The sequence below is a fragment of the Tinamus guttatus genome, unplaced genomic scaffold (genome assembly GCF_059628265.1).
Source record: "Tinamus guttatus ecotype Peru unplaced genomic scaffold, ASM5962826v1 Tinamus_guttatus_pri_ptg000434l, whole genome shotgun sequence".
Classification (NCBI taxonomy): domain Eukaryota; kingdom Metazoa; phylum Chordata; class Aves; order Tinamiformes; family Tinamidae; genus Tinamus; species Tinamus guttatus.
This window is the reverse complement of record NW_028288968.1, coordinates 53,345-125,433: the sequence shown is the minus strand read 5'-3', so window position 1 is coordinate 125,433 and position 72,089 is coordinate 53,345. Positions and strand designations below refer to the sequence as shown.

At 42.0% G+C, this 72,089-nt stretch overlaps 1 protein-coding gene across 1 annotated transcript; it reads right to left on the bottom strand.

Moving 5' to 3' along the window:
- Positions 1-15,667: 15,667 nt before the first annotated feature.
- On the bottom strand, positions 15,668-53,621 carry PRKCQ (protein kinase C theta). The gene is made up of 18 exons (XM_088531799.1): positions 53,455-53,621; positions 52,217-52,342; positions 47,615-47,814; positions 46,129-46,189; positions 44,185-44,347; positions 43,657-43,688; positions 43,474-43,559; positions 42,285-42,414; positions 41,524-41,633; positions 41,112-41,235; positions 40,178-40,356; positions 37,447-37,620; positions 27,442-27,533; positions 25,776-25,838; positions 22,039-22,177; positions 18,351-18,539; positions 16,496-16,624; positions 15,668-16,037 (listed from the first exon to the last, which is right to left on the bottom strand). The coding sequence occupies exons 2-18, from the start codon at positions 52,332-52,334 to the stop codon at positions 15,882-15,884; spliced, it is 2,145 nt and encodes a 714-aa protein (XP_088387925.1). The 5' UTR covers positions 52,335-52,342; positions 53,455-53,621; the 3' UTR covers positions 15,668-15,881.
- Positions 53,622-72,089: the final 18,468 nt, after the last annotated feature.

The following is a 72,089-nucleotide window of genomic DNA, read 5'->3' as shown; positions in this document are numbered from 1 at the left end:
GAAAAAAAGGCTATCTCCTGACTCCAAGATCACAGAGAAACACCAAGAGAGGATCTGAGAAGATTATTTGCCACATGTTCTCTGTTGTAGCTAGTGCTACTCTCCATGTTAGATCAATTTGTATGTGCAGATATTTGCTGTAAAGGAAAACTTGCAACAGTTGAAGTCTCACTGCCTTTGCCTTGAGTAGGGACATTTTGCTAGGCATGCATGACTATACTGGCACTAAAAATAAACTCCCAAAAGCCTAAGATCTTCTTAGGATAGGCTTGCAATTATTAAAAACTTCTCTGTATCATGAGGTGGGAGTATTTTATGGTAGAGAGTAAGAGAGTAGGTGGGTATTGCTGCATCTGTCCTAGTTTCTCAAATGAATTTGAGGAAGGATTTGTTTGGGGCCAGTACAGTAGCCTTGAGTATGGTTGAGATTAGTTTCTTTGAAGGCACTCCCTGAATTGCGTTGGAAATGGGTTGACTGTGAGCCAGTTGTGTCTTGGAGAGTCTTCTTTCATGCCATTGTTTGGTTTTGAACTTGTCTGTTCTTTTCTTCTTTTTGGATCTGACTCAGCTACAACCAAGGGTGATCTAAGTGCCATGTGTTTCATGTTCTTTGCTTTACAGAAAAAAAAAATCTCTGAACTATCCAAATAAAGGCTAATGTAACTAGATCATTACAAGGAAGATGAGTTCTGAGAAGAAATGTTACCCTTGTATATAGAAACTAGTAAGTTCATAAAAAGATAGCTGCCAGACCAGGTTTCAGAATTGCATGAACCTTGCCCTGTTTATATGCTCAGACTGAAGCCAAACAAATCTTTGCAGTCCTTTTGCTTTATGTAATTTTGAGTTTGAGTCATTTTGAGGAGAACAACTTTCTGAGAGACAAAACCTATGGATGAAAGTACACTAGTACTGAGCCCAAACCCTCATCCAGCAGAACCCTACAGAGGACTCACAATAGACATGAGCCTGGGATCTAGGATTACCTCTATGCTCAAGAAAGGTTGTAAATAGGTACATGAGATATGAATGACTGAACACTGGGAATTCATTATATACAGATACAGTACATAGTTATTCCTGTAAACAAACTGCTCCTTCTAACCAGGAGAACTGCTGGGGAAAGTTTTTGGCCAAATAGGGCTGTCTAGAGCTGAAGTGTATTGTGGACCCAGAACAAGCTGGTGAAGGGAAGATTCTTCATAAGATCATCACACAACAAAGCTAATTAATAAAGTGTAAATGAAGACAGCTGTGGCAAAAGAATAGCCTACAAACACAAATGATGAAAAGTCTGCACGCGGCACCTCAAATAATGTTGACTGACAAATGAGCTGGTGACAATTAAAAGTCTGTGACCATTAAATTCTATGCATAGATAATTCATGAACAGAAAGTAATTTTTGTTTTTTGATTTCCCTTCTTCTTCTGATTCCCAGTATCAGTGATCAGATGTTGGGCATGCTGCTCTGGAGTTTCTGTTTTTGTTAAGTATTAGATGCCATGTGGAAAAAGTGAAGATATAATTTCTTAAGTTCAGTTATGTTCCACAGGTGAGCTAGACATACAGATATGGAGAGATTCTGTCTGTGCTATAGAGTTTAGAGTAACAATGTTTTTCCATATCATCCGAGATGTTTTACATTTCTAATTTCCACTTGGAAGGACTTAAGTATCTAAATACCCTGTAAAATGAGATGCTGAGTTACAGTCAGATATTGAAATTCTACCATCACCAAGAAGCTGGTCTTCCTAGACAGCTGGCACCTCTGAAGGCTTTGAACCTGGGAAACACTGGAAACTATGGAAACATAGACAGAGGTGGAATTCAAGCTGTCTCTGCATAGCTTCAATGACTTCAATTTTTTACTGTTTTTATTTGGTGGTCTGAGTGTCCAGGAGTTTATGTGGGTCACAGGCTCTTCCATCCATGGAAATGTAACTGCAACAGACCAGCCAGGCACAGGGAAGGCACACGAGAAAGGACATTGCTAACCAGAATTCAGATGGGATTTTTCAAGCCTATACTTTGTTCCCTTCATTGTGTTAAAAATCTGACTGTGATCTTCTGCATTTCCATAGTGCGTCTGTCCTGTTACCTTTGTATCACTGCATATGCTTCATGCTTCAGTCTTTTGATTTTCTCTGCATCTTCGGACCTTGTTTATAGACGTTCATATTTGATGAGATTAAAAGAAAATACTGAATAAATCATTTGGAAGAGTAATTGAACTGGAGTGACCTTTATGTAAATAAAAATGTCCCTTGCCTGTGTGCAAACACTTTAGCCCTTGCAAAGTAGGGAATTCATTTCATCTGTTTAATTCACAAGTGGCTTTTTTTTGTTTCTGTTTGTTTTGTTTTAAATAACTGCCTAATAGCTGGAACTGGCATTGTGTTCCTCCTGCTGACTCACTGGTTTCCAAAAGCTCTGTAATGAGTGTGACATCTTTAAACACCATGGAATATACTGTTTTCTTTCAACCAGACATAATCTGCAATGATTCAGCTCATGTAAAAGAACCATGTGGGTACAAGTATCCCAGCTGAATACGTCAGCCTCGATCCCTCCAGCCTCCCCGCCTTGCACCTGACCCACTCTGCAGCTCTAATATTTACTACAGTGATCAATAAACATGCACAGTTGGTGGCTTGCCTTTGTTTCAAAATCATGTCATGCACAAGAAATTTGGCTGCGTCAAAATAGCCTATATTCATTACTGTGAATAATTCCAATTCTTGCCTCTACCAGGGTATGAAGTGTATTAACGCTAGCAATAAAGGATAGCACATTGCTTGGAGCTGCGGAACGGGAAAAAGCCAAAACTGCATGTGCTAAAAAAATCCCTAAGTCACTGCTTGGCAAAAGTATCTAGATCTAAACATTGTGCAAGATTTAGAGAGCAGAGGTTAATTTTGTAATTCTGCTATTTCCTATAAAATCAAGGGCAGGTCTCTCAATTGTGGTGAACATCGGTTCCTTTTCTGTAAAATGAGGATGGTAACATGTCATTTGTTTGGTGCATTAAGACTGAGCTCTTCAGGAAAGAGGCTATTTTTCCCTCTGAGTTTCTAAAGTGCTGAAAACAAGAAGGGCTTTTCTTCTCGTTGAGGTTTCTAGATGGCACTTCAATATAAATAATCTGTGAATGTTCCTGTGTTTATGTGCAAAACATTTTTCTATTGGCTTTTTTTGAGACTGTTTGAGTGTTTACTCAAAGGGAATGTCTATGGAAAGTTAAGTTGTCAGGAGAATTGGTGAGAATAAATATTCATGAGAATACTCTCACTGCAAGTGCTTTTGCGGCCATCTGTAAAAGCTTTTTTATTATTCAAACAATGCCGAGCTTTTTGCAGATAATTTGCCAAAAGAAGAAAAAAAGAAAGGTTTTTTTTTTCTCCTCTTAAAGAAATCTGATGCTGTAGTGGCAAAGTCAGCATTGCCGTTGTGTGAGTTCATTTCCAGTATGTGACACAAATATCAAGGAAAGAATCGTGAGAATACTCCTGTACTTCCATGAGAAAGCAATGTTTAAAGTCTATTTACACAAGCTATTTGGAATAAAGAATGAATAAAGCCACACCTGTTTGTGAATCATTAAGACAAACCAATGATTCTCAGATTTTCAGATAACTTGCTTACAGCTAGTGATCTCTCCCTCTAGTGTCCACGTTTTTCATCACCGTGTTAGTAGAGCATATATAAAATCTTATGTCTCTACTCTTACTAAACCTGTTTTTTAAAGAAAAATTCCCATCTCTGTTTTGCAGGGAGGGAAGTGTAGTGAGGAGGGCATATTGGTCTATTCGTTTCACATAGAAAATCTTCGGCAGATTTGGGAAATGAATTTACATCAAAATCCCTCCTTCATTGCCATAATCGCAAAAATATTTTTCCTGTTAATCATCCTGTTCTTTCTTTGCTTTACTCTTTGGAGCTGAAAGAGAGGAAAAATGGGAAGAATCCCTCTGTTCTCAGCCACTTTTCTGGCACAGGTTTTACTGGCCATCGTTGAGGATGGATGGGTGCATGCTAGGAGGTCTACAGTTCTGATCAAGGTATGACTTTTTCATGTTATTTTTCCTGTTCGATAACTGTGTGTGTTAAGTTTAGTTTTTCTCACTGTTATTTATCACCATCACCACCATCATCATTATCATTATGATTATTAGTTGCTTATGTAAGTCTACAGAAATTTTTATTTGCTACACTGTTCCATGTTCCAGCCTGTCCATATCACAGATTTCTTCTGAGGGACATTTGTTGGGAGTTCTGGGGCAAAAATGTGGCCCCCATATACCCCACCCTTGAATGGGTTAATCTGCCTAAAAATCAGGGCTTTCAAGCCTGACTTTTCAAGTCTTTGCTTGGGGTCTCTTTTCCTTTTAACTTGAAGAGGGACTTTTCCATAGCATGTTGAACCTGTAGCACATTTTATCTGAAAGCAGCCATCTGGTTGCTTCAGCTTCTCTGACATCACTCACCAAATTCTTTACAAGTGTCATAGGGCTAAAACACAGAGATTCTTCTCATCAAGATGGGAATAAGGCAGGGAGACAGTACCCAACCATTATGCCATGGATAAAAATTAGGGCTCAGGACTCAAAGCCTGAGAGGTCATTTGGCAGCTGGGGAAATCTCTGATTCTGTACGTTTGGAATCGTGCTCAGTTCAGGCAGTTGTCTCAGCAGAGATGAAAGCATGAGCCCAGCATATTCCTTACACTTTCTTTCTTTCTTGCAGCAGCAAAGCTGAATAGCTTTGTCCCTCTGAAGGAGGCATCTCCAAGAGCATTGACATTTCAACGGAGCATGGCAGGTCTGTCATCAGCATGACAACCTGCCTGTTTCTCTGCATCGATGCAAGTCCTCATGCATGCCATGTCTTTCTGTGTGTCTGCAAACTGGCTGTGCTGCTGGAGTTAAACCAGCTCAATGTGCAAATAACAGGGAACTGGTCTCCAAGAAAATTCCCTTCAGATTGCAGTCTATTTTTTGGCTGACATGACCCTTTGGGACAGGTAGTCATGTACTGTGAGGTTCACGGATAGAGGGACATATGGGTTTGGAGCAGGGACTTCGCAATGCACTCAGTTCAGAATAACTTTGTACATATCAAACTTGAACCAAAATCAATACGTGTGCATTTCATATATGGTTTTATATCATGCCATCTCTCAGACCCCAATATGAATGTCACATGCAGTAGGGTGAGTTTGGATGCAGACTCTGAATTTATAACCAAAAATAAATCCCCATCCTCTACTCTGAACAAGACTGGCTTGTACTTTGCAGCTCCTGTCCTTCTGACTTTCTCTTTTCCCTTTCACACATCAGCTGCAAACATCTCATTTGGCTGAAACGTTAAAGGCAGGCTCATTGCTAGCAGTTCCAGGCTGTTAATTCAATCAGCTCTTATACCAGCACTAACATAAGTAAGTGAAAAAAAAGCTTTTGAATCTCATCACCTTGTTAAAAACCCATATTTCTGAAAGGATTATTTGATTTGCTTCACTAGGTCTTATAAAGGTTTGTACACAGCATTTAAACTATTATTATTTACTTTTAACAAGCTATTTATGTCCTACTCTTAACTGCATAATCAATACTGCTCTCCCATTTGTTCAGAGATCCTGACACCAGCAAATTTCAATTCTCCGCTGACTGAGTAAAAAAGAAGGAATAATTTAAATACAATGAAGGAGTGAAGAAAGTGAGGCTGAGAAAGCCTGATGTGAACTGAATTGCCATGTCCAAAGATCACCAGGCATTCATGATCTGTGGATTCATATTCTAACCTTGCTGAAGACAACTCCTAAAGCCTAGAAGGAAGATGTTACATCTGATAATAGATGTAAGTGATTGTAAGTTATCGTTTAATATTTCAAAGCCATTAAAGCTGCTTAAATGAGTTTATTTAAAAAATCTTTTATTGTAACTTCTACAAGTTCTTAAGATTTCAAGTAATGAGTTTTCTTGAAAGAAATTGTTTATATTGAGTGTTATTCGGTATCTAAGTGTTATTCCTAGACCAGGTCCTCATATTGATCTATGAATTTTGCTAATGCAGAGCATAAAGAGAGCTCTGTTAGAACAACTTCGCTAAATTCAGTGTAGACAGTGGACAACAATCCCCTTGGTGACCTTGTCTATGTAGCTACTTTGATGGCCCTGCTGGCTTACAGTTTAATTAGGTAGGTTGTGACCTCCTTGCTGTGATCCTATCTAGGAGGGGATTCATCTCTCCAGTTTCTAAATTACTTTACTGTAGGGGTCTGCATGTGAGACATCTGCTGTGGTCCTGTGAAGGTCAATGGAGACCTAGCCAAAAGAGCTGATGAAGTTTAAGGGATGAATTATGAGGATATTTACTTAAAGATGAGTTGACTTGTGTGCTAAATTTCTCTGACAGTAATAACTAGGCCTCAGTGACTATAGAGGAAGTTGAGGTTGCATTCGTTAGGTACAAGCACCCTATACTCTTGCCCTTAGATAGTCACAGATCTGATTTCTAGGAATCGGAATTCACTCTTGTGTTATCTGAACTTCACAGCAGGTCACAGATTTTGTCAGTCTTGCCTAACCTTAGGTACTTGAAAGGTTTTTAATCTAAGATGGGCATGCAAGCATCTGGACATTGTCTTTCAATCAATTTGTTTTAGTCATTCTTTAGGGGATCAAATGAATAACCCTCTAGGTAAGTCTGTATTGACTGCAGAGGGAAGCTACCAGACATGCTAGGAAAGATCTCAAATTTCAGATGGCTAAAGTCAGACAAGAGAAATCTGGACTGTGCAATCAGGAAAAAATAGATTCCGAGGACCTAACACTAAGCTTAGGTCTACAGACCCTTAAGAAAAGGGATCTTCTTAAGGAAACCTTATATATAAGCAAAACACCTGAACACCTAAAATAAAAACACTTTCAGACCTGCCGTTTCACCTTTCTTTTGCAGTGCCTGGCCAAGGTCATACTGTAGCAGCGATATCCAATGAAGAAGCACAAATTAATCAAAAATCTCTAATCAAAGTATTAATCAGGTGTTTGGGTCTGATTCCCTGGGGCAAATAATCATATTAAGGATATCGAGAGTTAGACCTATGGTAAGAAAAGCTCGTAGAAGCCCTCTCAGCTTTTTCAGCTTTCTCCCCTTAGTGGTTACTCCATAAATGTGTGTGAAATTGCCACTGTTTTTAGCAAAGGCACTTAACTGACATCTTAAGGCAACAGCTCAAACTATCAGGTTCAAGCCCTGCTTTTGGTGCAGACATTTCTGTCTTTCAGTAAAAGTTGCTGTGGTCTTTTGTGGACACTTTCTGTTTTTTCTTTTCTGTTTGTCCATCCAAATGACATCAAGGAAGTGTTTCATTTGAAGTGAAGAGAGTGCAGAGCAAAGAAACAGTTAATGTTCCTCTTCCCATCTGAATTCTAGCGTCACTGAATCTCCTGCAGAACTAAAATGCATTGTTAAGTTTTAGCATCCTCTTTTTTAGAAAGGTCATTTTGTGTCACTGCTGACTCCTACCTCACTATCTCAAAAATGCCATTGTGGTCTCAGATTTATCATCCCTGTGATAACAGCATGCTCCATTTTCCCCATTCTTTCATTTTTTTTACTCTTTTTATTATGCCTAGTACGACTACCACTGACTTGATTTGCTGGGCGGATTATTATTCCTTTTGAATGAATGTTTCTATTTTGTCCCAGTTTCTCCACTGTTTTGGCCCCATGACATTTTGGAAGGGAAGAAGAGAAGCAATGAGATGTTATATCTTGAAAAATTTCACCCTAGTGGAAAATACCAATGATTTAAAATAAATACACTCTCTGCGATATCACATTACCCTGCCAAGCTCATGTACAGCAGAGATAAAATGGCTTTTTTAGAACTGAATTTTCTTTCCCCACCAGCTGAACAGAATATCAAAGTGCACAATTTAAAGGAACTATTAGAGAAAAGGTTATACATAATGCTATCAACAGAAAGGAGCTGAAAATTAAATGGAAATGATTACCACAGAACTCATTTTCTTTGCTACTGGGAAGCTAACAACAATAATAAAAAGAATATAGAAGTAAAGGCTAAGACACTCCCTCTGATGTCTGAATTTTTAATGTTTAAATTCCTTTAAGAGAAAGGGTCATATCAGAAATGAAATGCTTAATTTTCACTTCCCCTCCCATGCAAATACCACGTGTTCTAGGTGATTATTAAAATAGTGTTGTGGCTCTCAGACTGCCACATAAAAGGGAGGTTTTGTTTAGGCACTGGAGCAGCACTCACACAGAGTGACTGAGGGCTGTTTTTCAGACAGATCTGGGTTGCCTCTGGGAACAGAAATTGATGCTTTGTTTTATTTCACATGGGCAAATGTAGAATGAGAAAGAAGCATTCCTACAATCCTGCTTATTTGAGCGTCTCCAATCTTAAGCATTTATCTAAGCCTCCTACACACTTGAGTTTTGGAGGTAACATCATTATTCTAATGCAGAAACTCAGGCTGAGTGGCTGACTGTAATCTGGCCTGCTACAAATCACTCACACTGGAGTCAAAGATGGGTTTAAAATACATTATTCACTACCCAGAGCCATACTTAGGTTCAGTTACTGAATCTGCACCGCCTTGAAGCTGAAGAGTTTCACCCACAATATTGGCATGGAGCCAAGCTCTGTTCAGGTAGGACACTTATGGGTAAATTCTTGCTAGATCCCAACCAATCATGGTTTTCTCAGGACTCTGGCAAGTTTTCCTAAGAGGTCTTCAGCTTCTATATGGCATAGGGCTGTGGAAAACCTCTGCAGCTTTTGAGTGTCCTACATGTACAGTAGAAGCTAAGCTGCAGGCAGCCTACATTTGTGTGAAATCCAGCCATCCAGACAGATGTGCAGAGGATGTTGGATTGGAAATGATTAAGCTCTGCTTCATGAGACTGCTCTTCACTTTGTAGTCTAGACTGTAAGAAAACAAACTCGTTACTTGTATGTGACAGAAATGCTCCTTCCCCAGCTCATCCTGACTTCTCACACATAGCCCTGTTCAGGTGTTAACGACCGCATTATCTGATCCTGGTAGTTGCCTCCCTGATTTCTTCCCCCACCCAGACATTAACCATCAATAACAGTCCTGATGGCCCTGCCCTGATGGGGAGATAGGGCTAATGGTGAGTACACCAGCCAACAGTCATTTCTGAATTGAAAGAACGACTATCAGTCAATCGTCTTATCCCATACACATGGGGACAGCCCAAGAGCCCATTGAGCTCTCCTTGCATGGCAGTGGGCTGCATGCCGGGATCTCCCCTTGAGCAGGGATGCCTCTCAAGGATACTCCTCGAGGTTAAGAGATCCTTCCCACTACAGATTCGTGGCAAGTGACTGTCGCGTGCCTTTCTCTTTTTGAATTTGTAAACCTTACTTTGTAACTGTGCAAAAATCCCTTAGACATAAACCGTTGACCAGGTCTGGGACTAGGACTGGATTCAGCCGCACCCAGACTCCTCTCAGAAGGAGTTTGGAAAGCAAGGGGGTCCAGTCTGAACCTTGTGACCCAATGGGAGGGTGTCCTTGATAATTCTGTCTGTATCTTGAACCTCCATGCAGTAACTAATAAGTGACCTTGCCACAGAATCTCATGAAATCATTGTCATTACTAATAAAACCTATTGCTATTTCTTTTCCACGGGTGAAGTGCATTGTGTCACTCACCCCCAGTGCATCATGTCACTCACCCCCACCACCACTCATTCCATGACACTCGTATCAAAGAATACGGGGAACTACAGACCAGCCAGCCTCTCTTTCATCCTTGGGACTATCACGAATTAAAATCTTCTGGAAGCTGTTTCCAAACCTATTAAGGATAGGAAGGTGAATGGGAATAGTCAGCATGGATTTATGAGAGAATAATCATTATTGACTTACCTATTAGCTCAGTGGATGAGGAGAGCAATGGACGTTGTTTATCTTGACATTTATCAAGGCTTTCCTCTCTGTCTCTTATAACAACCTTATAGACCAACTGATAAAGTACACACTACACAAATGGACAGTGATGTGGACAGTCCCCTTTGCTATTCTGAGTCCTAGTTACCAAACCAGAAGCGTCATATTAGATACCAGAGTGCCATGATACTCACAGCACGTTCATTCAACACCAGTCCCACATTGTATTTTCTTTATTTATATACTGTCAGTACTATATCTATCTATCTGACCCACAGATATCCAACAGTCCCCAACAAGGTGATACACATATATACACAGGACAAGACTCACCTACCGTTCTAGACAGTGAAAAGAGTGAGACGTTCAGTGAACAGCCAGGCTGTCTGTCTAAGAACAGGATGAATCAGGCTCTTAGTTTCTTTCTACTGAAAATAGAGGAAGCCCAGATGATTATTTTGGGTGCAGCTAGATAACTTTCAGTGAACTTTAAGTATGATGAACTAATTAGTTGAACTGAATCTCCTTCCAAGAAAGCCTTTGCTCTGAACAGCCAAGAGGGACAGAATAGGAATTATTTCCTTGCAGAGAAGGAAAAGTCAAAGTCTAGTAAGCCACAGGAGATATGTATAGCAGAACTGGGAAATCAGTCTAGGTCTGCAGAGACTCAGTAACACCTCAAGCATGAGATCACATTTCCCCTAACACACTTCTCTGCACATATGTGCTGAATACTATTAGTTCATAGTTTTCCTCCAACTTAACTCCAATAAAAGATCCACTGCGATTGACTGATCTTCTAAAGAAATTTCAGAGGTTTTAAGAGTTTGAAATAAGCTTCTGCAAAATTTTTATAGAGGTAAAGGAAAATTTCAAGCAGAGTTTTACTTTGAATTTTTGACTTATTAGATCCTCAAAGTAAAACTGAATGCCCTCGCCTAGATTGAAACTAAAGACAGTTCTCAGAGGAATATAAATTCTGAGCTTTTGCCTCTCTGGTCATCGCTGCAAGGCTGGTAAATGGGAAGAGAACTGCAGTGTCATCTGGTCCATCTTAATGAGAATGTAGCAGAAGGATTAAGAATTTGCTTCTTGAAGTTTCTTAGTGACTACAGAAAATACGTCAATGACTCATTTTTAGATGTCTCCTCCTGAAAGGCTCTTGACAATGACAAAACATGAAGACGTTTCCAGTTTCAAGGCCAGTCTACTTCAGTAGGTCAGGGCTGACCAATGTCCCAGCTAGGGCATGTAGATCTGCTCTGCCTTCCACTGGGCTCACACCAGCTGCTGATGGTGATGGAAAACACAGCCACAGATTTCCTCTAGCTGGGAGGCTGGTAGTCACCACAGCAAAGGCTATTAATTTCTGATGGTGTTCAGGACATGAGTCATGCAGTGCTTCCTTTTTGACTCATATTTTACTTTAGCAACTTAGTAGCAAAAGTGGAAAAAAAAGTGAAAAAAATACATATGTGCTGAGATGTGACATTCTGTCCCCCTCCACAAAGAGCGGCTCAACCAACTGAATATAGATGCTTGGTGTAGGGTGAGCTGAGTTGCTGCCTGGAAGCCTCTGGCTCATGGAAGGGCTTCGTTTGGTTGCTTACACAGAGGTGCCCTTTGCTATTGGACATTGGTTATGTCACACATCGTAAGTGGGACTCATGTCCGCTGCAGAGGCGCCTGGATGCCCTCATGATATCCCAAGATCTCCCAGTGATGCTAGATAACTAAAAGTGAACAGCTAAACAACATTCCTATATTGCAGACAGTCATATTCACATATTTGAATTGGGAGCTGAAGTTAGATTTAAGACAGAAATACTTTAATTTATGTGGGAAATGTGAAGGCAGAAATAGCTGTGAGGTGCCAAATTGGAGCTGTCCATTTCTTCCAGTCTCTGACTCTCCCATTCTCTGAAATCCCTGCAAATCCTGTGCTTCAGGGGAAAAAGCAACTCTGGGATGTTATTGGTGGCTTGGAAGGAAAACAATAGCAAAGTAACAGTCAAAATCATTGAATGAAGGAAAGTATTTTATCAACCTGTAACCAGCTTCTCTCCTTCTTTCCTCTGCCTATGCTTCATCTTCCACAGCGTAGTGCTGTTTTTATTTATTTATTTTTTATTTATTTCTTTTTTTTTGTATATATTAAGCCAGTATAAATGATAAAGGCCTCTGTCCTGCCCATTACCAAATGGTAGATAAGATCCCAGTGTGCTCAGGTAGTCACTGAACTATTAGCGCCATCATTTTGCAGGCAGTAATAATTACAGAACAGCAAGAAATGCAGTAATTCATGTATTTCATTAGGCCTGCTTGAGCTGTTTCGTCTACTGCAATATGTGTTCTGGTAATTTTTTTCTTTAAAGCAATAAAAGGGTTTTGTGCTTCTTGTAGTCCTTACTCAGATGTGTGCAGGTCTCACAAGACCACAAAGATATGCTTTTGGTCACATATTGGTTTTGATCTTATGTGATACATTAGCTAAGCTGGGATCTCTGCATGAGCCACCACTTTAGACCGGAGCTGTGATCTCTCTTTTAGATTTTCAGCAGTGAAGGTGCAAATACTGTAGAATCATAGAATCCTAGAACCATAGAATGCTTAAGGTTGGAAGGGACCTCTAGAGGTCATCTAGTCCAACACCCTGCACACGCAGGGTCACCTAGAGCACGTGGTACAGGACTGCGTCCAAGTGGGTTTGAAGATCTCCAGAGAAGGAGACTCCACAACCTCTCTGGGCAGCCTGATCAGGGAAGAACACATGTACCTGCAGGACCTGCTGCTTGGAGCTGCACCTATAGGCAGGGACTTTCTGCTACCTCCACATTTGTCACAGAGATTGCTGTTGCAAGGTGTGCCCAATAATCCCTGGGCAAAGATGCCTTTGCTGTGGAAATGACATTGCATGAGCAGTGAAGGGCATGGTAGGGAAGGGGCTGAGCCTGGGTCTCTCCCAAGGAACAGGCACAGCCTAATCCCAAACTGCTGGCTGCAGCCTAACCAACCTGCCAAGAAGCTATGAGTCAAGGAACCTCCTTTGAAGGCACCTCAGGTGCAGGAGGGTTGGAGACAGGGCTGCTACTCATTGGTGGCTCCTCCTCAACCCGAGTCATATACCAGCCTGGATTTTAGTATTGTGAATGCCAACAAGGAGGAATTCGTTCATCTGTAGAGTGGAACAGCAAGACAGGGGAAGAAGCAGTTGGATGCTGAGGCCTCCCAGACCTTGAGCTGAAGCAGGCAGTGATGAAAGTTGGACACTGGTGCTGTGCTGGGATATCATGAGACTATAGAACAGCATTAGCAAGTAAATAACCCAACCTGTCGAGCTTCGTCATTTTTGCTTTTCAGATGAGGGTGAAGGAAAAAAAAAAAAAAGACAATGAAGGTGCCGGGTTTAGCCAAGGCAACAAACATCTCTGTGAGCATCTGGGTTCCTGCTCATTTCCGTGCGCGTGTTTGACTTTCAGCCCTCGTTGGCTCCTATCTCTCCAAATCGCTTTCACCACAGGAAAACGCTTGCTGCTTACCACGTCATTCTCACCGCACCGCAGACCCGGTTCAGAGGGTTTTCACGCGCGCTCGCAGCGGCTCGTACCCACTTCTCCCCCCAGTTGTCAGTGGGTGCCTCTGTTCTTCTAGCTGATGACACCTTGCAGGGGGAAACAGGCACCTCCTCTTGTGGTTTGCACCAAATGCAATGCAATAAGCTCAGTGCCGTATCTGCTTTTGTAGTTACTCCAACGTGTGCACCCGTACAAGCCGTTCTCACTGGCACTGAGATATGAGGGTAGCACACCTCTCAGTTCGCTCCAAATGCCTAGAAATGCTATCTCTGGTCTGAGTCAGGCCACCCAGGCTCCTTCTGTAGTGTGTGAACACAGTCAGGCTCTTGCTGGGCTTGGTGGAACCATCCTTGACTAGGTGTTCAAGGAGGATGGCCCAAATCGTCTTTTACCTGTGATTGGCCATCTTCCCACATCTGGCTCTGCAAGCACTTGGAGATGGTAAACCGCTTATTACAAATATTTCTGAGACTAAAAAGGAACATTTTACTCTTTTCTTGGACAGCTTTGCAGAATGTCAAATTATTCCTTCAGGTACTAACTTGTCGTGGATGAAAACTACAGAGATCCAGAGATTTCAGTAGAGCTAAACACAGTCAAATCCATGGACAGCTTGGTCCTGCAAAACATTTTGTGGAAAAATGTAGATAGCATTTGGCATTCGAACTGCTCCTGAAGTCACAGAATAGATGCAGCTGATGATCTTTTCTATTTATGGGTTTAAATTCCTTCGGGGAACATCCTCAGAAAAGCACATAATAGTTTTAACCATTTTTCCTTGCACCTTTGATCTCTGTTAATCACTTTGATGCTCATTTTCCAATTGTACACAACATTTTATTAAACTGTACAAACAGCACTGACATTTAAAAAATTCACATTAACTCTTCCAATTAAACATGATGACCAGCTGCACAGACTGTAAGTGCAAATCCCCCCTGTATTTCCTACAGCACAAGGAGTGATTTCACAAAAATTTCTGGGCTAACTCTGCTGGGGAAATCTTTTTTAAGGGCAATCAGTTTTTCTTGTCAACTTTAGGCAATTCTGCTTTTGGCCCTGTAGGATTTGGTGTCTACAGCCACCGACAGCAACATCCAGGCAGTGATTGCACAGCCTGCAAGTCAGGATTTTGTCCCATGGGGAGGTCCATGTTAACAGGCTCCCTCCGCAGCCCATGGAAGGCAGAAAGGCACCTTCAAAGGCTTTCTGATTTCCTGATGGGTCATTCTTTAGAGGTTCTGTTCTCCACAGACTGGAGGAGTTCATGCAACAAAGCTCTGAACTGGCACACTTCAGTTAGAGCCTAACATCAGCCAGAGAGTCCACCCAAATTGAATTATTACAGAATCTTTTGATTTGGGCTCTTTGGGGGGTTGGTTTTTGACCCAACATTTACCTAGTCAGGGAAAAGCAGTAACTGGGTGTTTCCAGATCTCTCCAGCCTCAGTGCATCTTTATTTAAGAGGGTACCACTATGAAAGGATCACAACTAAGATTGTTTTGTTTGTTTGTCTGCTGATCTACATTTCCACAGACTGCAAAGACAGCAAAATATCATGAGGTGGAAGGAGAGGGTTAAGCTCATACAATGTGCTGTCCTGCTCTGTGACTGCTGGATGCCACTTGTCTTGTTGTCTGCGTTGCATGCCAAAATGTTGGTACATCATTTAGAGCAATACAAAGTATATCAGCTGTTGGAAGGACTGATTACCTCCTTCCAAGTAAAACAGGCCAGTGAAATGACAGGAAGGTCAATCTTATGATGTAGGCCAATTTTGAACAATGATTTAAGGAAACCTCTTCCTCCTTTCTGATGTAGTTTTAGGATAAAACCACAGAAAGCCTGATCCAACTTTTACTCTGAGAAATTCTGCTCATGTGAACAAAAGTGGAGGTTTCCAAGCCAATGTGAAATCTCCCCAGATGCCTTCAGGTCTTGAGCTCATCCCTCATCCTGCAGAAAGAGGTGGGAATTGCAGGAATAAACACCAAAATCCCTGGAAGTTGGAATATGTTTAGTTTGACTGACAGGGAAACCCACTAGCTGTTCATAAAAGTAAAGTGGAATGGGCTTTGCCATCTCCTCTTTTTCAAATGCTCTCAATTACAAAAACACTCAGAAAAGAGAGAAGAGAGACCAAAAGATACATGAAGAGGCTTTGTCGTTAGTGAACAGTGGTTGGCATCTGCTACAGACTGGAACAAGCTGAAAGGCTCCAGGTACAGTACAAGTTTCAGCTGACGTGTTTTTCTGGTGAGTCCTTGGTAAAATCCACCATGTACAGTCTTCAGTTGACAGTGTTACTCAAGTTGTTACAGAGAATTCCTTTAGTAAGGAAAGCCCTCGGTAAGGCAGATCTCAGGAAAATATCTTCTCCATTTTAGGGTTCACAAAAGAAAAGTTGCTGAACATATTTTGGTCCATGCTGTTAATCAGTGTTCTGTCAGCACAGGACAGTCTGGGTTTTTCATTTAGGAATTCCTTGTCGAAATTGCTACAGTCACTTGGAGATTTCTTCAAGAGAAGGAAACAAAGAAAAAGAAGAATTAAACCACTATTATCCAAGTCTCCATTAAAAAGGTACTGGTCATCACAAGCAGTTTCCTCTGAACTCAGGCACATATATGACTGACCAAGGCTGCAGGAGCTCAGCTAAGGAGACACACTGACACTTTCAAATGACACTTTGAAAAACTTAACTTGCGCCTTAAACTGTTTTCAGCGCAAATACAGACATTTATCCACCTTAAAAAATTTAACTGCATCAATCCAAATAGTTCTGGAGGTCTCTGATATTAAAGACTTATTTCTGGAATTTGGACAATGTCCCTGTATAAAGGGGTTTCAAATATTACTGTGGACCCTGATTTGGTTTACTTCTAGCACTCATCGGAAAGTATGAACATTTGCGAAGGAATGATTGTGGAAAGAAAGTCATCTATATATAAAAATCAAAATAGTTGCATATTTACCACTCTGGGTTTGAAAGGAGGCTCCATCTTTCTGTCTTCCAAAGCTTCCCAGTTTATTTCCTGGAAAAAGGCATGTTGGCGGATGTTCCCTTTTGCTCCAAGTCTCCTCTCAGGTTCTCTCACAAAAAGCTAGGATTTTGAAGACAGAGAATTACTTTCCTCTTTTATTTGTAACACTGTATCGATTGGACAGTTCTAACAGACAGACTCTTAGGCTTCAGACTCAAGCAAGGTTGGCACAAGTGTGAAGACTCTTTCACTTACTGAAATAGTGGTTGGGGAACCAATTTAGATTCTCAGTCTAATATCCCAAAATTGAGAGATCTCAGTCACATCTTTCTTTTACAAGAGTGGGAGGACAAATTTGCTATCGTAGCAGCCAAGCTGAACCTTCAGCGTGTGTGTCTGAATATGCAAATGCCAATTACATATGTGAAATCTCCTTTCTGCACCTGCAAGCTTTTGCATGTAGCTTCATGCAAGAAAGCAAAATTAATAGCTAAAACATGAACATCATGTGTGGAAATATTAATCATCTGGCCTATGTCAACTTGGATTAAATTCCTACGCCTTTAGATGCCACTGTTTAGTGCTTGACCTACAACTTCCTTTAAAGTTAAAGGCAAAAATCATTTAACCTCTTTTACACAGGTATGAATGAGGTTAAAGACTCTTTGGAAGTGCTTGCTACTGTCCACTGACCAGCTGAGATGTGGACAGCTGTATACATTGTCAAAAGATTCCCAATTCTGACAGATAGTTTGTGCTTGCTGCAGACTACAAGCCCCATGGAGGAATAATCTTGGTAAAGATAAGAAAAAAAACAGAATTGGAGGCATATGTTTTCATCATCAGCTAAGTCTGAGCCAGCTTTCCACCTTAGTATAGCCTGTATTGTCATAGACACTTTCATGGCGATGCTGGAACTACTTGGCTCCAGAAATAGCTCAATAGTTTTTGGTGAAGATTACAGGAGTGCTAAATGCTTCTGAAGTGCTTGTATATGGTTGGGAGCAGGACGCAGTGTTCAAACATTGCTGTAATGGTACATATGAATAGGGAAAGGTCTATCTTTAGATCTGCAATATGATGCCTGGGGCCTCTGGACTAGCTGGCTGGGACAGTGTCAGGTCCTAGCTTTCTCTAAGGTCAGTGGAGATGAATGGTTGCAACACCTGATAGGCGGTGGCCTGCATACAGCCAGCATATCCTATTTCAGAATTAAGGGCGGATTTTCAAAACCTAGGTCATCCTAAAATTCCGTGTTATGCACGTTAAAAGTTTTCGGCTACGCCACTTGGGCATGAGAAAACAAACAGTAGTTATCACCCAAGAAAGAACAAATACAGACAACTAATGCCCAAAGTAGCCTCAAATAAATCTGATATACAGCCAGTTGAAGGCCTATTTGAAAAGAAACAGGTATTGAGTTTTGGTAGACTTTAGCAAGACTGAATATTTAACTCTACAGGGTCAATGACAATGAGAATATCCCATAATAGAGAAAACCTTTTTCTTTATTTTTTTTTCCTGAACAAAGAAGTTTAGTGAGTGGTGTAAAGATGATTACCATTTTTAACCCTGACTAGCAGACACGCAAGTTGTTTGTGTAGGACGATGGCACTGTATGTCCCATAAAGAGATACCTCAAATCTCTGTTTGCTGTGGTAGGTGTTCATGGAGCAAATGCTTTCATTATTATCATTTCATTGTGATCTCTGAACCTCCATCTCTGGTTTGAGAGCCACACACAGGAAGGTGACTCACTTTGCTCCTATCATGCTAGAGCCGTTTCTCTGAACAGATGAAGATGACCGTTCTGGTAAAAACATGTTAGATATTCGATAATTCTTACCTTCACCAGAATATCCTTTGCATCCTTCTCAAGCCAGCGAGGGTAAAATGGGTTATCCATGCGGATAGACTGGAAAAGCTCCTCTTCATCTTGGCCATGGAAAGGAGATTGGCCAATAAGCATCTCATATAGGAGGACACCAAATGACCACCAGTCAACGGAGGAATTGTACTTCTGCCCCAGCAAAATCTGCCCAAAGAAAGGAGTGACAAAGGCATGAAATGTATGACATGAGTATTTCCACTTCAGAAAGGTGGACAGGCTCTGATTCTCCAGCAGTTGCTTTGCATGGACAGCAAAGTGTTTTTCCCAGCCTAAACAGTGAGTTAGAGTAGAGCATCACTGCAGTGGTCCTGCCCACAACCAATGGTGCAGATGTTGTGGTCCCGTGTCAAAACAGTCCTAAGTATATTTTACTGGTTACTTTTAAGCTATTTTAACAAATCCTTGGCTACCACAGACGTGAAGAGAGTCTTCAAGCAAGCTGGCGCTCTAAGTTATATCAACGGTTCACATCAGGCTTGTGAACTCCACTGTTCAAAGAGAAGTCAGATGCCTAGGTAGCCTTTGGGGACTCATTTAATTAAAAAAAAAAAAAGTATTTCAAACCCACAGGTTTGTCAGTGTGAGGGTGCACTGAGGGTGAGTGAGGATCAATGGAAATTCTGTGCTCCTATTCCAACAAAATCTGTCCCAGGAAAAACAGGAGAAAACGACTGCTCATCTGTCCTCTCAATATCATCTCATATGCTGTTTCTTGACTGTTTTGCTTCATACATTGCTTGTAAACGCCTTAAGATTGCCACGTGGGCCCAGGTTCATCTCTCTTATCATCTAAAAGTGATGTGTCTATTCAACTTGTTATCCAGGGTCTCTGTACAGTTAATGGGGAAAGAATGGCTATTTACACACATTAGGCAGGATGAGGTGACTTGTCTTCTGTAGATGTTTCCCTTTCTATAAGACTATAAGATTTCACCTGATGCTTCATTTTAGATATGTCATTAATACCTCTGGTATACGCGTGGCATTTATTAAAACAGGGCCTTAATCACAGATATCTAAGGTCAAGCTCATGCAGACATGAATAACAGATCTGTATCCAAAATGAGACAGATAGATAGGACATATCCTACTCTTGTGTAGGGCAAAAGTTATTTGGATTTAAGGGTATTCAATTAACTTTTGAGTTATTTGAATATAAGGTGCAAAATAAGCAATATTATTCACATGTGGGAAGAGGAGAGGGTGGACAGGAAACACCAACTCTCTAGTATTTTTCCTCTATTCTGCTTATAAACAAGATCATGCCTTCTGAAAGGGCATACATTTTTATAAGGCCTTATTTTTTAAGTATAAAATGCCTAGAAAATGAAATTAAGTGGTTTATGACAGCTTACAAAAATATTTATTAGTTCTGCATTTCTCTGTGAAAAAGAATAAACTCCAGAAATTTTATTTCAGTTTAACATTTTTGTCTAATATATACTTTTGGAATTCTAACATTGCTTGTCTACTGATCCAAGTTCCCTTATTTGCATAGTTGCAGCCAACATGCAGCACCTGTAACAAATCACAGTCCTAGCAGCTGCACTGAAATACTGAAAAAAGTTCTGTGCTTCCACCTTTAACGGGAGGGATGATCCATAAACTCTAGCAGAGCTTTCAATTTGGAGGGAGAATGTTTTATAAGTACTCATTGAATCTTTTAAATAAAAGATGGTCACAGCTATTTTAAGCTCTATGTAGTAAAGTGGATTATCAGTTGGCTCTGTTTTAGGATGAGGAAAACAAAGTGTTTATCTTTTTAAATAAAAGAACATTAAAGTAGAGTATTGGAATTAGAATTGGAATAAAAGACAGTTGCAGTTTGACTGGAGAACACACTTATGCCTGCTTTTAAGCAATGGAAGTCCAACAGGTTGAAGAAAACTGCCCTATTGTCAACAGTGGTGTACCCTAGATCTGAACTGAGCCCTTGGAATGCAGTAAAAGATCAATGAATTACAGTGGAGAAGAAAATATCAAAAGCTTTAAAAGCCATCTGGCAAGCAGTGATATGCATTGTGAAAACACTAAAATCAGGGAATGGAATCTAGAAAGATAAATAAATAGTTTGGAGTGATGTTAACCTGATGTATAGAGGACTTGGTTCTCGGAGCCAAAAAAATGTTTTCTTTGGTCCAGTTTGCCACCTAACTGGTCCAGCTCTATCCACAGTGAGATTTGTGATTGTGTTATTTCACCAAGAAAGGCAGTTTGTGCTTTTCTGGAGGGATCTACTCCAAAATATCTACATGCACTAGAGCAAGAAAATGAGATCAAGGCCCTGTGTAAGTAGAACATGGTAAGGGAAGAAGGGGAAGGGTAAAGTAACGCACAAACTGGTGTCTGTGACTACTCAGCTTTATTGCTTGGGGCACGCAAAAAAGTTTTGGAGACTATCTCCGAGGAAGCCCCAGCCTCAGGTCCTCACGCATAGCACAAACACCTTGAGTCCCAAGGGCACAGCAGGACCTTGACCCAGGCTATGGACCCTGCCTTGCCCTCATTAGCTCAAGCGTAACCTGGAACAACAATCTTGCCTCCAAACTTAGAGCCTCCTTCATGTGGAGGCAGCTTGTGGAGACATGTCCTTCAAAGAGGGATTCAAGCATGAGTATCGGGTGCTCTGGCACCTTGCTCAGCCAAAGCAGAGACATTGGTACCCAGGGTAGTGCAGAGCCCAGCCCAGAGTTAGCAGGTTCAGGACTAGCTGTCCTGTAGATAGTAACACATCTCCTCTGGCTGCTGAGGAAACAACAGAGGAGGGAACAGGGAACAATCAGTGTGTGTGAACACCCCTGTGTTCCAATCATCTCAATCCCTTCTACAAGTAGCTGTAGCTATGAGGTGTTTTTTATTATTATTTTTTTATTTATTTTATTATTATTTTTTTTAACATAGACCTCTAAACTTGTACCTGATTTCAGAGGTCTGCAACCTGTGGGAGATTCAGCTCTGAGAGGACTTTTGTGATGTGATGAATGTGTTTGCAGCCAGACAAGAATCTTTCGGAGAGAGAGGAAAACCTATGCTCGCTGTTGTCATTCCTATTCAAGCACTGGGGCATATCCCAGAGGGAAGACAAAGCCCCATCACAGACTTACCATGGGCCCCACCTCTCTCTCCATTCTCAGTAAGGAAAATCAGCCCCAGGTGAGCATTTTGTCCCACCTTTCCTTATTTTCTAAATGAGGATGAGCCAAGATGGCCCAGAGCATTCCATCAGCTATAAAGGAGTCTGAAAAGGTAACTGAGACATGGAGACCTACTAAGTAATATGCCTCCCATTCCTTGTACTGTTTCTGTCTCTGAATTGCACGACCTACCTTTTGGACATGCTTCTTCCACAGCCCAAACTGGACTTCCATTAAGAATTTTGTTTCCAGGGCATGCCAAACACAGCTTGCTTGTGGCCCATGGTCAAGTGCACAACAAGAGAATTAGCCACACAAATGTGAAAAGACAGACAGCAAAGCGGGCCCTGAAGTAGCCAAACTGAAATCCAGTTGCAAATTCTTCCTTGCTCAAAAGCAAATTCTTATACTTTACACTCTCCCCCATCACTGACCAACAAACCTTTCTTTACATGTGTCCTCTGTCTCAGTCACAGAAGCTTGCTGATCTCCCTAGGCCTTACACCTACCTCAGGAGCAATATAGTCAGGAGTCCCACAAAAAGTGCTCGTCTTTGCATCTCCAAACATGTTCTCCTTACACATCCCAAAGTCGGCAATTTTGATGTGCCCTTCGTTGTCCAAGAGCACGTTATCTAGCTTCAAGTCTCTGTGGAGGAAGAAGAGGACAGAGAAAACATCCTCCTTTTCAGATATTATAGAGACACACAGGTTAGTTTAGCACAATCCATAACTAACAGTCCTTAATTAGCTGTCTGCATTTGCACAGTGTCTGTGTGTTTTAGTTATAGAGAGAGGCTGAGGACTAAAGCAGAAGCTGCTATTTGTTGGACTTCAATATGTCTCTTCCCCATACCTTCTGCCTCAGCACAATCTTGTTTGTTGGAGAAGACTTTGCCCAAAATATCTGCTAAAAGCAGTGTCCTCGGAGGGCGCAGAACAGTGAAGCTAAAAGGTGTCCTGTTCAGGATGACCTTTCTGCTCTAATGAAATCTGGAGCAAAAAAGGGACTTGTGTGTCTTGCAGAAGGTCAGACCAACCCAGGACATTCACCCCCCTTTCACTTCTGGACTGTGCTCTCTGAACCCTGGGGATTTACAAAGTCCTTCACATGTATCTGTCAAGTTGTTTTCAGAGGTTTCATGTTCTGAGAGCTGCTGAGGAAAGCAAAGAGTCTACAGAAAGAGACAAAAAGAAATGTGTACAGGAGGAAATAAAAGGCAGCTCACGAATCACAGCCACTGACAGAGTACAAAGAATTCCTCATGTGGCAGCAATCTCTGAAAGAAAAGTAAAGCAATACAGAGAAAAAGAGGTGGAAAAAAAGGGAGGCTGGCATGGTTTCCATGCTATATGGTTTATATCTTAATTAAACATATTTATTTTCACTGAAAGAATGACCCAGAGAGATGTTCATATCAATTATGTCCCACCTCACATGAGATGTGGGAAGAGTTTGGGTACCTGCATGTCAGAGCACCCACGCTCCTGCACTGCCTAACCTGTGATATCAATCACTGCTTCTGTTCCCAAAGCACCTTGACATAACATTTTCTTGTGCCCACAACAGAGGAAATAGTTGTCTTTTCTACATCTCACTGATTCACAGCCAACACATATTTTCCATATGTTGGGCAAGAGTTCAAACCATTTATCTAGCTACCCTTCTGGTAAAAACTGCCTTAGATGTTCTTTCTTTTTCTTTTTTTTTTTTTTTCCAGAAGTGGACTTGACCATCTGACTCCCCCACAGAAGATGCTTTCTCATGCATGATGCTCCTGAGATGATCATCTACAATTTCAGGAAAGAGGGCTGGGTAACCTCCCACTATCCAAAGCTTCCTAGCTCAGTTTGGCTAGGTGCTGATCAGAGAGTGAGACCTTGTGATGTTCACACACTAAACTGCTCTTATGGGGCAATTGTTCCTTGCTGCTAGGTTACAGCTGAAGAAAAGGTGAGTCATTGATCAAACAGAGCAGTAAACAGAAGAACATAGAGATGACCACACTGTTTGCTTTCCAAGTGGCAGGTACTTATGTTGCCACACTTTCCAGATGGAATAACTTATTCCAGTCACACCATGAAGATCAATCTCTGTCTGCCAGTACTGCTTTTATTCTTTTGGAATATTGAAGAAAAACAAATCATATACAGTTCATTTCATTGTTTTGATGAGTCTCAAACTCCTGGGCTCCAGGGGTTGCACCAGTTTCTGCCAAAACTTGGGGTTATTCATTAAAATTTAAGCCAACATTCCTGAACATGGGTGCATGAAGCATAACAGCTGGACTCATGACTACTGCCATATCACATGGATTACAAGGAATGTATACATTATACAATAAAAATGAATACAAGGAAAATAATTTCTGCTCACTTTCCTAAGTGTAAATTAGCTGTGGGTGAATTCTCAAGTGATATTTTGATCACTGTCTCCAGTGAAGAAAAGGGAAAAGGAGTAGGACTGGTCAATTCTTTTCTATTGAAGTTTGATATAGAAATCCAAGCCACACTGATTCTTGGGATTCCTGGGAGCTATTCCTTCATATCACCATGTTATCCAGTGGCCAACTTCCCCATTTTAGCCCACATGTCCCAGCAAAAGCTATGGCTCCAGATTCCCAGCATCTCTCTCCTCTTATGAGGAAAGGGTCATATTGATGGGACACATATTCTGACACAGACCACTGCATGGCAGAACCTTGAAACTGAATCTGAACTCCTACACACTGCTGATGTAGCAGTTTCAAATAATAATGTCGGTTACAACCAAAAAGTGATGATAGCAGTCCTATCAAGAATTCAAAATATCCTACATACATTTTTAAATGACTTTTCTAAGAACTCTGAGTAAAAACAACAGATGTGGTTAAGTGATTTGGGCTCTTCCAAAAATGTTTCCCTTTAGTCATCCAGTACAATGATTAGAGCCAAAGACTCACTGAGACCCTAGAGATCATCTTAGCTTAATGCTATTGATATTGATCTCATGTTTATGCAATCAGCATCATTGGTCAATAAAGACTATGAACTGCTCCCACATGAGTACTAATAACGAATAATAAAGAGAGTTCATATAAATCAAAGCTTGCGTTTTAACATGAGAGTAGATTGTAAACAAGCAATTCACTTCCAGCATTTGTTCTAATGTTCATCCTACGTGACAAACATTGAAATAAACTGATTTCACTTTCAGCAAACATTGCTGCTTTACTGAGCCTCTGACAATCTATTTGCTCCCTTATTTTACAAAAGGTTGCAATGTACTAACTAACTTTCCCACGAAGAAGAGACGGACTAGAGCACAGAAACTCAGTTACTGCCTTTATGCATGGGAAAACAGACCACGATCTCATATGTGCAGCCTCTGCTGCTCCCGTCTTGTCTCTCTTCTTTTATACAGGTCTGAAACACAATCATTGTGCATTAGATTAAAGCATCCGTGCATCGAAGCTCTTAGGGAAGTCAAGTGGAAGTTTTGGATGGGTAATTTTACAGGAGGGCATTTTTCCTCTGCAGGGTTTGATGGACTGAGTCCTTTTGGAAAACGTACATGCCCAGAACTCTGGGACAGGAATCCTCTGCTCTAGCTGAGTTGCCTCCAGCATCTAACTGAGGCCCTGCTGGCTCCATTTAGCTGGCAGCACTTCTCAGACACAAGTTGATTAATCATAAAACAGCTCTAATGAACCATCACCTAAAAAGTCAATTTCTTTCTGCTTTCTACAAAGAGAGCTTGGACCTCAGATTCCTGATGTTAGGAGAGATGAATTCCAATCCATGGGTTAACTAGAATCCCCAAACCTTCCTATGGATCAACACATGATCTGCCCCCAGATTAATATATATCACTTGTCACCACTGTTACAGAGTACCTAGCATAGCAGACAAACAATTTCTCATGACTAGGTTGACCTAATATACCTTAATGCATGAGAAGCTTAAATCGAGTGCCTATGCTGGCTGTTATGTGAATGACTCAGTGTTAATGTAGCAGCATCAGAGAGGTGCTTTAATGTCAACACAAACAGGACTGAATTCTCAAGAAGGGCTTGAAGTTGCCTTTTTTTTTTTTTTTTCTCCACGCTCTCTCTTCAAAATAAAACAGGCAGACGTTACAAAAACAAAATCTGCTTGGAACCACAATACCACTAAGCACCCCCAAAGAGTAATCGGTCAGGTACAATCAATACTTGCAGGGAAAGCAGAAAAGGTTCAGCATATTAGACATTGAAGAGTAAACCTACCTGTATATTATTCCTTTGGAATGGAGGAACTGCAGACCACATATGATTTCAGCAGCATAAAACCTGAGTTAATAAAGCACGAGTTAGAACAGATGCTTCCAAACATGCGTTTTCAGCTAGAACTCAAAATACAGAAACCAGCAGCCCTCCTGAGGAGTCTAAGGAGCTGGGACAACATTTGACAAAGTTGGTGATGGATTCAGAAGCCCAGATCCCATCAAAGCTTTTGAAGGCTTACAGTAACTGGTTTTTACTGCTCCATCAGGTAGCTAATGCGTGATGTGAGATTTTTGAAAGCACGCAGTGCACCTAGCAGCCTAACTCCCACTGAAACAACTCTGGAAAATGGTTGGGACTCATGAGCCTACTCATCTTCAGGGCTTTGAAAACTGCAGTACGCAACTAGCTGTGTTTTAGATATGTAGCTGTCTCTGAGGATATGTCTGTAAGTGCCCAAAGATGTCTCCAGATCAGCTCTGAAGCAAAATACCACACCTTCTAATTCCAACTGTCTACGTTAGAAGACATTGCCCATGTAGCATGGAAGACAAAATCGTGGTGTCTGTGCCTCTTGCTAAGTCACATATTTGGTGTGCAAACTAATGATTTACAGTGATACACCAGACTGTAAGCTGCAAGTTGCAGTTAATGCCTCACATCAAAAAGCAGTGGTGATTTGTCCCATGCACTAGCCACTGCATGAACCACAGAACGGTCCTGGCTATGGACAGACAAGTGGACAATTAGGACTGGAGACCTCCCTGGCTTGTCAGACAGCTCTCCTTGGTGCCTGTATTTATGACTTTCTTTTGCAGTCTTACCCAAGATGTGAATGAGCTGCTAGATGCTTGGTGGTCTTTCTGTAGATTTTTTTTGAACTTCAGATCTTTGTTTTCATCACATTTCTGCTTGAGAACATTCTTCTTTTGCAGAGAATCAGCACAGGGCTGAAGCACCATGAAACAATGAATGTGCTCTGTGCAAAAGCTAAGGTAACCACAGGATCATATCCCCCCTAGCACTGCAAAGTCTGATCCCCTAGACTTCAATGCATTGGCTTGGGGGCTTAATTCTAAACATGAAAATACTTTAAAAAAATCTTCACATTAAACACTGATTTAAATGAAGGGGCTTAGTTTTAATTATTAAATAAAATTAATTTCTACAGTAGTTTAAATATTGACTTTCAAAATACCTTTTGCTCGCAGAAAGATTTTTAAATTTTTAAAATTTATTCTAATTCCCTATTTATTTTAATCACAGCTAAACAAATTTTTAATCCTCTGTTGGTGTATTAATTTTTATTTAAATTTGCCTCTTGCACTTCTGATAGGTTTTATCACTTATTTCTTTTTCCTTTTTTTTCAAAGCTCAAAGGGAAAACATTTTTTTTTCTTTTCTACCAAACAATAGCTTTGCCTTTGGTCTTTGGGCTGGCGATCTCAGTTTGAGCAGCTTAGCTAGAAACTACTCATGGAGTTATAAAGCAAAAGCTGTGTGGTTTTAGAGATGGCTGAGAACACAACTGTGTGCAAAGAAATGAAGGTTAACCCCACAGGACAGTTGCAGAAGGGGAAAAATAACAAAGAGCTCCAGTTCCCCCAGCTTCCCTTTTTGCTTCTACCGCATTGGACTTACAAGTGAAACAGCAATAATATCATCTTACGTTGCTCTGGGAAGGTCGAACTTATGACAGCTCTGGATATGGAACATGAGGTCTCCTCCATTGAGGTATTCCATTACGAAAAAGAGGTTTTCCTAGAAAAGGAGACAAGATGACAACTATGAATGGGGAAGGAGGAGAAAAAGTGAATCAGTCAGAAACAGGAAGGAAAAGATTGCAAGTAGGGTTTTGGAAAGAATGCATTTTCTCTCCCTGATTTCTATTTTTGCTCTTTGTTCTCTAACCTCATACTCACACTTATTACTTTGATTTGTGCAATGAGTGTTAGTTAACTTTATGAATCCACAAGCTAGTGCCATTGTTCTTTGTTTTTTATCATCAAAACTCAAGAGGCACTTGAAGGGGATCAGGGACCCTACAGTGCCTTTGCACAGAAGCACAGATACTTCCGAGCTTCCGAGATGGAAGAAACATAAGTGAATCCAAGTTTTTCTGGATCACAGTCCAGTATATTATCCACCCAGTGGATGGATGTCAGGCAAGTGGTACTTCCATTCCTAAACATCTTTATAGGTCTCACCTTTTGGGACTTATTCGTTAGATGCAATAAACTATTTCAGCACATGCTTGATTTGAAGGCTGTGAGCTGCTGTGTTAAAGGAGGCAGAACTTAACTTGCTAGTGGGAAGATTCATGAACTACTCGTGTTTCTGGATATCCATTTGGCAGTTCATGTAGGAAAAGATTGAAAAAAGCTATGGTCATTGTTCCCAACTGCACACAACCATTAGTTGTTCTACCAGGGGCATAGAAAAGTCTCCTGTTGGTACATAAGAATGGTGGAGGGATCTCTCTGCACTGAATTCAATTCCAGTCCTTGATGTACATTACATCGATCCCCTTGATGCTTTGACAGAGTAACTTCACCACCAGACCCATGCTAAATCTGAAGATCTTCAGGGTATCCTCAGGTTTAGGAATATACTTTCCCTTTGTTGGCTGTTTCTCATCACTATTTTGCTAGAAGACTTCTTTTTGCTTAAGTTTTTAATGGTCGAAGGAAAAATTTTATCCAGAAGATCTAACACAAGCATCTCTGGCAGCAGTCCAAGAGCTGGCTATTAAAAATAAAGTGCTTATTCTTTTCAAATAACAGATGTCTGCTCTAATTTGCACAATTTCTTTAGACAGATCCTTTTAATTACTGTACTGTTGCTAAATGGAAGTCTGGCTGGAAACCACACCTGTCATCTGACTAGCACAGGGCCAGATACGGCATCCCAAGTGAAGAATACAAATTTTGCCAATAAACCAACTGGGTATGATTTTTCAGTTTGAAAGTCTTGCATTTATGCACATGAATCAGTTTAAGTAAGCAGGAAGGCCAAATGGACTTGAGCGATTTAAGATACACATGCACAGATATTGGAAGAAATATGAATTCAAGGCACACTTTAGGAAAGCACTTGAACAGATGCTTGTTATTAAAACACAGTGGGAGATGACAAGGTTTAGGTAACAACAGCCCATGAGAAACTACTGGACACACGAGATGATAGTGCTGAACAGGGCAAATAACAGTGAGAGAAGATGAAAAAAAAAACTACGGAAGATGTTTTGAGGGACAGATTGCTTCTCAGATGGCTAAGGTGGAGTTATGTGAGGGATAGGCAAGGTTCACAGACAGATGAGGGGACTATTGGGGACCTTTTGGGAAGTGCAACAATGAGAAGCGATAGCACCTGGTAAACATATTGGTAAATGCCATGCAAGGCCAAGATGATCTAGGTAACAGTATCAGAAATAACAAAATTGTGTTCAGATGTAGCAGAACAGGGCCAATGGGTTGTTTTATTTGGAAGAGAAAAGGGTGGAGAAAGGGAGGGGTCAAGGGGTCTATAAGCATAAACCCAGCTTATTCATCAGAAGATGTAATCACACTCAGCTTGCTCATGATTTTGAGTAGCGGCCTAATGTACCCACATAACTGATTAGAGGGCTCTGATAACATCTCTCTGACACCTGGGGAAAGAAAAAGCTGAAATCTCTCAGACACTTTGGCATCCAAAGAACGGATATAAGAGCTCTGAACTCTTCGAAGACTCAGAAGAGTCTCTGAGCTACTTAAACATATGAAGTGGATGACCACAAAGTTGACTCAGGCATGATTTCTATTGAAGTTCTTGGTCTATCAGCTGCTACCGTGTGGTATATAAATTCTGTCGAAAATAAAAGAGAGCATCACTCTGAGTTTCTGCTATGAAATTGGAAGCTCCCCTTGGTTTTTATAAAGATCAGTTGTCTAGGATTGTCCAAGGACATAATTCTGCTGAGGCCAACTCTAAGGGTAAATAAGAGTAGCAAGATGTAATCAAGCAGTAGAACTGCAACTAATTATTGGAGACAACTTCCTAAGCCCAATATCTGTGGTACTACGGAACATCTTCAAAAGGGAAACAGCAAAACTCATGCTTGGAACCACCAAAAATTCAACAGAGTACTAGAAGTTAAAGGGTTAGAATGGCGTGGAGGACATGTTCTTAGACAGGCTCTGACTGATACTTCCTTTTGCCCTGGGAAATTTATCTGATGTCTCTTTCTCAAGTGTCTGATACTGCAAAACTCTGAAGTCTGTCAGCTTCAAGACCAGACAGGAGTGGGTAGAGTAGGTATTTCTCAAGAAGCAGCGGTAGGGATGGTAACATCTACATATATGGCATAATAACAACGGCATGCTCTTAATTCTGGTGGCCACAGGTCAGAAGTACTAAGCAAACAAACACAAACATCTCAGTGATGGTATCTACACAGCTCTGAAAGAGGCTTTGGAAGAGTCTCCCACCTTCCTCTTACACATCTGTCTTGTAAACCATGGTCAGTTTGCAGATCTCTTGCTGTTAGAATATCCATGGATAGCAAACTTCCAAGTCAAACTTCTGGTCATGGTTTCAGACTTGAATGGCATAAGCATACCTGGTCTTAGGACAGAGTTTGGGACCATACTTTATAACCATAGAGTTCAAGGAGGACTGGAAATGTAGTTCCTACTCTCTGCCTTGGGAACTGCTCCAGGAGAGTTGACTCTGTCTCAGGAACATCAGTGCTGGATACCATCCTTTTTGCAGCACAGAGAATAGGATTAGCCCTGATATGGGAGGACTAAGAGCTGTTTCTGCAGCAGACAAAATGCTGCTGTGCAACACACACACACAAGTGCATCCCACATGCAAAATAACATGGTGGCCTCCTTGGCTCAGTCTCAGCAGGTGTTCACAGAATCACAGAATGGTTAAGGTGGGAAGTGACCTCTAGAGATCATCTAGTTCAACCCCCCTGCTCAAGCACCTACAGCATGTGGCACAGGGTGGTGTCTAGGTGGGTTTGGAAGATCTCCAGACAAGGAGACTCCACAGCCTCTCCGGGCAGCCTGTTCCAGGGCTCTGTCATCCTCACACAAAAGAAGTTCTTCCTCATGTGAAGATTAAACTTCCTATGTTTCAACTTGCAACCGTTACCCCTTGTCCTGTCACCAGCCACCATGGAGAAGAGTCTTGCCCCATCCTCCCTACATTCACATGTTAATCAAATCTCCTCTCAGTCTTCTCTTCTCTAGACTAAAGAGGCCCATCTTGCTTAGTCTTTCATCATATGATAGATGCTCCAGTCCCTTAATCATCTTTGTCGCTCTATGCTGGAGCCTCTCTAGAAGCTCAGTGTCTTTCTTGCACTGGGGAGCCCAGAACTGCACCCAATATTCCAGGTGTGACCTCATCAGAGGTGAGTAGAGGAGGAGGATCACCTCCCTCGATCTGCTGGCAACACTCCTCCTGATGCAGGCCAGGACCCCATTGGCCTTCTTGGCCATGAGGGCACATTGCTGACTCATGGTTACTTTGTTGTCAACCAGGACTCCCAAATCCCTATCTGCAGAGCTGCTTTCCAGCAGGGCAACCCCTAATCTGTACTGGTTCCTAGGGTTATTCCTCCCCAGGTGCAGGGCCCTGCACTTGTCCTTGTTGAACCTCATGAGGTTCCTCTCTGCCCAACTCTCCGCTCAACTCTCCATCCTGTCTTTGCCTCTCTGAACAGCCCTCTGGAGTGTCAGCCACTCCACTCAAGTTTTGTATCATCTTGTTGACAACTGTCTTGTTGACAGACTTCATTTTGTCAAGAACTCAGTTTCTTGCCCCATAAATCCCTCAGTGTCCAAGCTGTTACTCTGCTGAACAATGTGCTCTCTCTGCCTCTCCAGGACATGGCAGAAAAGGAGTTAAACCAACCTGCTTCTGTTCTGCCTGCGACTGCTGTGAGAATGAATAGTCACCATCAGGGATGCTTTTGACTTTATAAACAATGAGTATAAAGCAAGCAGCATTTAAATTGGTCTTTTGAAGGTACATCCTATAACAGGCTCTTAAAATCCTCAAAGCAGCTGGAAGCCCTCCAGAGTACTTTTCTGTGGAGATTTTAAGGTTTTGTTTTCTATGCATGTGAAAGCATTTGCCTACATACAAATACACAATTTAACATAATTTAATGGAGAGCAAAATTCTCCTTCGCAGGGCTTCTGAGACACGAATATTGGAACAATTAATGCTGCAGGACTGTGCAGCATTACCCTGACGAGAGCAGCTATCCTAGCAAATGATTCAATTTGAAGAAAGCTCCTGAGTCCAGACAAAGTGACCGTGCTCCACTGCAATTCCATTGAGTTTAGTTGGTGCTGGTCAAGAGAATGGCTTGGCATTATGCAGTTCCCACAGTTGATTCCTGTCTCACTCTTTCCTACAGTTAAGCCCAGCTCTTGTGGTGCTGCAATGCAGAAAACTGGGTCCCGCATTCCAAGTCTGAGTCTCTGGAGTTCAACAATTGCGTCCAAACTGACTCTTGGTAACAACCCCTGGCCCATGCTACCTCTGAAAGACACCTGAGCAGTAAAGCGTGAGATACCACAGGCTAAAATCCTGCCAAGGAGAATGCAACAGTCTGGATGCTCATCCAGAACTTGGCCCTATTCTACTTCATAGAATAGATGGCAACCAAAGGCCTCGCTGATCTTTACAATGCCACCAGTGAATGTCCTAAAGGTTGCAATCCCATCCACCGGGAAGGGTAACAATGCATGCACCAATGCATGCACATGCATCTGCTCTCTGCAGGGACAGCTAATATAGTAGCTGCCCCACATTCCCTAGCAGGTGACCATAGAAGGTACCAACTCTATTTGCACCATCTGAGGAGTAGCAAAGCCAATTTGCTACTGAAAAAGGCAACAAAGGTGTAATTTTGCTCTTTGCTCTAAAAGACTTTTTTTTCCCCCCTTGTGTAATACCAGCCTATCTGCTAGAGATGGCAGCATTTCTCACAGCTAGCAGTCAATGTGGTCCAGCCCCTGATCTTATGATTTCTTTTTTCCTTCTAAACTTCACACTGTCAGCATCTTTCACTGCATATTAAACCACTAATTTGGTATAATTAGCTTTGTGCGCCCATCTACTTGGTGTAAAGCATATGAATAAACATATACATGTATGCATAAGTGTATGTGTGTGTGTGTGTATCAATATATATCAAAATGCTCGCATGTCTAGAATCACTTTTAATTGAATTCTGGTCTCCTAGGACCTTTATTCGCAGGCCAGAGCAGGCAAGGTATATTTGCACCATAGTTGCTGTGCTAAAGCTGGGCCCTGTAGGCTGAGTTACTATTACCCCTGTTCTGGAAGACAAAGCAGGTTTCCCTGTTAGTTTTGGGGGGAATCTTGGCAAGAGACTAATATTCTTAAAGGTGGAGGAAAAATCTCTGAATATTATGGGAAAAAGAATTCCCAAGCCAGAAACTAAATAAAAAGCAGACAATTTCATGAAACCCAAATAAATTGTCAACTAAACTGAAAAATGGGGAAACATCCCCAATGGGGTAAAAGTAATGTTTTTGCTTTGAAAAGTCAATCTTTCTGGGGAGATTAGCTAAACTGCAGCCTTTTAGCAATGCCAGTCTAAGCTGAATACATTTGGGACTAATTTTCCTCACAGCTGGGCAATGGGTAAGCAATGGAAATATGTGTATTTAATGTGTGCATTTAATATGCCTTCTAAGTCAATTGTCACATTAAATCCCCTTGTTCTCTGGCAGAACCTTGCTGAAATCCCAAAGCTCTGCTGAGATGCTGCTACTTCTATGGAATACGGGCCAGCCCTGAAAGAGAACTTGCCAGTTTTCCTGCCTACTGCTTGCAAGAAGAAGCCAAGAGCCCCAAAGACTCCCATTGCCCTAAGCTTTCCTTTCCTCCCCTGGCTTTTCTCTCAGAAAAACTCACTTGGCCTGAAAGTTCTGAGTCAGAGGGCTGCAAGATGACCTATCTTCAACAAGAGACCAGCAGACTGGAGCTCTAGAAACCTGGAAGCTTCAAGGTCTTATCAGCTCCTGCATAGTTGAATGCCAAGGTCTGGGACAGTTTGTGCAAGGGAAACAACATCACTTTGCATTTCCCTGCACTTTCTGCTTTAGCATCCCTGCTTGCTGAACACCAAAAACAGAGCACTGGCTTGAAGGATATTTGGGCTGACTCAAAGGACACCTTAGATTGTGGGTAACATTGCAGTGTTTCATTAAGTCAGTTCAACATTTTGCCATGTTTCAGTGGTTCAAGGCAGCTTCAGGTCAAGGTTTGCAATTGCTGCTCCTTGCAGGAGGACCTGCAATAAAGCTTAAGTCAAAGGACTTGATAAAGGTAAAATAATACAGCCCTGTTCCTCTAATGGCAAGCTAGAGATGTGAGAAAATTGAAATTGGTCCTGGAAAATTTTGCAGGAATTGCAATTTCCCCCTGAGGAGATAATTTGATGAGAAACCTCCTGAAAATACTCATGGAAAACACTTCAGAGGATTAGGGTCTAAGTATTTTTAAATTAAGACCATGGTCCAATTTTCAATTCTTTTCTGCCTTCTGCCAATGTAAGAGATTTTAGAGTCAATGTAAAACATATTAAAATAACAGAGCATAGAAAAACAGCTCACTGCCATCACTTTGAAAAGATATGATATGCTAGTATAGCAGAAACGAAATGTTTCTATAATCCTAGCTTTTAAATTACAATAAAGATTACTTCTGTTCCAGGTTAAGACAGTCCTCTATGTTGTCATTTTGTGCTAAAAAACAGAAAGCTTAAGGACTTAATTTGCATTCATGTAAAGGGTGTGAATAAGAACCTGCAATGAGGTAAGCAAACAAACAAAAGTGATTTTCAGAAAGAGAAAGCCTACTTTTATCACAGAAGATCAGGGAAATGAAAAGAGAAAAATAAAACATAGGCAAGCAAAAGCTAGTAACTCTGGGCATTACTAGCATTAGGATTTCACAGAATTATAAACATTTTTCCTTCTTTTTAATGTAACAGTGACCCTTTAAATCTAATAAAACAGAAACTGTTTTTCTTTTTTTTGTGTGGTTATTTTTAAGATTCACATCATCTGCTTGTGTCAGTTGAATATCCGGATGCAAAGATCACTGCAGCAAAATAAAACAGTCAACTTCAAAAACTGATCTGGAAAAAAGAACGTACAGATTTGGAAAAGAAACTCTATGCATTCAAATTTATTCTAATGCAGCAAAACATGACAAGTGTTCCGAGTTTCTAAAGTACCGATCACTCAGCCTCTGCTGAAGAAAAGGGAGCAGTAGGTGCCAGGCACCTACAGAAACCTGCCTGAGGGCTGCCAAGCTTTATATATTTGAGCATTTGCTGATTATCTGGGCTGAGGCCAGGGAAAAACTCAACCCAGAGCTCACAGTACGGTCAGCAGATTATATGACTTTTCTCTCTGGAGATCTAGGGAACTGCTCAGGCTGTTGTTTGATGTAGGAATGTTCCCATTTCTGCTGTCCTTTGCAGAGGCATTCAGCAAGGCCAGAAAGGCATTGGCACTTATTTCTGAAAGCAGTTGTTCAATAAAACAAACAAACAAGCAAACAAAACAAAATAAAATAAAACAAACAAAAATAAAAATAAAGAAAAAATACTCAGCTCACACACCTCTCCAGTGTTAAAGGTCAGAGAAGGACTGGCTTCTAAAATGGTTACTCCAAAAGACATTATAATTGAGCCACGCTCTGCACTGAGCAGCGAAAGATCCTCCATGGCTTGTCAAAGCCCTCCTGCTCTACCTGACTTTTACACATTGAATCATGGCCTTGCAAAGGTCAGAGGAGAAAATCATAAGCCAGAAATCAATCACTACTCAGAGCATCTTTGGCTTGGATAGACCCTTTCCAATTTCTGCATTTGTGAACTGGAGGGCACAAGTGAGTGACTGAATAACTTTAATGTGACGATATTGATTTGGAAGGAGATGGATGGAGATTTTATCCTTATAACAAGAGAAGGAGAAGGAGCAAGAAATGATCCCTTGGGCGTTTTAGTCTGAGTCCCCTGAATTTTTCAGGCGCTCACTCCTGTTCCTCCTGGCAGGGTTTCCTTGCCTCAGCTGCAGCTACAAGTACAGTCTTGCCAAAGCAGTCAGTAAATCACCTTGGGCTCACAGTAGGACTCTTTGGTCTGTCACCTTTTCTGCTGTGGTCTCCAGAGGGAAGTGGACACTTGCGTGCATGCACAGCCCAAAACCAGAGCTGCACATTGCTCCTGCTACATCTGTGCTGCCTGGCAAAGGCCCAAACTCCACTTCCAGCTTCCAGACCAAAGCTGGACCAGGGGGGACCACAGCATCTTGCTGCATGCAACTGCCGGAACCAGCCAACCTCCTCTTGGGCATCAGGAATTATACACAACACAGTCATCAATCCTTGGAGCATTAGTCTCCATATATTTTGTCTTTTTAATTAAAGTCTTGATTTTCTTTACTTCTGCAGTCAGGTCATTTATATCTTAAAGTAAAATCTAGCTTAAAAAAAAAAAAGAATTAATTCCTTTCCTCTAGAAAAGGATCTGTTCCCAGGATGTGCTGTCCTACTCACTGACAGTCCCAAAGGGGTTAAACACTAATGCCTGGGCTCAGTGTCACACTGCCTACAGTAGTTCCCAGACATTCCTTGGCATAAATTTAATCCCCTGTCTTTAAACAGGTGTCCGGTCTCACAGAGCAGAGCGGGAAACAGCAGAGGCTATATTTGTTTCTCATGACCCTGCAGAAGATACAAGCTCTCTTGCTGAGCAGGTGCTAACCTCATGCTAGGCAGTGTTCTCTGTCATTAAATCCTGGAACGGAGCAGGGACAGGAGCCTCCTCAGTGCAGCCCTGAGCAAGCAGCAATGTGAGGAGGGATGCTGATATAAATTTGGGCTCTGAGATGGAACAGAGGGACAGACAAGACAGTCTCTCCAAGTTCCTCCATCTTTATTTATTTATTAAGTTATATTTATGCCTGCACATTTGTGCTGGTGTTAAGAGTGGCTGTAGACAAGTATCCAAAAAAAGAATTGGCCCACGGCTATTAGGGCCAGAGAGATTTAAACATTACTTAAACACTACTTGAGTTTTGGAGACTTAAGAGATTTCGGGTGAAGATGCTTTGCACTGCTCCTCTGAACTGCAGCCCTCATGGTCAAAGGCCTGAGATGAATGATGAAGGGTCTGATGCAATCCAACAGCTAAGCTGGGGGAAAAGGAAAGTCCCTGAGGGAACAGCATGTCTGTTCTCTGTAAGAAGACACTGAGCAGATTTCTTGAGCTCATGGTGATCCAGGCTTGTTCCTGCAGTACAGCATTCAGAGGTTTGCATGACACTGGTATGGGTAGACCTGCACCCTGGCTGTGAATGTGGCCTTTGCACATGCTTGGCCTGGGGCATCAGGCTTCTGATTTGAACAGTGGCTCTCTGCACAGCTGCCTTATTCACTCTTGGGTAGCATTCCTATCAGATTGCCCCTCCAAATGAATGTGGGGAGGAAAGATGAAATTCCTGGGGCTACCTGGATACCCCTTCCCTTAACATGACTTTTCCTCGAAGATGGTCTCTCATATTTAGCAGATGTAAGCACAATCCCAGCATATTGGCCCATGTAGGGAGCTAATGGTGCCTCATCTTACCTTGGTCTGGAAGGTGCAGAAGACATGTGTCAGGAATGGGTGCTCCCAAGCTAAGGAGAGGACTCTCTTCTCCACCATCGTGCATTCAACGTCATCATCCATCAGCACCACGTCCTTCTTCAAGGCTTTCAGGGCGAAGTACTGGTCGGTGTTCTTCAGCTCGGCGAGGAACACCTAGGGTGGAAAGAATCCCTCAGAAAGACCAATGCTCTTCTCCCAGGCTGCATAAGCTGCCATGGTGGGACGCGAGCTGAGCAAGATCAGCTGAAACGCAGCACTGAGCAGAAAACTTTGCATGAGGGAATGGCTCTGGGGAATCCACTAGACCTTGAAGAAGCTGAAGTTAAAACCCCATCCTGCCTTTAAGTCTTTACAGCCTTCCAGTTTTTTCCCTGCACACAGAAAGGTGTTACGAGGCTAAACCCAAAAAGAGGTGAGAAGTATTGGGTGATTATGAGAGCAGGTGTCACATGCCCATATGGACAAAGCATTTCAGAGCCAGGCAGTTCTGACAACAGAAACCATGTTCATGCAAATGCTCATAAGAAACATTTCCTGTTTTCTATCTTTAAATAACAAAAAATAGATTATTTCTTTGTCAACACCATGCAAAATGCAAATACACTGCAGCAGATCCTCAGCAGGTGTAAACTGATGTCCACCAGTAATTAGACTAATCTACATTAGAGATGTGCTTTCTCCTCTCGCCTGGCAGTTAATGAAAGGCCTGAACAGGGTCCCCTGTGTTTCTTCTCTGAGACGAGCAAAATACATCTCAAGCACTAACAAGCCATGTCCTAGAGGAACTAGGACTACTACTATCTATTTTTACAGGCAGCAAAACTGAGGCATGGGGCAGCACAGTATTTTGCTTGAGGCCTTAAAGCAAAGCAGTTTTAGTGCTGAAAGTCAGTGCCAGTCCTGATCTTTAACAGCCTGTCAACACTGCTTCCTATAGACTGAATAAATATTTAAGACTCATGAAAGCAGCCTTTGGAGTTCTTTACTGAGTAAGTTCAGACACGTTGTAATCCTGACAAAAAGTTTTATTTGCCCTTTTGGCTACTGAAATAATTCACTCCATAGCACTAAACTGAAACTTAAGCTTCCCTGTGTCTCTACAGTGAAGGTCCATAAATGCTAGCATGCTACAAGAGCCTTTGGTTCCCTCATTCGCGTGTGAGCACTGCTCTCCTGGTGAAATGGGGGAATGCAACACAGGCATGACTTCTTCTGTTCCCTTGATGCAAGGCACAGGGTAGGCAGAGAGGACTCATGCAGAGAGGACTTCCTTGCAGGGCTGGACCCTAAACTTCCCTGGTTCATGCAGAGCTGGGGAGATCCCTCAGGCATGGAGATCTGAACACCTTGTTGCACCTTTATGGGGAAGTGAATCTATCTCCAAACAAACGAGAGCACCTGGAGGGAAACCTACACAGGAACCTGAGTGAGGTATTCTGCAAAAAAAAAGGCATGAACTAAAATCATCCTCTGCACATCTCCATGGTATATTGCATAAAAGTGATCCATGGTATATTGCAGAAAAGCGCAGAGGCATGGGACCTTGGAGGCCCCATGATAGCACATGGTACATAAGCAAGATACAGGATCTCCATCCTTAGACATATTCAAGACTTGACTAGGCAAGCCCCAGAGCAACTCGACCTAACTGGACCTGTTTTGAGTAGGAAGTTGGACCAGAGGACCTCTGAAGGTTCCTTCCAAGCTGTTTCTATGGTTGTACCACATCCATGTTCTTGAGTCTGGCTTAGTGCAGACTGTGGAGTATGAGGTATGCTGGGTTAGTCCTATTCGGGTATCTGAGCTCTGCTTCCCATGGAAAGTGTGAGCATTCTAAGTATTTTCAAGTGTGGAAAGCCAAGGCAGTAATACGTAAGGGAAACATTGTCCTTTCTGGCTATCAGAGCAATAATAACAAAACTTTTAAAAAAACAAACAAAAACAACACAGTGGTGATTTCTTCTGAAATGGCCTCATGCAGCTCTGCATTGGGATTAAGTAACAGTCCCCTTCCAGGGGTCATCTGCAAGACGAAGGAACAGCCAACCTTTCATCAAGATTAATGAAACCCCTGAAAACAGGTGGTTCTTGTTTCAAAAGACTCTTGCAAAATTAGCCTTATGCTCCAGCACAAATCAGAGCTGGGAAAGAACAGTCCAGCTGCTCTGGAGAGAGGAGAGGTGATCAATTTAGTATTTTTAGCTAATGCTGCCTTCCTGGCAGCTTGCTCAGTGATTCTGGCTGGTGCAGATGCCTGTGCACAGCACAGAGATCCTTCCCATCAACTTCTGGTAACTGCCCAGGCCACACGGACCTGCACAAAAGGGGAAGCAGCAGCATTAGCTGTTTTCCCCTCCAGTCATGGGTCCTTATGACACAGCAACTAACAGGTCAGAGCAAAAGACAAGGAGGATCTTTGTCTTATGTGAGGGCAAGAGTGGGCTGAAGATGGAGTGCTGCAAGAACAAGGGTTCACTAAGGGCCTAGAGATGTTATTCCAAAGTGATCTCCAGACCTCATGCTATTTAGCACCATTCAACCTGTGTTTGGATTAAGGTTGGAAAGGGAAGGCCAATGTTAAACTTTTAATGAGTCAACAACAGCAAATTGACTTTCAGCAGGTCAGTAAGTCATAAATGAGGTGTTTCTGTCCTCTAACAGGAGACATGCACAGACTTATGAAGCGCCATCCCACATCCCTGACATTTACCTTGCCAAAACTTCCCTTCCCCAGCATCTTGTGCAGGACAAAATCTTCAATGGTTAATTTTATTTGGACTTGATGCCCTTGCTGCTCCTGGGACTGTTCTCCTCCTGAATCTGGCTCTATGAGAGTCTCTCCTTTTGTTGTACCCTCCACTGGTGTCTCCCAGGAGATGCCCTGTGGTTCTGCAACACACATCAAAGCATTGAAAAGAAATCCCTGGAAATGAGAAACCCCCCAGAGCACTGACAAGTGTTTTGCTTAAAATTTAAAATGTCTTTTCACAGGAATGGATATGTGGTAACCACATCTAGTAGGTGGATTGGCTCTGCTCTCACATTGTCCTCTCTCCAGGGGAAATTTTACTCCATTGCAACTCCATCTTCTTCAGTGGCATTACTCCCACTTTAGAAACTCCATCAGATGTCATTTTATTTCATGGCAGCAAAATATGATCAAACCCCTCATTTCTGAATGCCTATGTTCTTCAGTCCTTCTTGCTGGCTGTCAGTATGATGTGGATCCATGTTTCCTAAGGCTTTTCAAGAGCCTTGGCAAAACCAGAGTGTGAAACAGACAGGGCAGTAAATGCTAATTTTTTTACGCCTCTGTCCCTCACTCGCCACCCTGAACCTCCACTCTTGGAGCGCAAAGGATGATAACACCTAGATCGGCTCCTGGGAGAATGATATGGGGATCAATTGATGATTTTCAAAGGGACTATCTGATATTTATGCCTTTGAAAGAAGTCTTTTTAAATTATCTATGTGTGTAGACGTGCAGATTGCATGAGCAAGCCAAGTCTTGCTCTAGACTAGAAAGACACACAAAAGATTCATTAGCTAACAAAATTCCCCTTGTTGCCTCCATCCAATCATTTTAAACAAAAAATCAAAATCAAAAAAAAAGCCCACAGTCCCAAACCACTAAACAAAACTACCTTTTTTTCCTGTTGTAGAAGTTGGTACTGTCTGAAGTTGCATCACTTCCTTCACAAGAACTGGGAAGCCAATTTCCAGAGGTCCGTCCCTAGAGATCTGTTCAGTGTCACGCTGACAGCGAGCCTGGATTACAGAAAACAGTGGATACGTATTGAACCAAATGTACTTATGGATGCTGCTGCCTCTTCTGTGACTATTGGCCTAGGAGTGTGACTGTCAAATGGGCAGAGATCTAGAAGTCTTTATTTATGAAAAGACCACCTCTGCATTTAATGTTCAGGGGTTTGTAACACCAGAGGAACCCACAGTTTTCATCACGGCAAAGAGTTCTATGGTGATGTCAAAGGACTTCTGTTGATTTCTCATGGGGGTGTTTATCTTAGCTCAGGGCTCACAGCTTGATGCACTTACCTGTTGAGTACTCTCAATCATTGCCAGGGCTTCAGCCATTAGTTTCTGGTTAACTCCACAGAGGTTTGCTACTTTTGTTTGGCACTTGTGATGGACATTCATGCCACATGCTGAAAGAAAGAACAGGGGCATCAGGACAGCAGAGAACAGCTATGCTGCAAAGGGTTTGATGTAAGGTCAGGATGTGCTGGTGTGAGCCTAGGATGAATGCCAACCAGGTAAACTGCATAAAACATGGACAACTTTTACGTCTCATTTTACTCAGGTTGATTTTTGATTGCTTACACATTGTTTTTCTATATCTGCTTCTGAGAAAAGGCTGTATTTCCATCTGTCAGCCTTTGAAACCACAGGTTACTGAAGCTCTGCAATCAATCAGCTCAGACACAACTGTAGTCACAGAAAAGGATCTTCCCGTAGGTTTAGGATCATGGAGACAGTGATGTGCATTGAGCCTGTCTGTTAGCAGAAATGCAGCCAAATCTTGATAACAGGATTTTGGAAGACAAGAGAGAGAGGTGAGCACTGAGACATGCCTTTACCTTTCTGGAACTCTTCAAGACCCACAGGCCACATACCCTTCTACATGCCCATAATGGTCCTCCTGGAAGGACAGTCATCATGATGTCTCCTTCAACACCCCACCATGATGGAGCCTCACTCAAAATTATGATAAATGGGATCTGATTCTTCGGATTGCAAGTCCCTAAAGATAGCAGCCTGCTTCTACTCAGCCCCTGCCTCGTACACCAGGGACTTACCATCACACTTTAACCCCTGCCGTGCAAGGCCCCAGAGGAGTGTCCCACAGTGCTCACAGAAAGTCGGGCTCTTGTAGTTGTAGACTTTGAAGCGGTGAGGCATGTCAATCTTGAACCGCTCCTTGTGGAACTGCAAGAAAAAAAGCTGTGTTAATGACGCTCTCCTCTCCACCTCAGCATATGAAGCCCCCAAGCTTGTACTCCAGAAGGCAGGGTATCTAGGTCAGTATTTCATCTTTGTTAATGGGTTTGAACATCAAATATAAACTATCTACAGCATTCAGACAGACAAGGACAAATTTTGCTACAAAACAGCCATGCAGTTCAGTGGGAAATGGGTAATTTAATTGCTGGGTTTTATTTATTTGATCAGATGTGGGTGTCTGCATCTCAGCTACTGACCCAGACTCCCTAACACTCAATGGAAAAACATGGGTACTGCTAAAGAATGATTCATCTCATCCTGAAATGAATGTCTGCTTTCACTGTCATGAATCACTTCCTGGAAGTGCCTATTTCTCTTCCTTCAGTATGTGACAAGTCAAAGATGATGACAAGGCTGCATACATTTACTCTAGAGATATGTGGAGACAGGTGAGATGAATGTCACCCCTCAGACTGTAGCAAATGAGTAGGAGGCAGGGTGAGACTGGGAACAAATAGAGCTATGGGACATAATGAAGAAAGAGGAAATACTCAAGACTTTAAATTCCACTTTTGCCAACTGAAAAGGAAGGTTTGCTATAAACTGATATAAGAAAAATAAAATAAATTATAGCAGAAATGCTAAGCCTTCCACTGATTGTTTGCAGATCTTAGATAACAGATTGGGATTTTAAAATACTGCTCTGAAAATTCAGTGTGACATCCTGCCTAGCACTGGAGAGTAAAGAATTTCCTCCAGTAATTCTCCACCTCATGTCCATGGCTTTCCTCTGAGCTATATGCTATATGTTAGAAAAAATGTCAGCCTTGATTCAAAGACTGACAGTTCAACAACTGCACTTGAGTAAATCACGTGCAGGAGGTAATGAAACTGCTAGAAATGTAAAAAGCAAAGGATACAGATCGGATCACACAGCTTCCAGCTCACTAGTGTCTTTCACTGCACTGGGTCCCTCTCCTTCTGTATCAGTGCATCTGAATAGTACTCAAGTTGTTTTAAAAGCAACCAAGCAAAAACACCTACCATCGTTTCTCTACTATTGATTGCGGATCCTGTACATTTCGCTATGACTTTATCAATGCACTTCTTATGGATGGCAGCATTACATTCTGAAAGAACAAGTGTGTCACATTGTTAGTAAAAAGAATTCTTCAAGAAAAGACCGAATAAGTAAGGAGAGGAACAACAACAACAAAAAGGTCTTACGCCTGCATTGATAGCCTTGTTTATTCAGACCCCTGGAATTAAAGACAGAAACGGTTAATTTTGAATTTTCTGAAAATCTCCACAGAAAAACGGACAGTAGAATGAGAGACACATGGAATAAATCAGCCTTGCTTCCTCATCAGTCTTTAGAGAGCTTCTTAGATCCAAATATATTCATTCAGTGCAGCTGTTGGAGTAATTCTTTGTTGTTTTCACAGCATTTTCAGCACATATTTACATTTTGAATTTTGCAATAGCAAAATGGCACGTGCTAAAATGCCAGTGTCTTTGGCCAAAAACAAATATATATAAAAAAAGAAAATAAAAATGAAGACAATTTTCAGAGTTGGAATTACATCTGTAAAATCGCATCATATCCTTGAAGTGATGCAATTACTCCTACAAGTAACGTGCTAAGGGTCCACTGTTGCTGTCTTTCCTAACAGCAGGCAGAGAAATATTTGCTGAAGAAGCAGCGCTGGTCTTTAGAGTTAAAAGGGGGAAACATGTAGAGCTATTTGCATTTACCACACAAACTCATGACAGACAGAGCAGAAGGTGGGTTGCGGAAAGAAGGTGGCTGTGAACTCATGACACTTGACATTATGGATTTTGGCCTGTTTGATGGCTCCTCTCCGCTGGTGCAAGGAGAAAAAGCCTTCGGTCTCACAGTCAATGATGTTCTTAGCATCTGGAGGGAAAAGAAACAGAGGGCTTGTTAGGGCACCCTGTCCTAACCAGGTACCTTGAGAAAAAGCAGAAGCCAAAATACTAAGTGACTGAGGGTAATGTATTCATGAGAATGGGTATTCTTAAGAAATATGCTTTCAGAAAACCACACAGGACTCATTAGGGACTGATTTATCCACTATCCATACAGAGACACTAAAATGACTTCAGGAACCAGTCAAAATTTGGAACATTGAGCTCCCTTGACTATTCATATATATTTTTTAAATATAGATCAGAAATCTACTAATGAGAGAAAATTTGCAGTTAAAAATAAGTCTTTCTGTAGCACTGAAGAACTATGCCCTAAAAAAGATGGAATTACATAAAAATAACTTATATGCAAACGTACATTACATATATGTACACACATACACACTCTTAATATTTACTTTTGTTTGATGGTAATTATCTAAATCTCTAATGTGTGTATGCACATGTGTGAGTACACGCACATATATATATATATATATACACACACACTCTTTTTCTTGATATTTTTCCATCCCTCATACCAACAGTTGCCTTACTATTTGCTGTATTCATAGCATTATTCACAGTTCACTTTTTATATTTTCCAGGCAGAAAACAAAACAACTCTGGCAACTTATGCATATACACACCTGCATTTAGCATTTACATATATGTTCACTTCTAGCTGTGCACATAACAGCTCACATTTTGTCCCTGTCTTGATTTATTCATATATAAAAGTGTCTATGAACACATATAGAAAAGTGTCTATGAAAAGTGTCTAGTGTTTTATTCATATATAAAAGTGTCTGTGGGAAGTGGCTCCCTGCACAGTCTGATGCTGATCCTACTAGCTGTAATACAGACAAAGCATTTTATGTGCTTTAGCGTCTCGTGTGTCTTAAACTACACAAAGAGGTAGCAAGAATCTACTAAGCAGTAAAGGTGGGAAATGATGAGGCTAACACCAGTAAGAACATGCTATTAGCTTCTTTCAGTACTTTTGTGCTTCCAAACATGGAAGGCCTTTCCTGGACCCTCTCCTTCCACAGCTCCAACCCAGGCCTGCTGAAGGCGACAAGAAGTTGGGCAAAGACAGGAGTGCACAACGGAGCATTTGGATCGCAACTCCTTCCCTTTGATGAAGAGAAATACATTTTGCATGGGCATCAAACTCTGATGGTGGGATTCAGGTGTCAATGAGGACACCTAAAAGCAGTCGTCTCGTGCAGGGTGACTAAGCTGCTGCCAAGTCCCTGGAGGTCTCAGGGCAGGCCTAGCAAATGAGTAAGCTTACCACACAGCAGATGAATCAGTCCCTTTCACTGTTTCACTTAGATTGCCCTTGATTAAAAAGCCCAACTTACACATTTATTTAGATGTTTTCATCCATGCATAGCATCCCACCTTTTTTTCTGCACTACAATTGCCTCATACTCACTACAGGCATACACATATGTATGTATTTCAGAGGGAGCTGGCTTCCTATGTCTCTGTCCTGTCTCAGTGTGAAAAAAAACCCATCTTTACAGTGGTAAAACTGCCAAAAGATATGTGATGCACATCACAGAGGAACAATAAGCCTTCCTTCCTGCCACATAATAAAAACTGCTTCTCCTGGAGCGCTCATTTCAAACCATTATGATTTCTATGAATAAATCAGTAATAACATAAGCACTGTTTTCTGCGCTAAGCATTTTCTTGAATACACTGAGTCTGTCCCATGTAACCAGAAGTCACATTTATCAGTTAGGAAACAAAATCACTTGCCACTTATTTCCAGGAAGTATCTTGCATTCATCAGCATTCTCCCTTGAGGTTTCAGTTCTAGCTGGTGGAGACAAGGAGAAAAACAACAACAAAAACAAAACAATTGTTACACAAATGGTCAAAATGGCAACAATCATTTCAGATGGTTCCAACTACCTCCATATCCCAGTGGGAACTGACACATGCCAATGAGGGTTAATTTTGCTCATACCCTTGTGGGGAAGAGAGGTTGAGAAGGTGAGAGCAGCTGCAGGCAGAAGGCTAAATCACTTCTTATCAAACTTTCAGGGCAGCATGATAGAACACAGATAAATGTGCCTAAAACATAGATGTGGGCAGGATTTTAGAAAGCTACACTGAACCAAGCACTTTCTATTGATATAACCTGTTGTTCCCCATGGGTGCTGCAAAGAAGACCTGGGAACAACTCTGAAAAATCACACCAGCTTCAGACGAGTGCTTAAAATTGGTCAAATCTTTCAGAATTTGGTTCTGCAAGTCTAACTTCCATTAACTTTATTTCAAGTGAGGATACAAATTTTTGACCTACATGCTGGACTCGGGAACTAGCACTTCTCTAAATCTTTGTGCACAGATGTCTCTGTAAATCTGGCTCCAAGAGGTCTAGGCCTAAACAAAAGTGCACTGACTTTGGGCCGATGCTGAACAGGAGCTTTAGATTTTCAAAATAAGCCCTGGGTATCTCAATTCCTTCCAAGTTATGCATTAAATGTGCAGTTCTTTACCAAATCTTGCCCAAAGATCTATGAATGCCCTAGGCCATTTTGACACATCTACTCTCTGCTTTAATCCAAGCAGTTTAACCTGAGAATTTACAGGAAAAACAAAACAAAAAACAATTCCAGTAAATCACTTTCTCTCCAAGTGTCATGCCACTACTATTCAGGGTATGGTTACTCAATACTACATGTTAAAGCCTATTACCAACAACTTTCCTGACAGATAATACAGTTTAACATTTAGCATCCTTAGGAGGACTGTGTTAGTTCAAATTTACTCCAGTGTAACTCCAGCGATTTTAAAGGAGTTCCTTTGGCATAACTCTAAAGCCAGGCAGCTGTGAATCAGTTACTTGATATTAGAAAGGTTAAATCTGTAAAGCTGTTACCCTAGAATCACATAAAATAATTCACATTTAACCACTCATATTACCATTTGTCCCCAGTGGGTTTCCTAAGCAAAGATTAATATATGGGCATGGCTCGCATGAACCAGAATCCTTGCTAATAGAGCATATATGTTTCAATACAACAACAGCAGGTAATATAAATCTTCTATGCTGTTCTTTTCTGATATTCATGGACATCTTTCTTTCACGTCATGCTCAAGTAAACTCAAACCATTAATAACTTAATGGTATCCCTTCCTGCTGCCACGTTGTTTTACATTCAGAGACAGGCACAAGGAAGGACATTCCCTTATCCTACAGCAGTCATAGGATGCAAAAGGAGATAGAAACACTCACCCATATTTCTGTCTTCCCATTGCTCTTTTTACACTTCTCTGCCAGCACTTTGAGTTCTACCGTCGTCTCTGAAACCATTTCAGCACTTTTGTCCTTGACAACAATGTGCATGACCCTGCCGTTGTTGATGTGGGCATCAAAAGTGCTGTTCCAGGGCGGGTACATGGTGGGCTTCTTCTGCACGTACACTTGGCCATTTTCTGTCAACAAGAAGTGGTCTGGAATGATTGGACTGGGTTATTTAGCCATTTTTAGGTGGGTATCTCAGGTGGGCCCATAATGGATTATGTTGAAGAGTCTCAGGAAGTTTCTGCGCCAAGTAAAACCAGGGAGGAGATTCATCTCACCCAGCAATATCTGGCTATAATGCACATGTCCAGATCTGCACTATACGAACGTTGGTTTCACTTATAGCAAGTGAAGTTTTAGTTAACAAAGGCATAATGGCGCAACTCATTTCAACAACTGAAAACATCTACCATAAAAATAATTTTCATCCTTGACTCTGCTAACTCGTCTGAGTAGATCTCAGATACAGACACCTACACCACAGATATCCATATCAAAGCAGATGAATTCCAACATGGATAACACACGTGCATCATTTGACTCATGGCACTGCAAAATAAAACCGGTTGTTCCAATTCCCCATGAAGCTGGATGTACTTTGTTACTAGGCTCAGCTGTAGTGCACATCCAGTCAGCTGCTACATCTTAGCTAACTTAGGGACACTGACATGTAAAGTCACTTCCAGTCTTGCAAACATATCCACATTGAGCTGTTGACCTAGCGAACCTCTTCTGCACTTTCACTGCATGCATTTGTTCCTTCATAGCAGGCACATCTTAAAATGGTGAAACGTATCTTTGAGGCCTACCATAACTGACAGTCATGTCTTTATTTTGACCTGTCAAATGAAAAGAGTCTCAGCCAGCTTGTTTTATTTCATACAGTCCGTTTTATATCCTGTAAAAGGCTTGGACACTTACTTAAGGTAAATTCTGTCTCATAGTCACCCTCTGTAACTTTTCAACCCATCAAGTGTCAAAGCTGGTGAAATAAGAGCACAGATATAAGTTGGGTGAACATCAGACCTTATGAATCCTGCTTCCTAAAGATGCTACCTCTATATCCAGGACACCCAGTCCTTCCCTTGTCCTACCTGGTTCGAAAAGCACATGCAACAGATAGCCTGAAATGCGACATTTGCTCATTGCTGAAGGAAATCTGTATCTATCTTTCCCTCTATAGGAGGAGTACTCCTGGTCTCTCTTCTCTGCTCAGCTTTGATTTACACAAAACAGGCAGCAACTCAGTGAGGCTTTTTGAGGCTTGTAGCATACTTCCAGGATGGATTAAAATTAGTCAACGAAGTTGAAAAAAGTTATTGGAGAAAAGGAAAAAAAATGAACAAACAATAATCTCAGTGGTCCCTAATTGTGCAATATTAAATCTCAAGAAATGTCATTCTGTCCAGCTTGACCAAAGGTTGTGCAGCTAAATCCTAGGTTCAAATTCCACTTCATCAAAGCTTAGAGAGCAACTGAGTTAATTTCCCATTAAACAACCAGAAGCCTTTTCCATTTACTTTAACTTTTCACATATACAGATTTAGACAACAGGATACTGAGCTCACAATGCAATCAAAGCTCAAAGCTTGGATCAAGGCTCAAGCTTGTAAATATACATTCAACCCATTCTGTCAACAAAAGCAGCCAAATGAGTGAAAAACTTTACTCATCAGTGAAACACTCTAAACTTGTGAAACACAGCACTTGCAAAAGAAATACTGTGGTTTGCATTACAATCCAAAATATATGGATTAAATGAACAAGCCCTGGAATGTGAATGAACTGGCCAATATATGGGATCAGACACTCATTCCTGGTGTATCCACTCTGACGTTTCTGGAGTTCTGCCAAGGATTAATTTAACCCTGGGCTCCTGAAGGATAAAATAGTGTCTGTCTGTCCTGAGCAGCAGCTTCCACTCTTGCTGGAGTACTTCTCCTGGAGGCCTACTGAGTTCAGACACAGAGGCAGATCTCTCATGAAGCAAATATCACCAAGACAGATGATAAAATGGCATGACAACAGATGACTCATGGAGAAAGAAACAATTTTTAAAGGATTTTTTTCTATTCCTCAGAAGAGCTTGTGATCTCTGGAATGGTTTGTCATCAGTAACAAACTGCTATAATGTTTCTTTCTTTCCTTCTTTCCTTCCTTCCTTCCCTTCCTTCCTTTCTGTATTATAAAATACCAAGATCCTTTCTGCAAAATGAACAGGTGGATCAATCGTTTGCCTTTTGAAAACTCTAATAGCACCAGATCAGAGCGCAGAGCTGATAGCCAGGATTTCTTGCATCTTCTACCACTGGTGAAACTGCTGGTAAAAGTGCTGGTGAACCTGCTGCATGAAACCAGGGAATTGGAGAGTAAACTATGAACGAAAGATAAAAAGCTAGAAATATGCCAGAGCAGAGGAGCAAGAATCTGAAAGTCCTTTTTTTTCTGTTCCCAGTCTCAAATCATATGAGCTGAAAGACTCTGGCAGCTTCATGCTTCATCTTAGATGCTGTCTCTTACCATTCTTACCACTCCACTTACTTTCCTTGCTCTATTAGTGTTGCTCTTTCTCCTCCAGACTCTCTAGTTCTTTTTATCCTTCCCATATTTCTTCTTCATTGCTTTTTCTCACTCATCTTTCCTCTAAAGGCCCACTCAATTCAGAAGACTCTGCAACACTAACACCTCTAGGCATGACACAGCTCTGAGGAGCCAGTGGAAAGCAGCAGGCATTTCTAGGATGTGATTCCTCAAAACTTCTCTAGATGTTCTCCTTAAGATGAAATTAATCTTATCATGGAAGTCTGTAGGTTCCTCTGGTCAACAAAGGAAGGATAACCAAATTTCTCAGATATTGATATTCTTGCATAAGATCAAAATTAGAGGAGATAAAGCCACAGGAGGATTTATCTTAGTCACCTTGACATAGGGCTAAGCTTCCAGGCATCTGTGCATCCTCCATCAGCAGCAGATTAAGACCAACATGTCCCAAAAGTGATTCATCTTACCTTACAAAGAGGTCAGAGACCAGTGGGATGAATCAGTCTCAGGTGGTTCCTGCCATTATCCACTGACATGAAAGAGCTGACATGATGAGGACCAAAGATCAGGCTGAGAGGAACCTCCCTGACTGCCCCAGAGTGCTCAGAGCACAGCAATCCCACCCCAGCAGAGGAAATCTTTTAATACAGGGCCATGATTTTCCCTATATTCAATCTTCACTGATGGAAAAGAGTTCCTCCAAACATAGTCTTTTCATTTCACATTGGAAGTTCTTTTATTAGAAAAGGCTCTCAGCAGAACAAAAATTATATGCCTTTGTTAGTACATTTTTGCTTTTTTAGATGCCAGAAAATGCTTTCAGCTCCATGTAAGATAAATAAGGTCTGTTCTGCCCAGATTGATTTTATTCACTTTTGAACTGACAGAGACTTCAGCTTGAGTTATGGCTCCTTCTCATTAAAACAAACAGCCAAGCCCCGCACAGAACTGAAATAGGACATTTTTAAAGTAAAAAGTGAGATCTTGTCATGCAGCAGTTTTTTTATTCCTTCTGAATTTATCAATCACTACATCTTCTAAAATGATTTAAAGAATAATATAAGCAAAGCCAACATTTTAATGTGATAAATGGTGACGACTTCTTTTTTTAACAATGAACCACTAAATCACTTTACAATTCTAATTTTTTTTCAGCTACTTTTAACATCCTCTGGAGGCTATAGTCCTGCCATTTCCAAAAGGATTTGTGAGTTGTTTTAAGTTTTAAAAGAATCACACGAGCAATAAATCTCATAATTTATCAAAGATTTAAGACAAGTAACAGCCAATACCCATGAGGGATACCATAGCCTTGAGGGATTTGATCTTCATGATCTTTGAAGAGCAGAACTGAAGAACTGTTTAAACTCTCACCAAGATTTTTATATGAATCAGGAAAATAAGAAATACTTTCCCAACATGGACTCATTAATGCTAAGGATAAGCATGCAAAAGTCTTTGTATCTAAAAGCATGTAGCTTAGTATAAAGTTTCAGTCTTGGACATTTTGCAGAGTACAACAACTAGAGAAATCAGCTCTCTCTCCAAAGATTGAGCCTGTTTGAGAGTTTTTTTAATGATGGAAGTTGCTGAATCTCACAGTCCCTCAAAAAAGTGTGACAAACAAAGGCAGCCTTCACAGGAATTTCCAGGACATTTAGATTTTATAAGTCTGGTGTCCCACTGGCAAACCAGCCACTGCTCAGATAACAGTACAACTAAATACAGCTCAGCTCATCCTGCTGTGTCATACACTGGGACCTGTAATTCAGTTGATAATAACCACAAAGTAAGGACGGAGACTTTATTAAGTGTCATTTTAAAGTCAGATTGCCTTGCAGGCTGTGCTGGATCCAACACTGAGCTGCATTTCAACAATAAGAATAATTCACAAACCCTTTACAAAGGTGCTTCCCACCTCCTCCTGTAATGACACAGTAACACACACATATATCTGATAAAAATCATGCTACATGCATATTTAATTCTTACCTGATTCCACTGCTTCTTTAACCATCACGGCACAGTAAGGGTTAATCACCTCCCCCTGGGATGGCAGGTAAGGGCCACTGTCATAGTTGGATAAACCGATACGAAGAAAGGGAGACATGACAAGTCCTGTGTCAAACAAAAGACGAGTGATAACTGAAAAGAGTCTAAAAATTCCCTCAGTTTTAACCAGCCTCTTATCTCCACTGGACAGGAGTCAACCAGACGTTAGTTATCCATCCAGCAGGAAAGTCTCAGACTTCCTCCACCGTCTAATGAGATGATGGACTGGCCAAACATGGTTTGATGTAGGTAAGGCAGTTTAAACTTCAGCTGTCAGCTTAACCATGTGTCTGAATGCAAAGCGAGGCTGGAAAGATCTGCAGTAGCTTTGAGTATTAGTGACTCGACACCAGCTGTCAAACTACAACAGAGCCGCGAAGCCAAATCAGGACTTTCTGGGCTGGGACAACTTCTGCTGTAATTTATATAAAGTCACGTGTTCAAGGAGCTAAATGCCATGAGAATAGAAAGGGTTTCAGGAAGACAAGCCCGTTGGAAGCCTGTAAGTTGAACATGAGACTGTGAAATAGCTGAGCACTATTTATATACCACGTGGAAATGATCTCAGGCATTCAGTTCACTGGGTGCTGACCCAGTGAAGCTATAAAGAGAAAATTCAGCTCATATGATCCAGACCATATAGTGGGAGGGGCAAAGAGAAGAGTGATCTCCAGAATAATTTTCAGTGTCTGAAAACAGAAACATATAAAAACACAATGTCAGGAAACACACCAACGGGTTTGTGTTGGTCTTTTCTGTAGGCTCTTTCAGAGCTTCCAATGAGAAGATTCAGTGAAGTCAGCACTTGCTGCTGTAGCTGGTGCTCATCACTGTGCCATCTGGGCACAAAGGCTGGGCTTTACCACCCAACTTTTGATGTCATCTGGGCTAGTCATTCCTGGCATTTCTTTTAGCCAATGGGGGGCAAGAGGCACTTTAAACTTAGCTGTAGGTATATAACTCTTGGACCATCAAAGTTAAATGAGAAGTCTCATCACTAGCCATTATCTGCCAAATATGTTGTTCCACAAAAACAACAGAAAGTTGAATGAAGTGTCTGGGAGGATACAACTCTCTCTTCTTTTTTTTTTTACTCACATTCTTTATTCCAAGGGCAGCTTCTCTAGCCTCGCATGTAAGAAGATCCTCATTCACTTCTGGGAGTAGTATTTTCTTACCTGTAGATAGTATTTTCCTGATAGACAAGTTCAGTCTCTGACTGGAGGGGCTCCTGTTTTCATCACACTTGCGGACAACATCGAAAGACTTTTCTTAGCTGAAAGAATCAAGGTAACTCCTCCTGTGGTGGGGCTGACTGTAAAACTCAAACTCTCTGTTCAGAGAGACAAGAGAGAGGAGAATCAAGGAAAGAAGAAAACTTGAGACACAAAATGGCAGCCCTTTGCCAGAGTGTCTTTCCTCTTACTCGGCAGTATGGAGTGATGCGTTTCCATCAGCCCTCTGTACAAAAGTCCAGGGCAAGCGTAAAATTCAGAACAACTCTCTGGTAGTGCATGGCCAAGTGTCAGCGAGCTGTCATTTTGTCTGCCTCTTGGCTATGTTGACATGTTCTTCTTCTTCCTGGTTTAGAAAATGAAGACAAAGCTACAGTTAGCGTAGGACTGAAATGTAAACTGGAACAAACTACTTTGGCCTGAATTTTCTTAAGTGCTGAGTACTCACTGTGTGATGCATTTTGCAAATGGGACAGCCCATGGCCCATAAAGCAATAGGCAGCTATTCTCTGTTGGAGATTTGAGTGTGTGTGTGGGAGGGGGGCTGCCCAAGAAGCTCCCCTAAATGTTACCCTGCATAAAGCCAACCCCCATAATAGACAGCACAGGAAGACCCTCCTTCCTGGTGCAGCTCACGGGTCCCCAAGCAACCAGTCTGAGTCTGCGTCAGGAACTCATAAACCTTCTTGGATAATGTGCTTGAAAAGAGAGGAAAGCTATTGGGTTCTTGGGGCGACAACAAAGGAAAGGAAGAGAGGAAACACTGTGAACCGTGTGTCTCCCCATGAATGAACAGGCAATGGGCCACTGGTGGCTTCAAGGCTCTTCTGAAGACTGGCCAAGGACCTCTGATTGCGTTGTCCTCAACTAGGAGATCATATCTTCCTAAGTATCAGCATTTGTTCAGCTTTACAGAACACAGCGGGAAAGGCAAAGCACCCTCTAGGGTAGCATCCAGGAGATGAGCAGAATTGTGCTCTTCAGGACAAGAGTGGCAACTCCCCAGAGGGTATTCTAAGTACATTGGCTAAGCCCCTGATGAACTTGCTCTAGAAAGCCTAAAACTCTAGAACTTACATACTCATGCTCTAGAACTTACATATTCAAGCACATTTAGCTCTGTAAATAGAGGCACTTGTGGCTAGCAAAGCAGAACAGCAAACGTTTTGTGACCTAAAATGGCTAAAAGGCTGAGAAATCCAATCAAGTTAGATAAGAAAAATATCTTTAAAAGGAACGAATAATTTATTCCCCTTTGACTTAGCTACTAGGACACTTCCTTTGTTTCCCAAAGTAAGAAGCCTGTTTGGTCTGAAAGCAGAAAGAAAAACAGATCAAAGGGGAATTCAAGCAGTTGCATGTTCTGTCTGTGCAAAGCATCACCAGGTGGGAAGTTAACAAGAACCAAGGTCATCAGTCAAGTATCTGCAGTCTTCTACTCACGCCTTTCATGCGAAGGAAGTTGTTTTCTGTCTGCCTACAGCTATACTTCACTAGTGCTTCTACTGACTGACGGGAAAGAGAAGATTATACAATCTCTTCCAAGTCCTTCGCTCCCACAGCCTTGGTTTCCAGGACCTAATCTTCTATGAACAGGACCATCAGGATGTGCAAAGAGGGCTGTAAACACTCCCTATCCAAGACTTGCAAAATTCTGGGAAAAAAAAATAGGGTGATGGTCAAAATTATTAATGAACATGTTGAGCACCTGAGGACATAAACGAAGTCAAAAGTTTTGATGACTTCCTGGGATTAAAATGCTCCATATGTAGCAATAGATTCTTAAGTGCTAAATAAACAGAATGAAAATTAAAGATTTGAGCCCGAAATTCATAATTGGTTCATTTCCATAAAGTCAGTGTTGTACGAAAATTGTGAAACTAGTCTATCCTGCTGAATATGAACGTCACGGAGAAAATATGGTCATTGGATATGCTACAGGTCCACAATCATGTCTGCTGAGCAATTTCCTAAACAACTATGTTTAAGAAAAACAAAACTCATCCTTCTGGTGCCTTACTTCATTTTTTCTGTTATCCACACCTCATGAAACCCTGCATGGGATAGATCTCACCTAATCCTAGATGTCTACACTGTCAGTGTCTCCATATGAGGCAGTTACCTGGACTCATGCTGGAGCAAGCAGAGAGAAACTGGAACCATCAGAACAAGAGCAGGACCTGTTTTAGACCCTGATAGCATGTGATGAAACCTCTGGCAGTGCTTGCTTCTCTGCTTTGACAGCAAGGGGGAATGAGTGGGGACAACCTGTTCACATTGGGCATCTCCACTATAGAGATATGGTTTTGATCAGAATCCCCAAATTCATTACAGGAAAAAGAAAAAAAAAAAAAAGCAAAACCAAGAAAAACTTGCTGCTTTATGTCTAAAAGACTGGACTGCCACCATGGAAGAAAAGTATGTTGGGACCATCACATAAGCCAGTCTATCTCGCGAGAAGTTTGGCAGAAACCAGCAAATGGAAAAGCACCTTCTGACCATCTCCAAAGGGCATAGGTTTGGTACGCCTAGTGCTTGCACTAGCAAACTAACAGCTGCCCACATTAGCCTTGCAAAGAATGGCTAAAATCACAGTTCAGCGTTGTACCAAACTTGTGGGAGCACTCTGCCCTGGGGGGAATTTCTTCACCCTGTCCAATAAATCAGACGATAACAGGCTTCCTGCTTCTATCTCACTGTCTTTCCTGAAACCACTTTGGCCTTGGCCCAAACATCTGTTTTCCAGGACATATCTTCAGCATTTGCCACTACAGGACTACTACTTGGCTCAAATCCACAGCCATAAACAATTAAGGAACAACACAGCTTAGCTCCAGGAATGGCTCACTATAATAGCAGCAGTTTAATTTAACACTAGAAGCAGCTGCAGTGGATATGGAGAGCGTCTGCTTAATTTCCCAGTGGAAAGGATACTGTAAGGTATATGAAAATTACAGATGAAGTGCATATTTCTATGCAGAAACACCTGCAAGTTCTCCTCCAATAAACCTCCCATCACAGCTTAATCAGGGCTCAGCACCCTGCTTCGCTGGCACAAGGGAGCTTCTCCCACTCCAGAGTAATGCAACATATGGAAATCCTTTCCGGATGATATTAGGAAGTAATAAGCTCCACAATTTCCTTAATCAATTGTGGTTAAGGAGAGAGGAAGAGAAGAGCTCTGGCTCGAAGTCAGCCAAGGAACTATATTTGAGACAGCTGCCTTCAGTGGGATTTGTGTTGTTGGGTTTTGTCGAATGGACCTGATACATACACGAGGTATGACTGCTGCAACAAGGCCCACTTAGAAGTGGAAATTCTTGAGAACTTGAGATTCTCTTTTTATTTACTGTCATTTTCTAGAGGTCAGAAGGAATATCTTCGGCTCTCTCTGCACCTCCCTTTGGAAACAAAACTGCACATGCAAAATGAATTCATAACCTGAGGATCAGCATCACCAAGAGAGAGCGGAGCCAGGGGTTACAGCTGAAGGATATGAACTTTGCCTCACCTCCTGAAAGGCGTCTCCCAGCCAAAAAGGCAAGCCCTGATCATGCAGAGAGCTGTTTATGCAGATGGCAGAGATCTGTACATGAGCATAACTCGACACACCTCAGGGCCTTCCTCCAGCCTTCAAGAAAGCTTGTTCCTCATGAGCAACACCAAGCACTGACAGCAATGGGTGAGGTCCCTACCTCTCCTCCCTGACTTCTAGCAACCAGGAGGCCTCATGGTGGGGAATGGGCATGCAAATAATTCCCTCAGTTGTCTTTCATTTTAGCTGCCTTCACTGCCTGCTCTTTCAGCGGAGACCAAAACAGCCTGTTTGTAAAGGAGGAAGTTCAGAAACGCTCAGGGTGACACCCAGCCTCTCTCACACTTTCCTTTTATCTTGGTGTGGATGAGGGCAGGAGGAGGAAAGGGAGGAGAATTTGCATAGTTCTTTAATTTCCCCTCTTTCTGTGGCAAGCTGCAACATTTTCAGCCAGTTTTTGAAGGCAGAAGATGGAGAAAAGAAAAGCAGAAATCTGCCATCTCTGATAGGATCGGTACAGCAGGAGGCTTGAGATGGCTAAAGTTCTTCCCAAAGCCGGTCAAATTCGATTTCAAAAGGCAGGATATGATTTCCATGCAAACCCTTCCCTGTGGCTTCCAGCCAGAGCACAGCCAAGCAAAGCATTTCTCCTGCCATGTGGAAATTACACTTTTTCCAGGGCCTGTGGTGAGTACAGGCATGAGGGATTCCCCTTCACATACCTATGGATGTTGTATTTGGAACAAGCTGCATGTATCAGTAGCTAGCTTTGGTCTCCTACATATAGTCTATTAACACAACTGTTTGAACCCTGCTAAGTTTATGTGTTTTCCTCCTGTTACACTTGTGATATTCAAGACAAGACGGAAGCCTCTCATCAGGCCTATTTTCAGCTCATGTAAGAGATTTAGCCACCATGGAGCTAATGCAAGTAAAAAGATTTACAGCTGTGCAAGGGCTGATATTCATCCCACTGGGGGAACTGCAGAAAATGGACTTTGAGAAGCTCCACTGAATATATCCCCAGGCTCCAAGATGGGATCTATAACCATTCTCTGCAGATAACGTTAGCTCTCTCTTCCAAACAAGGACTTAACAGTCTTAAAAACACTATCCTTATGCTGCCACCCAAATGCTTCAAGTTGACTTAACTATAGGCAATGTCAAAAGACAGAGTTTAGCTCTCCATCCCATCTCAGATTGGAGGTTCCCCATCTCCCTTAACACTGTGTCAGGTACGGGCAGCATACAGGACCAAGGAACAGATTTGGTTAAAAGCATCCCTTTTTCTTCCCTTGCCTTGACAAGTTGGTTTGCAGATGGATCCATCCCCTAACCCTATGCACTCTGCAGCTTCACAGAAGCTGGTGCCAGCAAGAGGGTGGCAGCAGCACTGCAGATTCGGGGGTGAGAGGCAACAACTGTGCATTGGTTGAGATGAAGAAACTGGCATGTCATGGTCAGTGGAGAAATTAAGGGTGCATTCAGATGAACACAGACATTTGCAGCACACATCTGATATCTCCCTTGATAAAAACATGTAAGTACTTGTAGGGCATGCATCATTCCCTCCTTAAGAAAAAGGCATCTAACATAGCTTAGGTGAAATATACCCTGGTATCTTTGTTTCTCTCCACCAACCAGTACGAATACATCAGACAAAGAAGCATATAGCATATAGCATATAGCAGGAATCACGCTCTTCCATCAACAAGGGAACTTCTTTCAGTATGCCATTCTTGTCCTATAGACCAATGCAACTCTCTGTGCCTTTAGCTCTCTCCGACAAGGGGCAATTTCTTAAGATGAAACCCTTGCTATTTCTATGTATCAGAAAGAGAAGCCATACAGACCTGCCAAAAAGAAAAGGCCAGGTGTGTATGGGGGACAAGCTCCTCCAGGCTCCCCTAAACTAGATCATAACCATTTTTCCCCACCTATATCAAACATTTGTCCATTACTCCTCCTAAAACAGAGCCAGCTTGCACACTGACTTGTTTCCCGAAAAGAGGCCAACTATTGAGTTGACTTTCCTTTGTATTTTTTTAAATCTTTTTAGTGCATTTTTTTTCATTTTGGGCTAGATTATTAAAACCAGCTTGTTGGTTTTGCTTTCGTATTTTCCTAGAGAGCTTCTGGTTGATGTTATTTCCTGTATAACTTCACTTCTGCAACATTTGGGTCACAGAGACTCCAAGGAAACATTTTAAAAATAATGATCCCTGTAGCTATAGTGTCTTCTTTCCTTTGTTCCCTAATTTGTTAACCCAGCACTTCCTGTATGTCTGCAATATTCTAGCATTGGTTAGCAGTTTCCATGTGTGTTACTTTTTTTAAGGACTGATAGAGATGGCGTCAAACATTTCACCATCTCGAATCTGAATGGCAACCAACACACTGAACTTTCTGCCAACAGCAGTGTCTGCAGACTCTTCTTCACCTTCTTTCTTTCTGTTGTAAAATGAGGAGGGAGGCAGAGACCAAAATGGGATGTATTAACTTGGTTCCTTCTGCAGGCCCAGTTTCAAGCCCATGGTTAATCTTGTACAGCAGAAGAGGCATTTAATCTCTTCATTTCATCCAGAAGTCTGCTGACAGCATTTGGACCTAGATTCATAGAAACACTGGGCTGGAAAAGAGCATTTAAATCATCCCCCTACCTCCTGGCAGACTGTGTCTGCATCATTCTTCATGTATCTGTCTTGCCATCTGTCAGGAATGATGCTTCTTGTATGCTCAGTGTTACCATATATCCCTCAAAACTGCAGCCAAATTTTCCAGAGAGGAGCTGGCAGAATATAATGGAATCCTGGAAATTATAACTGGAAATTCCAGATTATAATTGGAATCCACATTAACCATCCAAACCTTATTTGGTGGGACACACAGAACTCAGGAGCCACCTTTTAGGAAACTAATCTTGATCTAGGATTGTCCCTGTTTTTAGAGTTTGTGCTAATATTTTAAGGGAAATTAGTGTTTTCTCCTTGCTACTGTTTCTTTCCAGCACCAGGCATTTCCTGTCACCTCCGGTAGATGGAAATTGCAAGAAGCTTCTCAACTGCCAGGTAAAACTACATTGCATGCTTACTACAAACAAGCTCTGGTACATGGCCCTCAACTACCCCCTCCTTCCACAGCAGTCTTCTCCTCTCATTCACCCACCAGCGTCTTTCTCCGTTTCTGCCCTTAGTTACATCTCTGACTGAGATCATGCAGGACACACAGCAAATGGAAGAAGGCAATGCCGAATGCAATTGCTTTAGCCCAAAGTGATGAGGATTTTTTTTTCTCTTCACATCACTTCCTATTTGCTTAAGCAAAGCCATTGGGGCTCAGCTTCACACTGTGTGAAGTTCTAAATCGTGACCATGCAAATGCCAAACTCACACTATTTTCCCCGCTAAGTAACTCCTCTCTGGCTCATGCAGTCCCCTGAGCTCGAGGGGTTTCTTTCTTGCTTGAAAGAAACAAAAATTGAGTCCATTCTATGCTAGATATCTTGGTACTACCGTGACCCATGATCCATCTCAGCAACACTCTCCTAACTTAGACTTAAGTAACATGGAGTGCAAGAAAGGTGCCTGTCCTTCCTGCACAAGAAACTGGTAAGAGAAAATCTGGTATTTCCTAAAAAGAGCAAGCTCAGAAGCTCTCATCAGCACCACGGTCCATGAGCTCATAAAGCTGCAGCTGGAGATATTTCTACTAGCAGAGTCCAGGGCCCAAGAGGACCATGAGGCTCTAAAGAACAGCTTATAGACACTCTCTCATATAGATACATATCCATCTTATGGACTGGATGTCTCCTTCCCTCCACCCTTTCTCCAAGCTATACAATATATGACTGGGATTCCTGACACCTTCCTTTAGATATTCACACTACGAGCATCCACGTATGGATTAGTCATGCTCCCTTCATAATTAACCTCCCTAAAACAGGCCTGCTGGGTTTTCAAACACCCTTCAGCGTCTCATTTTTTTCCCTGCTGATAACAACCAGAAACCAGGGAACTAATTCAGGTGGAGATGCCTGTCTGGTGTGTAAGTATCTGACCTGAGAAGTGATGGCTCCCAACTGTGGTATCTTACAAGTCAGTGATTAAACAAATTTGGAAATCAACTTATGGACACTTGTGTGCCCATAAACACGGGGAACCCACATGACTTAACACATGTATTGCAGAGAGAGATGATGACTAAGCTGAGGACATGATGATAGTGTACATGTTTGACCAAGTTTTGGATCCAATATCCACTGAAGTCTTCCCAAAGCTCTGTAGAGGGTTTGAATCTCATCTATATGTAAGGCAGGATAATAACTAACTAATAACTGGGAGCTGAAAAAAACTGCAATAAGCTGTGTAACTGATTTTTTTTAAATGTTGACATTTGGTAAAAGCTCCATCCTTTTAAATCTCACTAGAAAATACATTACTGAGAACCACCTCTTTTGACAAGGGGAAAGGAAGAAATGGAGTCATTTTCAGAGATGGCCTCTATCTAAACTAATTTGCTTAAGTGTTTTTAATAACAACGGTGATAGCTGCCCTGACAACACTCTCCCCTCATATGATGAGGGGGAGGGAGATGAGGGAGCTGAAAACGGAAGCTGGAGGATGCATGTTCTTTACTACTTCACCAGCATTATAAATCAAAATATAAATAGCAAGTGTCACTGCTCTGTTGCAGAAAGCAAGGGCGGGAGGGGAAAACCTGGCTAAATTCAGTTCTCAATATGTGCACAATCCATCAAGACAAATAACGGCGTCTCTCACAACAGCGCTTGTGTCTCTGGCTCCTGTGGATAACTAGGGTATGACCTTGCCTAAATTCCCCTCACATGCCAGAACAAATCTTCATAAGCCCCAGCTGTTCCCCAAGATGTCTCTCAACACATCAGTCCCCAAACAACTCTCTTTTGCGCATTCATTCTGATTCTTCCCCCCTCCCAGTTATTTCTGATTTTTGCATGCTGGTAGAAGCGCAAGCCCACCACAGCACAGAAAGTCCACAGAAAAAAGCAAATCACCCTATGAGCAACCTCCTCAGGAAAATAAAATGTCTGCAACCAAAACCAAAGCAAAAAAAAAAAAAAAAAAGTTTAGTCACCAAACAATTAAGATAAAAGTCAAATTTCTGCTTATAACACACTTGCAGAAGACCAGAGCTACCCCACTGCAGCAAGGGAGCTTCTCGTGGATTTATGGTGGTATATGACCCCAGAGCTTGGCCTCTTCCGTTAATGTGATGGCAGCTCTGTTGCTGGCTGTGGTGCCCCTGAGCACCACTGTCGGTTGTTATCGTTGCTCCATAAAGTCAGGGGTTATTAAAAGATCAAGCTGAATTACGTCTTTTCATGTGCCAGGATAAAACTGCAGCAAGCCTGTAGGCTTCAGGAAAATTACTCCAGCCTTATGCTTGCAAATAGTGCTGCTTTCATTAGGATTTCTTATGGTTTTGGTTAAAAATAATAAAACTATATAACTAAAACTATAAAACTAATAAAACTAACCCATTACTGCACCACCCATTTAGGTTACAGGCTAAATTTGTCCTCTCAGATACAGACATTCGGCTCATAGTGAAGTTACTGCTGTTGGGTGTTTGGTCCCGAGGACGGAACACGGTCCTAAGTGTTGGGTTACCGCATCCATTGCCAATCTCTGCGAGGAGCGACAGGGACAAGGCACGTACTAAACCCAAGAAGATCCTTGCTTTCAGGCTAAAGATATGGGTACCTTTGTTAGGGCAGGCCTTCCCTCACAAAACACCACTTTAACTCTACGAAACTAGTCAGCAAAAGCTCTAAGCTAGTCTACTTTTGGCCCTCGATACCTGTGCCCCTGAGAGGAGCTACATTAAATCCATTCTCTTAGCCAATTTGTGTGTTTATGGACATGCAACAGCCCTTCTATTTATTGCGATGACTCCAGAAAACATGTGGTACAAGGACGTATGTGGGAGGAATTCCATTTCCTGACCTTGGTGAGTGGCTGCTCTGGGATGAAATATCTAGATGTGATGACAGAAGAGAAACCCGTGTATGACCTAGAGCTACAGTTTGGGTTGTAAGTTGTCTGCTGTGCTGTGATATTTAATATCTTGCAAATCTCAGGCTCATCAATGTGAGAAGCAGAGGAGCCTGGCCAATACACTGCCAACACAGATGCCCCTACAGGGCTGTGATTTAGTCCACAAAACATGGTGTGGACACAGCAGTGAAGAAAATGTCCACGAATTTCTCCTCACCTTGCCCGCTTAGGTCCATACTTGCCATACAGAGCTCATGAGGACAATTCACAGAACTACAGGACTGCTGGGACCAGAAGGGAACTTTGGAGATCGTCAGGTCCAATCCCTCTGCTCAAACGGGGCCAGCTAGAGGAGGTCCATTTCCAGTCAGGTCTTGAACATCTCCAAGGATGGAGGGTTATAGCCCCTCTAGGCAACTTGTTCCGATGTTTGACCACCCTCACAGTAAAGACGTGTTTTCTTATGTTCAAGAGGAATTTCCTGTGTTTCACGTTCATTACCCCTTTCTTGTCACAACACTTCCTGAGGGCAAGGACGTATTTCTTTTCTGTCCTGTGACAGCACATATGCCACAAGTCTAGCATTTCTAGGCCACTCACACCCTAGTGTACCCAAACAAGACAGCCTGAGCATGTGGAGTAATGTTGGTACCATTTGGATCAGCAGTGCACAGATACACTTATATTACACTAACTGCATCAACACGTGGCCTTTCTGCCTTTTTAATTCCCTCTCCTACAGAGATTATGGGAAACTGTCCATGGGCATCAAACGGTGAGCCAGTGTTTTTAGCTGCCACAGAAAATTCTGTCAAACACCATTTTTTTACTGAGGGAAACTTTTTCAACTGAAGAAAAATAAGTGTTTTCTGAGAAAAAAAAATCAAGAACTTACAAAAGCCATAGTTTCTATTTCTTCATGGCCTCATTATTTCTATCAATCAGATCCATCCATGGGAGCACATCTTCTGTGAACGCTACTGCCAGGGACCCCAGGGATAAAGCCATTACCTTCCTGCACCACATTATTACTATTAATTTCTTATGTCCACTAAAAACAACTAAATCCATAAGCCTGAAGCTTCCAACAGGCTCTACTTTTCTCTCTCCTTGCCTGTGAACATGTGCCTGCTTTTGTGAAGGAAGAGCTGTGGTCTATCTGCACACAAGGTTGCAAGATCTGCTCTTTCCTTCCATCATCTTCCTTTTTATCACCTTCCTACTTCCACATTAACCATGATTTGTGACCTCTGCTATAATTTACTCCTATTTGCATTGTTAATTCTTCAGGATTGTCTTTTATTTATATATTCATACATTACCTCAGCCCCTGATCAGGGCAGAACTAATTATGGAGAGATTCCTTTCACTGCCTTGATTGCTGATGATTATAATGCATAAGGAAAGAGGGACTGTTAGAACCACTGCTGAATGCTTCTACTCACCAGGGAGGGTGTCCCAATCATCCCCCATAGGCACTTATATTCAATTTCATGTTAAATTCTCTCCTTTAGTTTTTTATGCACTGGCAGCCTTGGGTAACGACTGCCTGAAATGATCATTGTGGCTCCCTTGTCCATGCACAAAGATGATTTCAATTTCAATAATTTGATGTAAACGAATACATTTTTTCTCACAAAAGAACTGACACTTTATCATTTCATGTTTTGTTTTTCTAGTCCATAATCAAGGAGATTAAGATATTTTTTCCCCCTAAACCTAGGTATTCAATAGGCCTTGATGAGAAGATAAAAACCCAAGATTCGGTGAAAGAGTTTCTCTATGAAGAGGCTATTCTGTTCCTGGAGAAGAAGCAGCATCATCCCTGATTCAAGGCTCAGTAACAGGACAAAATATTTCTTTCTGCCCCGTTTCATTCAAAATCCACTCTCAGCATCAGTAATGCTGCTCGGTGAAGCTCACAGCCAGGTTTACCAGCTATCTCGAGGCTTTCCATACTGTTCTCCTGGCCACAAAGCGTCTCCCTGTCTGCAAGCACTTTGCAGGCAGTTCAGAGCTGCTGTCCCCATCACCAAGCATGCAAGGCATGGGAGCATGATCCTTGTCACACCGCACGGCATGGGCCTCCACAGCTCCACGATGGTGTCAGTCAGCACCCACAGAATAAAGCACAGTTTGGCCACAAAGGAAACACGTTGTAGACAACACAGAGCAGAGCTGAGCTGCATTCACCAGCCCTTCCTTTCTCACCAGGCTGAAGGGTGAGGATGCCCTAAAGTGCACATGACTTGTTAAAACTCCTTTTGCTTCCCTGCTACAACGTCAAGCTCAGCTCAAGAGACACAATAGAAGTCGCAGCAGGAAGAGAATCAGACTGAAGGCTGTTCATACAGATATCCACCAGGTTCATAATGTCCCCACTCTCCTAGGTTTATCAACTGGAAATTTTCTGTCTTTTAGAGTTTGTACTTCCTGTGCTTATTGTTGTGCATCTTGGAGATGAAATGTGGAGAAACACACTTGCTTGTGTTTGCATTAGGATAAGGAAAAGAGATATCTACATCTCTTTTAATTCAAAACCAAACAAAATAAATAAGAATCTGGAGAGTTAATTACTGAAAAGCAATCCATCCCCAAATGAGTTGAATGTGATGCGGAAATGACCATTTGCAAAAAAAACAATAAAAATGTTACATAGAGTTTATCACTTGTAAATCTCAGGGCTCTTTACCGCTCAGATAAATATCACAAAATTCATTTTACAGATAACCGAACCCTACATCCGCATTGCACACATGATACTGCACTGATGGGGTAAGAGACAAGGTATAGCAACACAAAACCCACACCATCTGCCTTTCACTCTGTGCTGGCTGTATCCTTCACAACCTCACACCTCCATGCAGCATTTCTGCCCCTCTGTGCTCTCAGGAATAAGAGGGCCAAACATATGAATGTATTTTTACACCTACATGGAACTAAAAATACTACAAAATGGGATGACCCAGTTCTGTCCCCCTGAGCTGCTCGAAAGTAGTGGTGTTACAATCAGGTACGATGTGACCCCAAGGCATCATCTGCTGCCAAGGCAGCTGTGGGTAATTTCAAAAGCAATCCAAGCTTATTGCACACACATCATCTGAGCTAATGCACTTCAGCTTCACTACTGGGTGTGATCTGGGTGGCGAGGACAAATTAAAAAACTCCAGCAGGCTTGAGAAATCACAGAATTTACACAAACAAGAGATGATACAGAACACCTGGCAATTGGCTGCGGCAAAGGGTTTGCAGTTTATACTGCCTTTGCCAATGTTTTCTTTCCAGACAGGCATACAAAAAGGAGTCAGATGCTCTGGCTAGGATGGAAGTAGAGGCAACGAGAGAACAACGTTGCAACATGGAAACAAGTTGTCATGATAAAGGCTGAACACAGACTGCTGTCTGGTGTGAACTGAGAACACGATCCTCTGAATGGTTCTGTGTAGGCATAAGCAGATGGCTTATGAACAGCCTTGCAAGGGGCTGCTCATCTGCAGCCGTGAATACGCAGCACTGAAAGATCAAGGTCTTGGTTAGTCCTATACATCACGTCAGGCATTCAGGTTAGGGGTGTTTATACCACTGAACTCACTTTATCTTCCTTTCCTATTTTGAAAATCACTCTTTCAAAGCCTAGGCAGAGAACAACACCCTGCTTACACAAATCCTGACCAAGTTAACATATACCCATTAACACATATCCGAAAAAAGCGAGAGGATCTCTGAGAACATCGCCCTGAAAAGCCACCAAGGTGGCTACTTCACAGGCTGCTTCAGAGCCCTTGGCGATTAAATCCAGGTAATAAGATTAGAAACCCCAAACCTGTGATCAAAACTTATGCAGTCACCAAATCACCTTCTTCAGAGGAATCAAAATGCAAGGATGCACAGACACAAACCTGGAAAAGATCCCAAGGAGTGAAAGTAAAAACTTGTCATGCTGGGGAATTAAAGCGCTGTGACTCTCCTTCCTTCCATCCCTCCTTCCTTGTCTCTCTCTCTAATCCTGTTCTCTGGAGCCCTCCACTTCAGACGCAATAGTGGGGCAGCCAGCACGTTTGTGAGAAGCTCCAAGAGTCAACTGAGTGACTTTCCTTGAAAGGAAGCTCATTTGAAGCAGAAAAAAAAAAAAAGTTAGCTCCACCCTGGCAGTGTAATAGGTCTCTGATCATACCTCCCTCTCCCATGAACCTGTTGTGAGTCGATGGCACTAAGGTGAGAGAAGCTTCCGAGTCCATCTGCAGACAGGGCGGATTGTCAAGGGTGCCAGTTCAGGAGAAGCCTGCCCTAAGCTGGAAACAGGATGGCTACCTACCTCCTCCCAAAATCCCAGCATGCAAAATTCTAAAGCAGCCTGGGAAGTTCTCCAAGACATCTGGCACTGCAGGCCTGGAGTATAATTTTGAACCACTTAGACGTCCGTGAGAGAGACCCTGACAATTCCCCAGGGCCCTCGCTGGCATCCAGGTTCAACACAGGTGCTCAGAAACACCAAGCCTGTGGCCTCTGGAGAGGAGGCTATCTTAGGAGGCCATCTGCTACCACCAGCTGAGCACAACCTACCTCCACCACAACAAGCTGAATCTCTTCAGAACAGGCGCTATCTGCCCCTCCTTCCCCACCGCACATTTCCCGTAAGGATGCGAGAAAAAATGCTACATGGTTGGGGATGTGGAGTCCTTTCCTCCGATAGCAGCAAACAAACTAGACATAGGTCTAGGACCCCAAGGAACTGGATGTTCCAAAAATCAAAGGTCAGAGTACAGCACTACTACTCATTACAAATAGCTCTACTTCTTTCCCTCCTTCTCTCTCTTTTTTTAAATAGCATGTTCAGCAAAACCTTTATCTCGTCCTGCACCAGTAACCTTCATAAATAATTTGCCATTAGCATGAGTCAATCGAGTGGCTTTTCAGTTCCTCCAGTTGTTTTCTTTTCCATCAGTGAAATGACAGTGGCAATTAAAAGGCCCATGAAAAACTTTCTGCCCCTGAGAAGTGTCTCCCTAGTCTGTGCAACTGGAGGAATGTACAGCCGAGATGTTAGTTGTGCTGTAATAATGATTTAAAGAGTTTATTAAAAAGGAACTGATTACACTCAAGAGTTTAACTTCATTAGCATTCAATGTGCTTGCACACAGCATAACTGAAGTCTCAAGCTTGAACGGCCAGGCTGGGTTTTTGAAGTCTCCTCCTTCAAAAGGAAATGTAGCTACGACAGTGTGCAGAGGAGGAGGGATGGAGGCAGTTCATTTCGTTTTACCACCCAAATGAGCTTTCGCACTTACCACAGTGCTAGCTAGAGAATACTACAAATAGTATCTGAAAATGATTTACCCAGTTAATAAGCTACAACATTCACTGAAAACTGAACTTCAACCTGGCTGTCTTTTTGCAAGAAACACCTAAAATACATCAAAGAAACTAGCAGAGGAAAGTATTTCCCTCCCTTTTTTTCCAGTTTGTTTAGTGTGTGTGTTCAATAACATTTTAGCTGTAACCATTTTTCACTGTTTATCTCAGTCATTTTCCCCTCTTCTTTGTGTTGCATGAAGAAACAACACTTTTTTTAAAGTCAGGAAAATGTCATTATGAAACCAGTATCACTTGCAAAAGGTGTAGGACCTGAGAGTAATATAAACTCTTATTTTAAAATAATAATAAAAATAAAATAGTTAAGAAAAGCCTTCTGGCTGTATTTCGAGTTGACCATGGGTCTTAAATCCAGTAGTAGGATGAGACACAACAGCTGAAGCTGGGTAAAACAGTAGCGTCCTGAGAAAAACAAACCTGCCAACAATCCCCAAGAGTTCGCCCAATTTTCTCGCTCTCTTGAGCCTCTCAGCCAAGATGCTGCGTTCTGGAGCAGTGGGGACCTAGGTTCTTAGGGCACCCCGGCACTTGCTTCCTCTTGCACGGACATCACCTTCGTGCACCCAAGGGTCTTACTGTGGCCGCTCCGACACCTCCAGCACCTCGCGCTGCTCCGCGGATCGCACCTCCCAACGCGGCTCCACTCACCCGGGTTCCGAGCAGCTCAGAGCAATTCAGCCCGCTTCAGCCCCGTTCGGCTTTGCTCGATTCAGTTCAGCCCTGTCCCGCTTAGCTCCGCTCGGCTCAGCCCAGTTCCGTTCAGCTCGGCTCAGTTCAGCTCAGCTCGGTTCCGTTCCGTTTAGCCCGGCTCGGCTCGGCTCCCCGCGACGCTGCCGCCCACCACCCCCGAGGCTGCCCTCGCCGCCTCTTCCTCCTCCTCCTCCCCGCGCCCGCTCCGCCCCCGGTCTCCCCGGGGCCCGGTTCCCGCGTGGGGAGGGCTGCGACCACGCGGGGAGCCCCGTGTCCCCTGCCCTTGCTCCGGGCGGGGAAAAACCGAGGTTCGGCAGAGGAAAAGGGAAAGGGAGCGAAAAGGAAAGAGGAAAAGGAAAGGAAAAAGAAAAGGGTAAAAGAAAAAGGAAAGAAAAAAAGAGAAGAGGAAAAAGGAAGAGAAAAAGAGAAAAAGAAAAGAGAGAGAAAAAAAAGAAAAGACAAAAGAAAAAGAGGAAAAGAAAAAGGAAAAGGAAAAGAGAGGGAAAAAAAAGAATGAAAAGAATGGGAAAATAAATATCTGAGACAACCTGAGTTTGCTCAGGCTACAGATCCTTGTCCCTGTGGCTAGTTGAGGCAGTCCCCTTGGCAGAGGGGAAGTTAAGGGAACTGTCTTTCATGTTAGCCCTGACTTGAACTTTTTTTTTTTTTTTTCTTTTATTAATCCAAACCAAAGCCAGGCTGTGCTGTTTGGCATACCCCTTTCAGGGCCTGAGTGTGTCAAAAGGGGATTTTGCCCAGGACTTCCCTAGATCTGTTCTACTGTTCCCATGGCCTCCTCCTATGCTCTGAGATTAGGTGATGCTATGGGGACAAGCAGCCTTTTTTCTTTCTTTCTTTTGGAGGTCATGAAAATTAATCATTCATGAATTTTAGGAGCTCAAAGTGCTCGCTTGGAGTATTCCGGGATGCTGGTTTGAATATTGTTGTAGAAAGGAAAGATGTGATTGTTTTGCCCTAGTTGCTGATTCCTATAACATGAACTATTCAATTATAGAAAGGGAAGAGAGGGGAAGGGACTGGAGGAGACAGTAAAAGGAAGAGCTGCTGGTCTTTAGGAAATCGGGGAAGGTGAACTGCTTTCAAGCAGTATTTCTCTTCTATATGCTGGAACAATTGAGTCAAATATAATACATATCCTTTCTATCAGCAGGAAAAAAAAAAGGAAAACATTTCATGAAGCAGATGATTTTGCATTTTAATTCCTAACATGCCATTAAATTATGTATCTATCTTTCCTGTCTGCGTCAGAGATTGTTATATTGGGTGGGGGGGAGGTTGATACTGCAAACAGACATACAAAGTTCTTCGATAGCAACTGAAAGTAAGCAGCAGATAATTAAAATGTAACTCCAGAATTTGCCTGGATCTTGAAGGGAAATTGCTGACAAAATTATCCCTTGTTAAATTTGCAACTCCCATCAGTAGCTGCTGCTGCTGCTGCAATTTTCAGGAGTGTCCTGGCATTGCAGAAATGCCCTTGCCTGCAGGGCAGAGCTGGGACATCATCTACAGGTATCTTCAGAAGAAGAAAGGCAGGAGGAGGCAACATAGAATCACAGAATGGTTAAGGGTGGAAGGGACCTCTAGAGATCACCTAGTCCAACCCCACTGCACAGGCAGGGTCACTTAAAGCATGAAGTGGTGGCAATATCACTGGACTAAGAGTAAGAGAGGCAGCAGATCTCTGAAGAATGAGTGTTTGGAAACAAAACCAACTTTTTTAGTTGCATGATATAGTAAAATGGCGAGTGAAAGACTGCATTCATGCAAAGCTGGAGCATTAGAGCGGCACATTCCCACCTGCAATGCAGCTCCGCAGTCTGTTCTGGGACCCATTTGGCTTTGCACTCATAAATGCACCAGTTCTCTAGCTGTCTGAGTAGGGACAAGATTGCAAATCTGGAAAGACTTGGCAGGTCATTCCTGTCCAATGAAATACCCTTTCTAATCCTTCATCTGATTTGTGCCCCCAGGCAAGTGATGGAGACTCCACAGCTGCCCCTGGCATTTCAGAGCTGCCCAGTGTGGCTGGGAAACATTTCTTTCATACGCAACCTTAACCATCCTTGCTGTGATTTCAGCCCCCTTCTTCCCATCCTAACCACTGGGGAAATGAAGAACAGATTTTTCCTTTCTTTTTTTTTTTTTTCACAGCAGCTTTTTGCATATTTAAAAATGACAACACCATAGCCTGGGAGACAGCTGCCATATTAATTACCCAGCTGACAAAGAGCTTCCACTGGAACATGCATCAACTGCTGTGTATTATTATTGTCATTTAATTTGTCTTGTATAACTAATCAGGCATTGCCTTCTACAACAGACGAGGCTACTCCTGTGGGTGTAGGTATCTGGAAACCAAAAGCCCTTAAAGCTGCATCTTTCTGGTGGAAAATATCACCACAAGCCGCCGTGTTTTCTTTCCTGTATTTGAAAACCACCCACATGTTCAGTAAAAAAAAAAAAAAATATTAAACTGATTGAGTGTTTTACCCAGGCAATGGGCCTTCTTGAATGGTTTCATTCTCAAAATATTTGTCTCTGTTGTTTGTTTTTTTATGGATAGTTATTTACAAGTTCTTTGTTAATTTATAGAAAATAGCAGAGAGAGGAAATAACCAGAAGACACATTTAATAACGGCTGGGAAGAGAGTTGAAAATTTCTCTTTAAATTCATTGAAACTCATGTAATGAGGTACTGAGTCAAAGCACTCAGAAGAAAAAAAGAAGAAAAAAAAAAGGAAAGAAGAAGGAAAGAAGAAGGAAAAAAAGAAGAAAGAAGGAAAAAATAAGGCTAGGTGATTTTCAATGTTAAAATAACATAGAACCAGGTTTTTTTCCCTTTCTTTTTTTTCTTTTCTTCCCTAAAGTTCTCTTCTGCTCAAAGCATACACTGCATGTCAGGATGATGCTTATGCTTCAGT

What these genes read in the sequence shown, in the direction of transcription:
- PRKCQ (XM_088531799.1), bottom strand. Translation starts at nt 52,334, where the DNA reads ATGTCTCCCTTTCTTCGTATCGGTTTATCCAACTATGACAGTGGCCCT. An exon ending in GTCTGTCATGAGTTTGTGTG is followed by an intron (nt 43,689 to 44,184) that starts GTAAATGCAAAT and finishes CTTTAATTCCAG; the next exon opens with GGGTCTGAATAAACAAGGCT. An exon ending in CAAAGGATATTCTGGTGAAG is followed by an intron (nt 16,625 to 18,350) that starts GTAAGAATTATC and finishes TCAAAATCCTAG; the next exon opens with CTTTTTGTGAGAGAACCTGA.